The following is a 72,089-nucleotide window of genomic DNA, read 5'->3' on the forward strand; positions in this document are numbered from 1 at the left end:
GTGCTCTTGTCCCTTTAACCATGTGAGGATACAGCCAGAAGTCAGCAGTCTGCAACCTGGAAGAGGGCCCTCACCCGACCATGCTGTCATGCTGATCAACCTTCAGCCTCCAGAACTGAGCAATTGATTTCTGCTGTTTATAAGCCACTCACTTTGTTGCAGTTTGTTATAGGAGTCTAAATGGCTAAGACAGAGCGAATACATAAACACAGTGCCTGGTACATGGGAGGCTCACAGAAGTTGGCTGTTGGGATTACTGATTTCTTCAATCACTCATAAGTGCTTCCTCCGTTCTGGGTTCTGCCCGAGGCATTGTAACACAGAGGTGAATAGAACACGATCCCCACTGGACAAGAGGGTACAAACACACAAGTAATTGGAGCAGTGTGATGGCCTCCAGAAGAGAGCCTGACCCAGCCTAGAGAATTCCAGAAAAGGCAACACTTGAGGTGAGGCTTGAAGGATAGCAAAAAATGCCCAGAGGGGTAAAAGTACATTTCAGGGAGCAGGACCTCAAGGTGCAAAGACACAGAGGTGAGAAACAGGGCACAGAGGGTCTGCAGAGAGCATAGAGTGTTGAGGGGACACAGAGCGAGCAGAGCGTGCTGGAGGGTGAGACGTGCGGTCCGGCTCAAAGAAGGCTTCGTCACAAGTGACTGCGAGCTAAGAGACTTTGGTTTTAAAACCTCTCCTGAGTATCAGCTCCGAGAATTTAGATTAATTTTCCAATTTGTAAAATTAGAGTATTACAAGCGATGATCGCTGAGATCCCTCTGAGCTCTGAAGCAATTTAATTCTCACCAGATTGCAACCTCCCTGGAGGTAAGGTGTGTGTTCTGTTCCTCTGCCTTCCCTGGTCCACCTCAGAGGGGGCCAGGTTTATGCCCAAGAAACGTCTTTTCTGCTTGCGGAATGTTCTAGTCTTTTCTAGCTGGGAAATCTCTCATTTTAGCAGTTCCTTCACAGTTTCCAGAAGGCACCATCCCTACTGAAGTTAAGACAAATCAACAGCGTCTATAGAGATGATGTCAAGGCTTTTAAAATTCAAAACCAAAATGGGACCATCACCTGAATTGTCTTGTTCAAAGGACGCTGAGGTCTGGGCGCCTCTTGGATGAAGACGTTCCAGGACTCTCCAGGGTAGACAACCTGGGAACAGGAGAGACCAGCTTCCAGCCCTGGCTTCTGAGCCCGAGCAAATTAGCCGAAAAGTGATCTCCATGGCAACAGGAAATTTGTTTCTTAAAGAAGGTAGAAATAATGTCTTTGGAAGAAACTCCGCGCGCGGCAGATAGAATATCCTCAGATTACACATAAATATTGTCTATGCCAACAAAATGAAGGGCCAGGCGGCTCCATTACCTGGATAATTTAGGCCTGAACCAGTGATTTGTAAAAGAATAGGCGGCTTTTAAGACCTGAAGAATGGAATGTGGCAGGTATGGCCCAGGCACAGGCGAGAGCATCTCCCTGAAGTTTTCTCTGCTGATGTGAGACCCAGAACAGGAGTCCGGGGTGTGTGCCTCTGCCCGATATTTCCCAAGACGAACAGAATGAGAGGTGCGTGCAATTGTTAGATGATGGATCGCTAGGAAGTCGTGGGCGGTGGCAGGTGAGTACTGGAAAGCGCCCCAGGCAGGGAGAAACCAGCATCATCGGTGATTCAGGGACTGGGCCCGTAATAGCAAAGGTGCGCAAACACCCTCTTTTTTGCCCAAACAAAAAGAGAGCCGAGATCCCCAGATCCACCAGCCCACTTTCTCTCTGACACACCTCCTTTTTCTCCACATTAGCCTTCTTTCCTCTCTACCTCCTTTATTCCATCCCTCCGCAGGAGATGGAAAGCCATTTGGGAAACTGAAACCCATTTTGCTTTGATCAGTTTTTGAGGGGAGACAACAACGCTTGGGCCAGTGCTGGAGGCAGGCTGCTCAGATTCAAATTCTGGGTTTCAGTTCCTCATCTGTAAAAAGCGAATGAGTATATATAGGTGACTTCCTATACTGGCATTGGGGCGATGATCAAATGAGTTAATATTTGTAAACATTGCACGTGGTAAGAGCTATGTACGCATGTGATAAATCCCCAAATCATTTAAAACACTAAAGCCACAGCAAAAATCAGACTAGGCTCTCAGACGCAGAGGCACCCTGGTAATTCCTGGGTTGAGATCCCTTTCACTGTGGATCATTAAAGAATTACAGATGATGGGAAATGTCACATGTCATCCTGTCTCCCAGTTACACACATGAGAAACGGGTGCCCAGAGATGGAAGGCAGTATGGCATCCCAGGTGGCCTCAAGAGTTTTCTGAAAGAAAACTGTCTTCCAGGCAATTCCAAAGGGATGCAGCCTGCAGGAGGGCACCCCAGAAAGCCTGTGTCCCCATCTTTCCCTCCTGCTGGGTCTCCCCCCACTTCTGCCCAGGGCTGTGGCATGTTAATATGTTCTTCCCGAAAAAAATAGAATAAAAGGCCTCCCTGGTCATCTGCGCTTTGGGCGCTGCGTAGGCTGGCTCAGCCCCACTGGAGTCTCCAATGCAGACAACTATAAAAGCTCAGGGAAATCCCACAGGAAATAAGTCATTGTGTGTGTAACACAGCTTGTCCCAAATTTATCTGAACCCAGAGTCCCTTCGAGTCAAGCATCTTGTGAGACTAATGTCGCCCCAACACACAACACTGAGGACGATCCACTTCTCACAGTCAGTGATTAGCAAACACTGACCCCTGGGAGGCAGGAGGTGAAGGACCAGGTCTTGGAGCATGGAGCTCCCCGCACTTCCTGGTTCAGGCCCGGGCCCAGCAAGGGCTCTGGAAATGTTTGCCTGACATCTTGCCTCCTTTTGGCTTGTTTGTTTATTTACCTGTTTGGTGGCTACTTAATGAAAGAAGGTATTCCTCCCACCAAGATAAGGATCCCCATGGCCCAACTATTTTCAGGACCCGCAGCATATAAATTACATCTCTAAAGAATTCTTTTCGGTAGTTACATCTGATAAAAAAAGTCTGAGGCCACCTAGTTGTGGGGATTCCTTTTATCACCCGTTATGGTGTCTCATCAGCTCCAGAACTTGGCAGAATCCAGGGCGGGAGCTTCAGAAGCCAAGTGGGAATCCAGGCTGTGACACTTCTCAGCTTTGTGAATTGGCCAAGTTACCTAACTGCTCTGAGCCAAGTTCTCCATCCTGGAGCCTAATAATATCCAACATTTATCGAGCACTTACTGTTTGTCAATAACTGTGTTCACAGCTCTACGCATATTATCTCATTTAATTCTCACCATCTGAGAGGAGGAAACAGGGGACAGAGAAGTTATTTGTACCAGAGTAAATAACATGCCCCTAACGCAAATTTAGCTATTGGTCAACAAGTAAACGGCAGGGCTTGGCGGTGCTTGGGCAATTATCCTCGGGGTCCTACTGGTGGTTGTGAGAAGGGAGTTTTATGATGTATTAGCGCACAGTGGGAACCAGCAAAATGTCACTTCCTTCTTTCCTCTGGGTTCCTACTACTAGACTGAGTCCAGAGGAAAACTGACTTTATTTCCCTCCCACCTTTCCTTGCTTTCCTCCCTATTTTGTTCATCAAACATTTACTGAAAACATTCTCCACGTTCCAGACCAGATTCCTTATCAGCCACTAAGCAAATAAAACTGAACCAGACAGGGCTGCCCCTGCCCTCAGGCAGCTAGCAGTCTTGTCTTGGTTTTGCAATGTTAGCTAATTCCACGGGAACATACACGCAAAAAGATCCTAGATCTCATTTCCATTTTGTTTTGCCGTCATTCGAAGAAGAGAGAGACAGATCATTCACTTCTTGAGCACCTCCACGGGCCAAGCGTTCTCCTTTGTCTCATTTAATCAACGCGGCCACCCTCAGAAGGGTATCACTGTGTCTACTTTTACGGAGAAGCAAATCTGGCACCTGGCCGGCGCAGGGTCTCATCCCCAAGGCACTGTAAGAAGCCGACACTAAACCCCCCGCCTGCTTTTTTCTGTGGACCTGGGCTTCCTCTCCATGTCCATTTCTCTGGGCTGAATTTGCAGACGATGACCCGAAGATTTCTGCGAATATTTGTCTTCTTTTGGGAGGGTTAGGAGGGGATATTTAGTTAGTCATTATTTTCACTAGTCAGTCCCCATCTCACGAACGGTCTCAACTCGAGTCCCGCAGTGCAGCTAGGAGGTGGGGGCGATGGGGTCCCTGGCATCCCTCACCCCTGGTGGTGGTTGGCCGGCTGCCAGGTTTACTGCGGCTCTCACAGCTGTTTCCAGCCAAGGTGAGGGTTTCCTCTTAATGGTGTCATTTACAAGTCAATAAAGCGGGATAGAGCGCCGTTTCCGCCGCGGGTCCCACCTCGCTGGCCTCTGCGGTCTCACCCTACAGTCGGGGGCAAAGGGGGCCGGCTCGGGGCCTCATTCCTGACCTAACTGCCCCGTTCTCTCGCCAGCCCCGGAGCAGCCCAGCCATAAAGCCCTTCCCCTCCGAGGGCAGAGTTCAAAGCTTAGGCTCCGCGGGATCCCGTCCTAAACCGTCCGCCCCGCCCCGCTTTATGGCTCCTGCTTCCCCGTCCACCGCTCAGCACGAGAGCCAAGCCCTGGGGTCTTATCTCCCGGCCGAGATAAAGGCCAGGCTCTGGGAAGCCGCCCACCCGAAGGTGCCTTGGTCCAGGGTTCCCACTGCTCCCTGGGGTGAGTTTGATGAGTTTGAGGAAAGATGGCCTTTTTCAAACCGACAGGGAAGACACTCCCTCTGGGTGCTGGGTTTTTCTCTATCTGACCTTCCAAGGGCAACACTTCTAACGGGAGGGCCGACCGGGACAGCTCTGGACTCCCAGGGGCTCCTGGCATCCCTCAGCGCCCCCAGGTCAAGGTGATAATGAGGTGAGAGAAGATGGTGGCTTAATGGGCCAGTGCCTGTGGGGAAGGGAAGGAGGGAGGCCCGTGCCCAGGCCCTGGAAGCTGCAGCCCCGCAGGAAAGGGGAACAAGCCAAGGTCACAAAGCCCCCTGAAACCCGCTCCGACAGGCACTTACCCATTTGTTCAAGACACATAAGTAGAGAACCTTCTGTGCACAGGCCAGTGCAGGATGCCGCGGGGTCAGCTCGAAGGAGCACCTCTCACCCGCTGGGGTCCAGGCAAGCGCGCCAGAAGAGGGAAGGCGAGTCCTGAAGAGCAAACAGGAGTCTGATGGGCAAAGGGAGCGAATACATTTTTTTTTTACTTGGAGTCTAGCTGATTTACAACGCCGTGTTACCTTCTGTACGGCAAAGTGAATCCGTTATAATATACACACACCCATTCTTTTTAGATTCCTTTCCCATATAGGTCATTACAGAGCACTGAGTAGAGTTCCCTGTGCTATATGGTAGATCCTTATCCGTTATCTATTTTATAGAGAGTAGTGTGTATATGTCAGTCCCAATCTCCCAATTTATCGCCCCCTCACATTTTCCCCCGGTAACCATAAGAATTGTCATACTGAGGGAAGTCAGACAGACAAAGACAGATATCATATATGCTGTCGCTTACATGTGGAGCGAATACATTTATAAAAGGGAAGAGCGCGCACAGAAGACAGGGTGCATTCAGATGGTACCAGCCATGCCGGAGAGGAAGGCATGGGCTCTCCTGGCAGCCTCACACTCGGAGAGGAAAGGGGCGTTGGCTGTTTTATAGCTGCCTCCTGGCCTGTGCTTAAACCAGAGACATTACACACACAGCTCTTTCCCATCTGGTGGTCCCAAGAAGCCAAGCGGGGAGGGCCTGAGTCACGCATCCCCTCACCCGCACAGTTCAGGCAGGGGCAGCCTGTATTCACTGACACCCACCCAGGTATGGCCAGGAGGAAGCACCCCGGACCCAGGGAGGTAAGAGTCTAGGGGACGGGTCACTGTGCCGCCCACCAGGACACAAATATCTAAGGGTCAAGACACCCTAACCCTGACTCTGCCCACAGCTTGGTGGAGATAATCCTGTTCTCAGAGAGTGTGCAGTGATGGTAAGAGTGGGATTCCCACTTCTCAGGAGGTAAACTGAGGCCCGGAGGTGTTACCATGACAACAGCTAATATCAGGCCACCACTAGCCTATCTGCTGAAGTGGAAAAGGAGCCGCTGCAGGGTGGATGAAGCCTGTGGGAACTGGGCTTCCGTGCCTTTGTGCAAAGGAGAAGGCGCCCTTCTCTCTGGGCAGATGCAAAGGTGCACCGGAGCGCACAAATTGTCAAGGGAAGCACACGTCGGACTGCAGCCCCCTTGGTCGGGCATCCTTGGGCACCTTGAACTAATAAGAGAAGTAGAGAGACCAGCGGAGGCTGCAGTCAGGCAGAGGTGTAATTCAGTCCCGTTTCCTGACACAACTTGCTGGCATTGCAGCCGCGGATAACTCGCCATCCCTTTATCTATAGACTAAGGCTGGTAATACCTACGCACCAGGCTTGGTAAAGATTTCAGAGGTGACAGCAGTTCTCATTATTCCAGGGCCTCCAGAACAGAAGCTGAAGAATCTGCAGAGCCCTGGATGTTTTCCTTCCTTCTTCACTTAGAGACAAGTCTTAGTTATTTGTTTCCTGCCTCTGTATAATTACAGTGCAAGGGCCGCATTCTCCAGGCCTGTTTTAGTGAAGGAGGAAGGAAGTCACAGGCCTTTTCGCCATAACTCCCCGCTCAGAGACGCCAGCTGGGAATTTGACTAATCTGTGATTGCCGCCAGTAACCCCTGTGTGTTCCAGATCAAGGTCCTGCACAGGCCATCCGGGACCACTCCTGGCCATCAATCAGCCACTGTTCTCAGGCCTGACCTCCAGGATACCCATCCTCTCCCGAGGCCCGATGCATTTATGGTTGGGGAAGGGAGGAAAGTCCCTCCACACACACTGCGGAGCACCAGGGCCACACTAGCCACTGGCCGCTCCCGCCAGAAACTGGACTGTGAAAACATCCGTTGTGCATGTCCCTTCTGGAGGGCCTGGGCAAGGGTGTACCCGGAAGCACTTGCAAACAATCTCAGCAGGGCTGGGTGTAATCAGATGAGGATGCTCCTTCAGGGCCTAGTGTGGAGACCCAGCGAGGACCACTGGCTTTCTCCAGAGATGTCCTGGAAGAGAGTCACTTCCACTCTCTAGTTGAGGAAACTAGACAGAATTCCGAAACTGGCTCTGTTTTATGCCCTCAATCAAGTTCCTTCTTACTTGACAGAAAACTCTTCTCTAAAACATGAGAGTAAGAATATGTAAGGGCCCTTCCAGAGCTGACAGAACTTACTGTAAATTAATGAAGTAAATTAATGAAGTTACCCAGAGCGAAATAATTTCAAAGGCAGAATTGTGGGAGCTCTTTTGAATTTTTTTATAGCAAACGAATAAACAAAAACCCTGTAATATAAAATGTAGGTGTCGTAACATATTGGATATGATATTGGGCAGGGTCTCCAAGAATAAGGGTATAAGGTCCTTCAGAAATCTTTCAAGAGTCCAAATCATCATCTGATCAGTCCTGACATTCTCACCGAGAGCTAGGCATCCCCGCAGAATACCCAGCAAGTTTCAAGGACTATCAGATCTTTGTTCACCCAAGAATTGGGTACCATTTCCAAATGGTGGGCCGGCCAACCCACCCTTTTCTCCAGCCCCTTCTGCCAAGCATTCCTTCAGCTAATAAAACGCCGGTCACCCAGCACTGGGTTAATATTTACTCAGTATAAACCGTTCTAGAGTGAAAGGCTGAAGGCCACACTAAAGTTAAAACATTAAAAAGCTGGTCTGACCTCCTGGGTCAGTGTTACCGTTTTCTGGGAGAGGATTTTGATCACAAGTGGTGTTACCTGGAGGAGAGGCCAGACCTCCAGGATGGAAGACGGATACTTAGATCCATCTAGCTACTCCACATCCATCAGGTACTGATATTGCAGAAATGCTTTTTTATTCCCTTGTAGACTTCAGTTTCCACGGGGGAGAGGATCTCCACCAGGAAATTGCGAGCAACCAATGAAACGGGTTCTGCTAAGATTTTAGAAACCTGAGAAACACTGTATGATGTGATGTGGTTATGCATCATTTGGCCAAGGATTTTTTTTTTTTTTTGCTTTAATGTGACGATAAAGACTCCCAACTGAAATAACTGTTGCCTCACTTAACATTTTAACAGTAGATACTGAGATGTCATTGCGAGCAGTGATATTTTCTAAAGATGGTCACATCAGCACATCCCCCACCCCACGTACTCTTCCTGCCATGGGATGACAACCTTCCTCCATTGAGAGGTGGGGTCCATGCTTTCCACCACTCAAATCCAGGTGGAACTTTGTAACTGCCTCCGGCAATGGAATCTAGCAGAAATGAAGACAAGTGACTTCCAAGGTGAGGTCGCAAGAGAGAATAGAGTTTCCACCTGACTGTCTCCTGGGACTGGACCTCTGGGGTCCTGAGCTGCCGTGTAAGCGGCTGGCTACCCTGCAGTCACAGTGCTGGGAGGACCCAGAGGAGAGAGAGAGGATGCCCAACGAGCCCCACCTGCTGATGCTCAATACCTCTAAGTGGTAGAATAATAACGTTATTCATTTATTTTATCCTTTTTGCTTATCGGCATTTACAAAATTTCTATAGCACACATAGATCACTTTTTTCAAAATAAGTTAGTTTTTTAAAAATTCCACTCATATCCCCACCTTCTCAAAGCATCACCAGGCCTCAGCTAATACCTGCACTGAATTCCAACCACTGACTCTTTGCACAAGTTAACAAAATAACTGCTTGCCCCAGAATCCCGACAGGCTTAGACTGGTGACCAGATGCCAGAAACCACCACGCACTTCCTTCTAGACAAGTGGATCCAATGTACGTGTTTACCGTAGTTAGATCCACCAGCCCGGCTGCCTCAGGCGTGGAGCAAGCTTTCCTAAGGCCTGAGTACCTGTTTTCGGTTTTCTTGTTGTCGTTGTTATTGCCTTTACTATGGCAAGATGAAATTCATTCATCAAATATTGATTAAGCCCTACGTGTGCCAAGCACAGGGCTGGGCGCTAGGGATACACCTGTGAGCTGATGCAAGGTTTCTGTCTTCATGCAGCGAAAAATACAAATGAAGCAAGTGATCTGAATGCGGCATACGTGCTGTGAGGGGGGTTGCCCCAGAGGCAGAAACAGAGAGGATGCACGTGGCCCAGGTGCGGAGATAATAATGGGACAATAAGGAATCCCAGCGTCACAAGGTATTGTGAGGTGTGATATAGACTGAATATTTATGTCCTCCCGAATGTCTTATGTTGAAATCCTAACCCCCACCCCCAGTGTGATGGTACCGGGAGGTCGGGCCTTTGGGAGCTGATGACGTCACGAAGGCGGAGCCCTCATGAATGGAATTAGTGCCCTTGAAAAAGAGACCCCAGAGAGGTCCCTTCCTTTTTCCTGCCATGTAGGGACACAGCAAGAAGACAGCTGGCTGGGCCGTCTATGAACAAGGAAGCTGGCTCTCTCCAGACACCAGATCTGCCAGTGCCTTCATTTTCATTGTCCCAGTCTCCAGAACTGAGAAAAATAAATGCTTGTTTAAGTTCCCCAGGTCTATGACATTTTTATTATAGCAACCGAGATGGACTAAGAAACCAAGCGAGCTCATCCTTGTGAGCACACTTAGCAGAATGGAAATGTAAGACGTGGTGGCCCGGCCCCTTCCCCCATGGCCTCTGGCTGCGCTGTACACCGGCCGTGATTCTGATCGGGCCTGAGGCTTGTGTTTTCCACATTGGTGAGCACAGAAAACCTCGAACCGTGACCCCAGCATAGGTCTTTGTTTGCATAGTCTCTTGTACTCCTGTGTACTGTTCCCTAAAAGCCAGGGCAGAGAGCCTTTCTTGCTCCGAGGCCAATGGCCATGGTCCAGTATGCTGCTGGGGACACATCCCTGCGGCCAGGCCAGCCTGACCGTGCCGCCAGCCAGGTGGGGCTTGTGAGACCGGTGCCCTTAATTTGTTCTGACGTCCAGCCAGAGGAAGCACCAGCCCTCCAGGGCGCAGGGAGAGTTTGTCATGTCCCCCATCTTCCACTGGAACCGAGGGCCAGAGCTCTGCCCTTTTTCCGCAGCCGCTGCCCTGGGCGGGTCGCTCAGGATCCTGGCCCCAGCCTCCCAGCCCATAAGAGTCCCCCCACGCCACAGCACATCATCACCAGGGGGCTCTTTGTAACAGGAAAGTCCTGCCATCCCCCCTGGGTGTCCTGTCATGCCTCCCTTAGGGTGTCTCGACAAGAAACCATGAACTGGCTAGCCAGGCCCGCTATCTCCTGCTTCTCACCAGCTGCCTCCCTCCCCGGCCATTTGTCCCACTCAAAGCCAATTCTGACCATTTGCTCCAGCCAGCCAGATCCCAAATGGGACCCCATACCTCCTCCTTCACGTAACCCCTGACCATCCTTTACATCTCTGTTGAAGTGTCACTTCCTCCAAGAAGGCCGCCTGGAACCGCCAGCCTTCTGTCCCTCCTGAGACCCCACAGACCGCATCATGCATCCATCACGCCGTATTGTAAGTGCCGGGACCCAGGTGGCCAACAGCGTTTTCCCACCTTCCCCGCTTCTATCTCCCACCACCCACCCGGGTGCACTGGGGCGTCTTTGGTAAAACAGCGACCGTGGTTTGCTGGCAGATACGTTACCCAACAAGAGTGGTCAGTATTGGCAACGGAAGCTTTGTCTGTCTTGGAGATACTCAGCTCTGAAGGCCCTGTGTGGTCTCTCCCAGGGGAGACCAGGCACTGGGGTCAGATCCTGGGTGACCTTTGGGTGCTCTTGCTGAGCGGAGCCTTTGGGAAATGATTGTTTGAACCAAAGTGACCAGGTTTCTTTTCTGCAGACTCCTTCGAGCTCTCGGGAGAATGGACGCATCGCAAATTTTCAAGACGGGAGTGAGCGTGAATATTAACCACGGGGTCTATTCTTGAGGAACACCTCTTGATGTTGCCCAAAATCAGTGTTTCATAGGACACAATTTGGAAATGCTGCCCTAGGAGTATTTAGAAATTTGACAGTCCCCAGAGGGCTATGTGTCTTAATAAATATCTAAATCTTTGGGAGGATTTTATGGGTATTTTTCAATATATCATACAGTGTCTTCTTCTACTGAGGCAGCGTTGTTTCTTGCTCATCCTGGGAACCATGTATGTGAGTCTTTCCCTCATTACCGTGGCCACCAGGAAGCTCAGAATTGAGTCCTGGCCCACATCCAGCTATTGCCCAGGCCCTCCGAGGGCAAATTTTGTCTTCTAACATTTTCTCTGTTAACATCTTATTTTTTCTACCTTTATTTTATCTTAGCCATGATTCTTGTATTCGTTGCAAACCTGTTTTACTGGTGTGCCAAGATCCTTCTGAAAATGAGGCAAGGTGTACATATATAAGTGTAAACAAGTGTCATATTGTCAGCAACGATGATAACGAAAACACGTTCATTCCACAGAACAGGTGAATCTCCCATAGATATAAAATAAGCACCAGCTCTTTTCCAACAAGGAGAAGAGGGCCCGAGAGAGATTTCCCCTGAGCTTAATTTTCATATTTAACCCTTTCACTCTCTACTCCTCAAAATCAGAAGAAACACCCCCTTCCCTTCCCCACACCCCTTGAGAGACTGAAACAAAACCACCCTCAAGATCAAACAGATTACGTTAATGACACAGAGAAGACAGGATGGTCTGTGTCCGCTCTCTGAGCTCCCAAACAACAGGCTTTTGTGCTCGGGAGAGAGATGGGGGGCTGGGGACACTTGATAACCTGTATCCACTGGGGGGTGGAGTGGCGTCCGGGCTCACACTTCAGCACTCGAAGCCTCCGTGAACTGGGTGGACAGAGGGCCTCCGATTCTCAGCCACTGCCTCCACCGCTGCGGACCCCTGCCTGTCCGACAACAGACAGCCTTCTTAGGACCCAAGGAGGGCTCGAGTCTTCAGACAGCCCTGGCCTATTGGAATCTTCTTCCCCCAGACAAACGCAGTTCAATCCTCTTCCCTTCTGACAAGTTCGCAGTGAAGTGACCCACGTGTGGTGATGGCTCTCCTGCCTGCCTCTCTTCCCTGCTCGGGAGCTGCATGTCGTCACCCCCAGGGCCTCCTTGTCACTTTCTCTGGACAGCCACCATGCGCTTACTCTTAGCTCTTCCTCGAGGATGTGGTCCAGCAGCAGACCAGGGGCTGCTGCCTGTTTCCTGTTCTCATTCTCCTTGGAGACCACGAACCCCAGGGTGCCCAGGGGACAGTGTCTCTCTCTTCTCTGTGTTTACACCCCTTCCCTCAAACAGCTGAAGGGCACTCCTTGCAAAAGGGCCAGTGGGTCTAAATAAAGCAGTAGACAGGCCTGAAGCTGGGCAAGGTGTCCCCTAGACCTGGAGGGACAGGGCAAACTGCCTGAGTTACACATTCCCTCTCTGAGCCAATCACACACCGTGTGTCCTGTCATCATTAATTCCCTTGCCTGTGTGTCCCAGCAGGTGTGAGCCCTTGAGGACAGGGACCCCACAGATTCCAGCACTGAATCCCAGTGTTTACAACAGGGCTGGCCCCTGAGTATGCCGTCACCAAATTAAGGGGAAAGAAAAAGGATAGAAAAGGGAACAAAAAGGAGAAGGAAGTTTATACCTCAATTAAAAAATAATAACTAAAAACAAGTGGGGTGGGGGAAGGACATGAAGAATGAAGGCTTCAGGGCTGAGGCAGTCAGATGCTCTCCTTCATCTCCCTGAATCTTCACGTAACCATAAGAGTCTAGATGTTCTCGTGAATCTCATCTCAAGAGATGACGAAATAGGCTCAAGAAGGAGGCAACTAGTCAACTTTGGGCCAAGTTCCAGCCGCCTCTTCTGCCCCACCCAGGCCAGCCCAGGGAGTTTTGTCTTCACCCCGGAAGCAGTGGACCATGAAATCTTTTTGAGGATCTGTGAGTTGAATTTGCACAGCACTGTAAAAATTGGAGTAAGGATTCTCCACTGTGGAATTCTCAGCTCTCAGCTACAGTCCAAACTGGATGTAAAAGACGTGCTTTTAGAGAGGTCGTAATTGTTGGGCGCTTAAATCCGAGAAATTAGCAGGTTCAGAAAGCACAGACTTTCCCCATCCTTCTCAATGGACTGTACTCAGCTAAGTGTCCTTCCAGAAAATCCAGGCTTCATTCCTTAGGAGTCCTCAGGTCTCCTGGGGAAAAAAGGAAAGAAAATGCAGGCCTGTCAACCATGTCAGCTCAACTCATTATGACTAACTAGGTCTCAAGGGTCAGCCATGGGCATCAGGAAGACCCCAAGGTCACAGACCCCACCCCAGGCACCCTGGGCACTATCACTTAGGCGGGAAGTTGGAGCAGAAAGAAAGTACTCACAGGTTCATGGCACGCAGTGAGAGGTTTCTGTGTGGCCAAACCTCGGTTGTAAAAACTGCAAAGAGGCTTATTTTGACGCGTCTGTCCCGGAGAAAAAGCAAATCTTTGTAAGGGACCTATTGGTTCCCACATATGGCTTATTTTGCTTTAAAAAAAAGTCATTTAAACGATTCAGTTGGACTAATTTGTGTTCTTAAAAAATGAAAATGAAAAACATGAGATTTCATGGGTGGTGTTACATTTTTAATGGGCAAGTATCCCAAGTTCATACTTTTAATTAGAAAATGCATCAAACAGCTGGTTGTTGGATGGAGCGATGACACACCAGCAAGGGACTTATCGAGAGCTGACCAGCCCCATCGCCGAGGGACTGGCACCAAGCAGTCTTAGACAGAGCCCATCTGTAAGGGAGCCACGGAGAGAAAGGTCACTGGAACAGGGCAGATGGGGAGGGCTTTCTAGAGGAGGTGGCATTTGCACCAGGGTTGTTAAAGTCAACCTACATTAAGAGAAATTGAGAGAGGTCCAGGAACACAGTGCCTTATACACGTCATCCTGGCGCTCAGTTTTTCAGGAATCTAGAAGTAGGTTCTGGGCTCATTTATGGGATACAGGCCACCTCTCTCTGGCTAGATTCCTGTTAACACCTTGGTGCATTTGTATATCTATTTATACACGGCAGCATCTATGCAGGGGGGACCCCGTCGCCTGTTTAAGTGATGCCTCTGCCTTGGCAGCCCCATTCTTCAGCTGGGTCTCAGATCTGCTCTTGAAATGCAAACTTGTTTTCCTGTGTTGTCAACTCTGTCCTCTCTGAGTTCAATTTGCTTTGACAACTGGGAAGTGAGGCAGATCACAATTGGGCCCTTTGTTCATTTTCCACACTTACTGTAAAGAAGAAGAAATTGTTGCTGAAAACATATAGGTATATCTGCTGAGAAACTCCCTTCTCCCCTCCAATTCCAAATCACGCATTTGGGGATGTTTGTCATATTTTAAATCAGCTGACGATGATTGGCTAGGGCTGTGTCTGTCTATATGGAATTCTTTCTCTCCTCTAGTGTTGGGCATGAACTTTCTCTCTGTCTCTCTGAATTTCTTTCCATCTGTCTTTTTACATTTCTGTCTGTCTTTTTGGTAGACTGTCTTTCTTTTTTCCTTTCCATCTTCATGGTTTTTCTACGTCATCCATTGGCCACGTGATCATTCAAATTTAACTTCCAACTTTCAAATTACTGTGTGTGGATTGCTTCCCCCCGCCTCCATCTAGAAAGGAAATATTCCCATGGGAAAAGATAAGTGTGAAACAAGGGTGGCTAGGGTCCTATCTTTGAGGTGTCCAGACTCATACAAAGAACTTTTTAATGAATTGTTTTTTCTTCAGAAAAGGAAGACATGTGTAGTGTCTGCTCCAGAGGGTTCTGAATTCCTGGCTGAGGAGGACAGAAACAGAATGCTTCCAACCCCTCCCCCTTCAAATCCTAAGTCTTTGAAAGCCATCCCAAGATAAAGCAACGTTTCCTTGTCAATTTTGTAATCAGAATTCGGGACCTCTTGCGTATAAGGCAATCTGAGCTTCCCAAGGGAGTGAACCGTCTTGGGTTTTCGGGGCCCATTCTAGAATCCTGGGGAAGGGCTCCCTTTATTCCTGTTCTGCCTTTGATGACACATGACCTTTGACCCTGATCAATGCATCCTCCTCCCGGAGCCGCAGAGAGGAGAGCGGCTCTCTCAGCGCCCAGAGGAAGAGCAGGCAGGGCGGCCCTGACCTCCCGCCCTGGCCCTAACCTCACTGATAAATGAGTTTTCCATCCGTGCTCACCAGCAGGCTCTGAACACAAAGAAACAAGCCCCTCCTGACTCTGTCTTTGCCCAGATGAAACCACGAGCCGAATCTGTTCAGCTCATGCCAGCATCCGGCACCAGAACACACACGAGAGGCATCATATCTGGGAGTCCGGCTCCCCGATTCCATCCGGGGCCTCCCAGCGCCTCCCACGTCCCTAGGGGGCCGTTCGGCTGCAGAAGCATTTGTTCCTCCTAACACAGCGCTGAGGGGGTGGGCCGGGCTCCCCAAAAGGCGTTCACCCCGAGCAGCACCTTAGGAGGTGCCCTTCTGCAAAAGCATGTTTCCCACACTTTCTTTAAATACTAAAAACTGAATGTGAGAGAATTTAAAAGAAACTCTCTCCAGCTCATCTTGCATCTTAGTAAAATTTCTTATTTTAGAATAAAGTAGGTGACCAATAAGCCCCTTCAAAGCGCTTCCACCCTAGGTTTGCCCTCCTCCTGGGAGGAGCAGATGGCCAGAATCACGCCTACGGTCAACCGCTGAAGAAGCAGGGTGCTGGATGGAGAGGCAAGTCCATGGCCAGGCGGTCACTCGGGGCTCACTGGGGACTGCGGTGCACGGGAAGCCTTAGGAGATGCCCTCCCGCCCTCAGTGAATGCTCTCTATGTCATATTATGCATAATAACATCCTCGTTTGTGTGATGCTCCCCCTTGCAATTTATACTGTCTCCTCTGCCCTTCACACCCCCACCAAGGTAACTGTATTTTGTCCCAAGAAACCAAAGGGCAAAGGACTCGTCCAAGGTCACCCAAGCTCGGAAGTGATAGAACTGAGACCTGGAGCCAAGCTTTCAGACTCGGCAGCACATGAACCTTCTGGAGCATCTGCTTGCGTCAGGAGGAGCTCTCCTAGTGTGCAAAAGGAAGAAGGAGGCCTCCAGGGTTTGATAAACACCCAAGAAAACATAAAAGCACCGACAGAGCTGCGGGGTCCAGAGGGAGTGATAGAGGTTGGACTTGAGAGGAGGGAGGAGGAACGGTGGCTGAAGCATTTCAGGGGCATGGGGGCTTCCTTGGAGCGAAAGGGCCTCATCGGAGCCTCAAGGATGGAGCAGCATGAAGAGACAGGCAGTGGGAAACAGGAAAGGTCCTTCAGCAGAGGGATCTGCCTGGGGAGAGGCTCAGAGTGGGAAGTCTGCTCGGAAACAGTGGCAAGGTTGGTCCATAGATGCTGGCAGACTGGCAGCCCTTAATGCGGGAGGAGCTTGGAGAGAGGTCGAGGGGCCAGTTGTGTAGGGCTTTGATGTCCGGCTAGGAGTTCGGGCTTTCTTCCAGAATCTCCCAGAGTACCTACTGTAGGGAGATAATATGTGTGCAGCTTTTAACAACTGAGACACTTTCCCATTTGGAAACTGAACAGTAGAATAAAAAACCTCAGCCCAAACAGGGCCTGTTGCCTGGGCTTGCTGGAGGGTCTTCCCAAAGCTGGAACCCATGGGCATAAAACACACCCTGCCGTTCACTGCTATTTGCCATCTTGTCCGATGACATGAAGCTCCCGAGGCTCTTGCTAAGCCTCCAACCTCCCAGGCCCCTCTCCTGCCCGTTTGGATGCAGAAGGTCCAGAAGGGACGTGAGAATCTAGATTTTTACCAGGTGCCCTCAGGTGGTTATTAATCATAGACAAGTTTAAAAAGAATAAACACAACAGGGACTTCCCTGGTGCTCCAGTGGTTAAGACTTCACCTTCCAGTGCAGGGGGTGCGGGTTCAATCCCTGGTCGGGGAGCTCAGATCCCACATGCCTTGTGGCCAAAAAACCAAAATATAAAACAGAAGCAATATTGTAACAAATTCAACAAAGACTTTAAAAAATGATCCACATCAAAAAAATCTTTAAAAAAAAAAAAAGAGTAAACACAGCCATAAAAATCACACAGGACACTGGGAAATTATAGAGCCCCTTCCATGGAAAGACTGGGTCAGTAGATCCAGGGAGGAACACCAGAAATCTGGGTTTTTAACAAAAGCGGAGCTGGGAAAAGGGTCGTCTTTATTTCAGGTTGGTCCTGTTGCCCAGCATGGATATTTTTGCCCTGATTTCTGATATGACATGTCGTGGTGACTGAGTTTTTCGGCCTCCGCTTAAATTTTGCATCCGAGGTGAGTACCTCTCCTCACCTTCATCCTGCCCGAACCAAAGCCCCAGGTGGTCCCTGGGATGCAGGCTGGGTCCAAGCTGCTCAGCCCACCTTCCAAGCTCTTGCCTGCTTTTCCTGCCTTACCCCCTCGACTCTTCACATTCCCAGCAGCCTCGCCACAGGCACGGGCTCCGCGCCCCCTGCCCGCCCCCTCAGTGACCCGCTGGCCTTTGCACGTGCTGTTCCTCCCCCTGCAACGTCCTTGTGCCCTCTGGGATCCCTGCTCCACCTGGTCAGCTCCTCCTCTAGTGCCACCAACGGTCCCCTTCATGGCACAGGGCCCGGAGCTCTGCCACACACTCTCTTACTGAAACCACCGACCCTCCCCCAACGCGCAACCCCAGGGAGAATAGTTTCTTGCGCTTCCCGTGTTTTCTTTGCACAGGAATGTCTCGCCATCCGATTATTGCTCTGGGTCTCTGAGTCTCTTGAAGAAAAAGGAAATGTCTTATTCTAGGTTTGTCCACATCTAGAATGTACCCTGGCACCAAGGAAGATGAATGAATGAATGAATGAATGGAACTCAGCCAGGGCACCGTGGGATGACACAGGCTTTCGCTTCACATCGCAAACCGGAGCTCGAATCCAGCTCCGCTACCCACTGCCAGGTACTCCAGACAGCGACTCAGCATCTCCAGACCGCTTTTCTTCATCTATAACACGGGACTGATAGGGCCACTCTTGCAGGATTGTTGTGAAAATTAAAAGCAGGGCTTCCCTGGTGACGCCATGGTTGAGAGTCCGCCTGCCGATGCGGGGGACGCGGGTTCGTGCCCCGGTCCGGGAGGATCCCACATGCCGCGGAGCGGCTGGGCCCGTGAGCCATGGCCGCTGAGCCTGCGCGTCCGGAGCCTGTGCTCCGCAGCGGGAGAGGCCACAGCAGTGAGAGGCCCGCGTACCGCAAAAAAAAAAAAAAAAAATGAAAAGCAGTTTATCAAGTGCCAGGGACACAGTAACAGATGTTCCATAAATTTAAGAAAAATAACAGGGATCGTATGATATATCCCCATCCCCTCTGAACCACCTTCTGGCGCTCTCTGCTCTGGGAGGCCTACACGAAGCCCTCTGTGGCTGGCTGTTATGATTCTTGCGGCGAGGCTCAGCTTGCTTTGATGGGTGATTAATAATAGTCAAGCCTTAGGTGATGATCGGTCTTCAAATCAACTAGATCAACTAGTAGCAAGATTCAGGCCAACCCAGCTCCCTTCTGGAGACTGTGCAGCCTCGTTCCCATCTTTGTTCCTCACTTAACCAGGACCATCCACAGAAGTCAATCTTACCGTCCTAAAGACTGGGAATGTGAGACATTTGAAATCGGGAAAAACTCCCCAACTTTGGAGCACAGATACCTCCGCCTTCACCCATCCCCAGCCTCTAGGCACTGTTCCGAGGGCTTTACAGAAATTCATTCATGGGATCCTTTCTACAGATGCAGAATGTGAGAGACAGAGGAATCAAGTCCTCGGCCCTGGGCTGTACATCTTGAGAGCAGCAGAGCCAGACTCACTTCCTGGCAGCCTGGTGACAGAGTTGAGGCCCTGACCATTACTCTACACTGCCTCCCGCCTCATACTGGTGTTGGAACTTCACATTTGGCATTCCGGTTCTCACGGGCTCCCTGTAGAGGGGCAGACAGGGAGAGGATTCTTCCGCCCATCTTGCAGGTGGGAAATGGAAGAAGCCAGCCGTTCTGGGCAGCATTCTGCACTCCTCCCCGGCCTCTCACCCCAAACCTTGGAACAGTGCATCCTTGCCAAGAGGCAAGTTATTCCATTCAGGAAGCACTGGCGCTGCATGAGGCCAGGCTAAGTCCTGGGCTAGGCACCCGGGAGACCAAGAAGGGACAAGATTGGGCCAGCTCTGCAGAAGGTGCTGGGCCGGCAGGGTGGAGGTTGGGTGTGGAGACTCCTATCTGTAACCAGGGGGAAGGAAAGATGCAGAGTAAATCCTGGGTGTGGTCATTTCCTTCCGGGGTCATCAGGGAGTCTCCCTCGAGCAGAATGCACCTGCCACTTTCCTAGCTGAGCCCCGTGTTCCCACACCTCCCACCCAGGAGCCAATAAAAGGGTGTCTTGGGCCTCCTTGGCCTATTGAAGGAGGCCCTCTACCCAGCCCCCTGTCTCTGATTCAGCCTTGACTCCCATTCTCAGCTCGACCCAGAGTCTACACAGAATCTCTCCATGACAGCTCTGTCCCTTTTCCAGCCCCAAGACCTCTCTGAACTAGGCCCCCCGAATTTGACCACACGGGGACCCCACTGGAATTCACTGACTCTTCCCTGCCAGTCCTGGGAGCCGACCCCAGCCGTGGAGGGATTGGAAAGGACAGAACTGAAGGCCAGAATGTGCCCCAAACACCCCTGGGCTTCCCGCTTGCCGGTCCCCTAAGTCCTCACACTTCAGTTCTTGAGGCTAATTTCCCAAAGGAATCTTTGGGGATAGTGCTTGTGAGAACCGATGACTCCTGGGTGATTTTCACTTGAGCAAATCTTCTTGACTTCCTGACATGGGAGATGTCTGTGCACGGTGCCCAGGGAATAGAGAGCTACATTGATAAAGAATAGAGCTGATTTCCTTGACACAGAAATTGAACCTCAAGCCTATGCAGGAAAATGAGAAAAGACTGGGAGATGGAAACTTCTCTCCCAAATGTCCCAGGGTCCCAGAGTATCTGCCAGCAGCAGAGCAGGTAAGGCCCTGGAATTGTGTCTCCACTGGGCTCCTGGAGAGAACTCCGGAGGATCCTCCTGGGAGGATTCCAGCCAAACTGTCAATCAATAATGCTGCTGTTCAGCCTGCCCAGATTCTCCTTCCCTCTGCCCAGCAAACAGACCACACAGCTCTCTCCCTCCCCTCCCTTCCCTGAGCACTTCCCTTCCTTATGATGCCACCCTCATTTATAAGAGAGCTTAAAAATCACCTCTCCTAGGTGTCATCTCAGACCCCCTCCACATGGCATATTTCTGCCTGCTGCCCCTTGGCTCAAACCTTGGGCCCTCTGACCCCTGGTCTCTGCATGCCAGCTTCCAGCACCATGCAGACTGGGCAGCCTGCTCTGCCTCTGACCAGGAAGCCCTTCAGCCAGCCAGGGCCCTGACCTTAGCCACGACCAGCCAGCCCGCAGCCCAAGCTGCCGCAGAGCCACGGCAGCCGACATGACCGCGCCACCTGTCCAGGAGTCCCCCGGGCTCGTTAGACTCTTCCCTCTCCTCTCCAGGCTTGAGTTCTGGGGCCTGACAACACAAAGACAGTCACCTGTCCTACAGGTAACGGTAACAGCATCAGCTAGGAAGGCAAGCAGAAACTTTACCTTCCGTCAACTGGAGGATCTTCTTGTCTCCAAATTCAACGAGGAAAGGAGCCCAAGAGGAGAGGCAACAATGAGCAGAGAGTGTGGACCACCCTCTGACCCCAGCAGGCCCCCCATCATCAGAGGTTAACCCTTTGATAATTTTGTGCAAAGTGGCCTCCTCTGCTAGTTTAGATTTTTAAGGGCAGGAAATGTATCTTCACTTATCCTTGTCATCATTCAGGTATTCACCCATGTATTATTCAGTCAACAGCATTTACTGAGCACCTAGTTCCCAAGGATATAAAGATAAATAAGACACAGGCCCTGTCCTCAGGGCTCCAACTGTGAGAATAAAAAAATGCGGAGGGAAGTGAAAGTTTAGAGGAGAAAGCATTTTTCCCTGTTTCAGGAGATCCAGGAATGCATCACAGAGGAGGAGGCTTTTCAATTGGGTTTTGAAGGATGAATAGGAGTTCTTTGGGCCGGAAAGGCATTGCAGTCATGAACATGTTCCATCTTCACTGATGCAGTCTTAGAGACTGTGGTGATGCCTGGCACCAAGAAGATGCTCAGAAACAATTGCATCATATGAGATGCAGACTCAGTTCTAGGAAAGGGGCCAAAAGGTGTCATTCTTACTCCTCTGCATCAAACCTGGAGACCAATCGTAACCTCTTGGGAGTCTTGGAAAATACCAATGCTCTGTCCCATCCCCAGAGATCCTGATGTCATTGGCTGAGATGCTGTCTAGTCATTGGCACTTTTAAAACCTCCCCAGGTGATGCCAACGCGCAGCTATGTTTGAGAACCTCTGACTTAAACAATGCTTCTCAGTGTGTAAATCCATCCAGGAGGTCTTGTTAAAATGCAGCTTCAGATGCAGCAGGTCTGGGGCAGGGCCTGAGATTCTGCATTTCTAACAAGTTCCCGGTAAGTCCAGTGCTGCTGGTCCTGAGACCACACTTTGAGTAGCAAGAGTCTCTGAAGCTGAAGCCCCGGAACAAGTCAGTAGGTCTCAGCATCTTGCCTGCACCCAGGGGCAATGGGTGCAGACTCTGCTCTCCCAGGAACTAACCTTTAGTTCTGGATTGGGAGGGCGGTGGCGGCAGAGCTGGGCAGTCAGGGCCACGGGGGCGCATGGAGAGGGGAAGGGAGGATGGGAACTTAGCCGTCTACCCACGTTTTAAGAGCTGGCATGGCATACCTGTCCCCACCAGCTGCCTGTCCACCGGCCGCACTCAAGGCCAAGGAGCAGACAAGGGGGACTGGCGAGCCAGCTGACATCCCAGCGCAGAGGGCGGCGGCTGCTTCCTTGGTGGGAGCTGCCTTCTGGGTAAACATTGTTCCGCGTTTTTTCTTTTTTCTCTTCAAACAAGCCCTTCCCAGCGCTGGCCACATAACCCTAAACAAGGCCTCTCAGTGCTGTTGACACAAAGGCACAAATGGTGTCATTCCAGCCCAGAGATAAAACTCTGATCCTCCCATAATGGGGGGCATTTCCTCTTGGGAAGAACACCAGCCCATCGGGCAATTCAACAAGCCCAGGCTAAGCCCTGCCCTCCGGCGAGGCTCCGCTGCTCTGTTGTTTGGGGTGGATTTCTTTCTTCCCAAAGCTCTGCTTGTCTCCTGTGCCTCCGTCAGCTGATATGTCAGCCTCAGACAATGGCCTCTTTCTGCAGACAATGGTCAGCGTGAGGAATGTCGCAGGAGGGAAGGGCTTGAGAAGGGACAATCAGCTTTCAGAATCCAGTGGCCGAGTGGGTGCTGCAGGGAGGGTCCTGCTGTCACCAGGGCAGCCTCTTCAAAGGCACCATTTATAGGACGCGCAGCCCCGGAGAAATGGATGCTTCGGCAGCGGCGGGAATCAGAGGGTCCTTAGCTGGCCACTGCTGCCGGCCAGCTCCCATTACCTGCTCTATCAGCCTCCGGAGGCTCCTGCAGCCACAGTCCCTGCCCTGCGGGCTTTGTTTAATGAAAAAACAAACAGTCACCCCCAAATCAGACCGCAGCCGGCAGCTCCCCACACCGCCCCTCCTGCAGTACCCAGCCTGGGCCTCCATCAGCCAGCTCTCCAGAAAAGAAAGGGCGTATTCATCCCCCTAAGGTGGAAACTCGCTTTCTCCGGGGGGAAATTGTGTAACCGTTTTGTAGTGGAATCGACTACAGTCCTCAAGGTCTTTTGGAAAAAGGAAAACAGATAAGGGGGCGGAGGTTGGAGCCGGCGCTGGCAGCCTTCTCGTTAGATTTGCTCACTGCAGAACGATTTTTCTGACAGAGGCCACAGGCCTGAACGTCATGTCAGCTGGTCTCTGGATTCCAAGGTCCTTCAGTGCCATTGGAAAATTAAACTTTTTGGGGCAGATAGCCAAGCGTTCATTCATTCACTCGGCTAGCACAGTGCCTGACACACAGTAGGTGCTTAGGAAGCATTTGCTGAATGAATGGAAAGTTTCCTAGTATCTGATTTTCTCTCCCTGCTTAAAAAAACCTTCAATAGCTCCCTACTGCCTACAGTATAAATTTCATTTTTCTTAACATCACCTACAACTTGTCATCTGGCCCCTCAAATATCTCTCCAATTTCACCATCCCCCCTCTTCTCCCCCACATGCCCCACCAACACACACACACACGTGCACGCATACATACACTCTGCTACTGTTTCCTGAACCAAAGCACTGTGTGAGCCCCTAGGCCTTTGTCCCTGCTGTCCCGAGGCCCTTCCCCAGCTTCGTGTAGAGATCTGGAGAGCTCCTGCCCTCCGGACTCACCTCCAGTGTTTGTTCCTCCTCTTAAAAGCCATCATGATGCTTCCGACTCCATGGCTTTGCTTCTGTACGTGGCCCTATTGTGACATTTACCGTAATGTTATTTATTTATTTTTCTTTTTGCGGTACGCAGGCCTCTCACTGTTGTGGCCTCTCCTGTTGCAGAGCACAGGCTCCGGACGCGCAGGCCCAGCGGCCATGGCTCACGGGCCCAGCCGCTCCGTGGCATGTGGGATCTTCCCAGACCGGGGCACGAACCCGCGTCCCCTGAATCGGCAGGCGGACTCTCAACCACTGCACCACCAGGGAAGCCCCGTAATGTTATATTTATCGGTCCCAACCATATATACACGGACTCCTTGAGAGCGGGGACTGAGTCTGATTTAGCCTTATATGCCGAGTTGGGGCCCAGGGCCTGCTCCATCACGGGTTCTCCAGAAGCAGGGGACCAGCTAGCCCTGGTGTGCCAGGATCATCCTCATTTTAGCACTGGAAGTCCCATGTCCCAGAAAACAACCCAGTCCTGGGCAAACCAGGACTACTTGTCCCCCTGTTAGTATAGTAGTGGATGAACAAATGCCCGAGTCACCATTCATTCGCTCATTCATTAATTCGTATAGTAAGACTCTGTGAACTGGGCCCCGTGCTCATTCCATTGCAGGGCATTTCCAAACAACCCAGCATCCCTTCCAAACAGCCCCACTGCTCAGCATCGCAAAGAGATGAGTCTTTGCTGTTGAATGAGCATTAAGTCCATCAGGCACCTTTCCTTGGCCCTTGTTTATCTTCCTGGCTATCTCTTCCGGCAAGTAGCCACATTGTTTATAATGTATCTGTTGACATCTGCCTTATCTCCCGGATTTGCCCTGGGTCTCCCTGGGTCTGCCTCCCTCCGAAAGGATGAGCCCTCTAGCCTCACTGTTGAATTCTTATCTAAGGTTTTATAAGTCAAAAGGTCCACGCTGGAGCTTTGGTTCCCAAAGCAGCCCCCAGCCCCAGGCCCTCAGAACCGGAGCAATTGCAGCCTGGCCCCATTTGTCAGCTCAGCTTCCCTCAGACCCTCGGGCAGCTTGGACCCATCTGTTTCCCAGTTCTAGGTCAAATCAAGCTGAGAGAGGAGCAGGCTTCATTTGACCTGAGATGGCTGTGGCATCTGGCTGCTCGTCCGTCCCACCTCCTCCCCGTCTGGGCCAAACGAGCTGAAATCCCCCACCCCCTATGGTGGGCTTTAGGGGACGCCATCTCTCCTGGATGGTGATTTCAGAGCTTCTGGGAAGTGCGACCCCCATAGAAGCCACAAAGACACACACATCTGGCTTGAATCCCAGCTCAGCCATTTAGCTGGGTGCTTTCAGGTAAGTTACTTAACCTCTCTGTGCAGCCTCATTTCAACAGGGAAATTTATAATGTCCACTTTGCTACATGATTATAAAGATGATAGGAGATCGACAAGGCACCCAGCTCGGTGTCTAGTGTACAGCAGCTGCTCCAGAAGCTACTGCTCTCGCTTTCAACACAAAGAGAATAAACAGCCATTTGGAGTGAATCCACTTAGGATCTTGGAGCCGGGCCTGCACTCCTTGGAATCTCACTCTACTGACTTGAGAAGGGACAGGTCACTGGGCAGGGGTTGCCAAATTTTGCCCCTTCTAAATGTCCTTTTCTCTAGAAGGAGGGACTGAGTTGCAGAAATTGCCCCCAAACGAAGATGGATGGAAGTCGTTCATTTAAATTGGAACGTTCCGAAGAATCTTTGGTTAACGAAGGACAATAAAAATAAATATGAACAGATGGGTTTCTTTATCATCCCTGCCCCAAAATTCACAATAAAATGCTCAAGTTTGCCAAAAACTGATTTTAAAGCCTGGCTTGAAGGCAAATACGAGGCATCTTGATGTTAACATTTGCAGGTCACACTGGTAAGAAGCGATAGTGTAAACGCCCTCTCGTTGCCCGTGTAAAAAATAATAATAATAATTTCCTTTCATCCAGAAGCAGTTCCCTGGCTCTCCAGGAGGCCAAGGCTGTGCGTCGTTGTATGCGACCGCCTACCCTTTAAAAATGCACGTATTTAACCAAGCTGTTCCATTCACATTGCCCACACTGCCTTAATCTGTCTTTGGACAATCCTTAGTTCACCTTTCAGCTTCTTCCTCTCTGTATAATTTGAATGTCCCTATTTATTTCTGGCTTGCTTCTGTGAACACCTTTGACTTTTAATTAAATCAAAGTTAATAACTTTGCACCCTAAGAAATCAGGAATGAGATGCAAAACTACGATACCTTTGGAAAGTCCTTCTAAGATTTTTTTCTGAATTAATGGCTTGAGGGGAATCTTTTTGTTAGGACACATTAAGAATGTGTCATGTGTATAGAGCAACCCAGGCCCAGCGTAGACGAATATCATAACGGCCAGGACATTGTGCAGTAGGTATAACACAAAGGAACTCTCTATGTCAACAGCAGGGGCTTTCTATCACATTTTATGTTATTACAAGGCTGGTTGGAGAAAAACTGGGAATTAATTGGGATAGCCATAAAGACAACTTTTGACACATCACGGCACATGCGGTACTCATTTTTTCCCAATTAGTCTTTTGAAATACTGGCTTTTGTTCCTCACTAATTTCTGGGTAATTGTCCACTTTGGAACTCGTACAAAGTGGGTAGGTATTTGAGAACGATGATGACCTGTGACCTTTGACCCAAGGTGATCTTTACTTGGAGGGGATCCATGAAAGATTGATTTGAGCAGAGCTGAGTTAGACAAACAAGCCATTCACATAACTCCGAATCCAGAGGCAAATCAGGTAGAAATGTTAGCAACCTCTGTGGCCTGGAATTTCCTGTCTCCATAGGCAGGAATGAGAATAATACTTGTCCTAACCTCTGCAAGGGCTGATGAAGGAGTTTCTGGATCTTCCCTTGAAATAACCGCCTAGAATAATCCAATGGCACACGCTAGGTCCCACCAATGGGTGAGCTGGCTTCCTGCCAAATACTTTTTACAAGGAACCTAAAGGGTGCCTTTTACATAATTTTGAGCAATAATTCTAAATACTTCCATTACAGGCACTCCTTTTTTTTTTTTTTTTTTCAATCTTTCCTCCAAAGAATCCAAGTTTGGGGGAAATTTTTTTCTTTTAAAAAAACTGTACCATTTTAATGAATTTGTTTTCCCAGTCATCAAAGCACAGGAAAATTGATATTGGAGTTTCCGACGGGACTGAGGTCCCTAGAGCTGCCACACAGAAAGGACATGATGACAACCAGAGGGAAACTGGTCGATGCTGTGCGCTCCGGGGAGGGGTCCCGAGTCACGGCGTGGTTGCCTCCACACTGAGAAAGACTTTAAGTGTTCTCGGCTCCTCTTACTGCCATTCCAGAAACCTCTGTTGTCGTGGAAGAGCCCAGGCTGGGAACCACTGACACCTAAGTGTCACTCCCACCACCTCTGAGCCCACTGACCAGGCTGTGGGAGCCAGGTGGGTGGAAAAGAGGGTGTAGGAGACCACACGCAGGCTTGTATTGTTTTCCTGGAGATGTATTTATTATAAGATGAAGAAGAAGAAGAAAAAAAAACCTTGATGATGTTGATGAAAATTTTAAAACAGGAAAGCACCGACACTAATCCTATTTTATTTTCTTCTCCATTATCTCCAATCTTTATCCACATGCACATACTCATTATCTGCAGATTCCTTATTTGTGAACTTGCTTCCTCACTGAAATGTATTTGTAACCCCAAAACCAATGCTTTCCACCATAAAGTGGTGGAAAGGTTGCGTCGCCCACATTCACCTCCCAAGCCGGGGACAGATGTGGTGATGCCCTGCCTTCTGGTTTCAGCTCTCGTACTGTACCCGAGTGTCTGTCTTTTTAGTGCCATGGTTTTCATTTTTTTGTGCTTTCTGTTGATGATTTCACTGTCTAAAATGGTCCCCAGCTGTAGCACTGCCTAGTGTTCCTAAGCACGGGAAGGCTGTGACGTGCTTTACAGAAAAAATATGTGTTAGAAAAGCTCTCTTTGGTCATGAGCTCTAGCGCTATCGCCCATGAGTTCCATATTAAAGAACCAACAATATATGTAAATAAAGTGTCTTTAAACACAAAAAATAAGGTTATGAATTTATCAGTTGATGAAAATGTTGTAACCAGAGGCTCCACGGAACCTAACCACGTTTTTCCCTTAGGAGCCATGGTTCCTGTTCACTAATTCAATGTCCACAGTGACTTTATAGTAAACGTAACAACTGCAAATATCGAAAATCATCTGTACTCACAATTTCATTTCCAGCTTCTTTCAGTTACTATTATATCATAAACACTTGTCAAGATCATTATATAATAATGTCCCTTTGTGTGGACAAACCATCATCCTCTTAACTATTCCCTTATTGTTGGGCCTTCAGGTTGTTTCCAATATTTCAACCTTATAGAAGAAGCTGCAGACAGTATATGGTGTGTGAGCTCCCTGGGGACACTTGCCATCTTCTCTGCATTCTCGGGACAGATCTCAGGGCTTGACATAGAGTTCATCTCAATGTTTGTTGAGTGAATGAATGACTCAGTGATGGTCAGGGACATCAGTCCAACATGGAAGGCTCTTAGCAGGCGTTCAATAAATACCTGTTGTTTGACACTTAACATGTTACTGTTAATCCTCCTACACTGTTGGTGGGAATGTAAATTGCTGCAGCCACTATGGAGAACAGGATGGAATTTCCTTAAAAATCTAAAAATAGAGTTATCATATGATCCAGCAATTCCCTTCTTGAGCATATATCTGGAAAAGACAAAAGCTATAATTCAAAAAGATGCATGCACTGCAATGTTCATCGCAACACTATTACAACAGCCAAGACATGGAAGGAACCTAAATGTTCATCAACAGATGAATGGATAAAGAAGATGTGGTACATATATACAATGGAATACTACTCAGCCATAAAAAAAGAAATAATGCCATTTGCAGCAACATGGATGGACCTAGAAATTATCATCTAAGAGTGAAATAAGTCAGACAGAGAAAGACAAATATCATATGATATCGCTTATATGTAGAATCTTAAAAAATGATACAAATGAGCTTCTTTATAAAACAGAAACAGACTCACAAATATAGAGAACAGACTTATGGTTACCAAAGGAGAAAACAGAGGGAGGGATAAATTAGGAGTTTGGGATTAATAGATATACACTTCTATATATAAAATAGATAAACAAGGACTTACTGTCAAGCACAGGGAACTAAATTCAATATCTTATAATAACCTATGATATTACATATATAATATATGTATAACTGAATCACTTTGCTGTACACCTGAAACTAACACAACATTGTAAATCAGCTATACTTCAATTAAAAAAAAAATCTGCTAACCACCTGCTATGTGCTGTGTAGCTAACCCCAGGCCTGCATCTTTATTTTCATTGTATTGTTAACTTCGCATTACCTTCGGAGGTCAGTTCTATTAGCCTCATTTTACCAGTAAGGGAACTGGGACTTAAATAAGCAACATGTGCAAAGTCACACAGCTGACTGGAGCCACCGTCCTGCTCCTAAGCCAGGTCTCGGTTACACCCAGTGCCCTGCTCTTTCTGCCACCCCAGGCCTAAGCCCTCAGTGTGTGCTGAGCCCTGCGGGCACAGCCTCTTGCTGTCACCAGCTCAGGGTGAACAGCATCAGTCAGCATCCTGCAGGGCCCACAGGGTCACAGAATCCCTCGGGCTCTGCTTTCTCCTCCCCTCCCACAATTCTCCCACCTGAACTCCCCTTTCAGCTATAATCACTCGTGCCTGAAGTGACGGCTGCTTCCATTTTCCGGTCTGGGCCCTGCCTTTATAGAGGTAATTGGTGGGCACTCAGGCTTCAAACCTGATCCCAGGTAAACTGAAACCCACAGCTGACTTGACTGTGCTGTGAGAATGGACGTGGCGATGCACACGGGGTAGAGGCCGCAGGGTTCCGGAGCTTTTCAAGGTGGGGGTCTGGATCTCCTCTTTTTATTTGGGGGTGATGGTGAGGACGATATTGGGCCTTTTCTTGACATTTATGAAAGAGGAGGTAAAGATGGAAATAAAGTTTGCTACATTTGATCTGCGTTTCAAAAACAGGGGGAAAACATCCTGTAATCAAACACAATGGAAAAGAATATGAAAAAAATGTATATATAAAATACATAAAACTGAATCACTTTGCTGTACACCAGAAACTAACACAACATTGTAAATCAACTATACTTCAATTGAAAACGATAAACTAAACAATCGAACAAAAAACAGAGAGATCCCCTTGACTGGTATCTCCCAGCCAGGGAAGGCTGTCTGGTACTAGGCATAACCCTCGGGTTGGTATTGATAACAGAATAGCTCAGATATGGTGGTGAGTCCCAAAGCAGGGGTAGAAGGCTTCTTGCAAATTCAGAGGCACCCTGATTAGTTTGTCAGTAACCTTCCTCATTTGCTATTATACAAAGCGCTTATATAGCCGTATGCTCTCTGTCTCATGATACCATCAGGAAGGAATAGAGAAGGTGTTCCCTCCTCTGAGAACGGCCTTTCCCACTCACCGGTCTGGGGTGCCCGCACTCAGCCATCCTGCAAGACCCAGGGCAAATGGTTTTCCTTCTCCGAAGACTTCTCCGACAGAACTCCCCCAAGGTGGTCCCAGCGTCCCCTTTGCCATACGCTGCACCGTGTGAGCTCATTGTAACCAACACACTGTCCTGAAACGTGGACTTATTATGCCTGTCTCTCCTGTGGGCAAAGGCCATGCCTTACCCATCTCCGGGTCCTCAGAACTGGTGCAGTATCTTCCGCGTAGAAAGGGTTCTGGAAGCACTGAATGAGTAAGTGAGAGAAGACGGACATCAACTTCTTAAAAAGAAGTTGCAAATTCTTCTTCCACATTTATTTAGGCAAAGCATACCTTGTTTTATTAGGCTTCACAGATAATGTATTTTTTACAAATTGAAGGTTTCGGGCAACCGTAGATGTAGCAAGTCTGTTGGCGCAATTTTGCCCACAGCTCTGGCTCACTCCATGTCTTTATGTCACATTTTGTTAAATCAGGTAATATTTCAAACTTTATCATTATTATGATATTTGTTCTCGTGATCTGTAATCCATAATCGTTGATGTAAGTAATACAACTCACTGAAGGCTCAGTTGACGGCTGGAAATTTTTTCTCTAAATTCTTTTTTTAATTAATTAATTAATTTTTATTTTTGGCTGCATTGGGTCTTCGTTGCTGCACGTGGGCTTTCTCTAGTTGCCGCGAGCGGGGGCTACTCTTCGTTGCGGTGCGTGGGCTTCTCACTGCGGTGGCTTCTCTTGCTGTGGAGCATGGGCTCTAGACGCACGGGCTTCAGTAGTTGTGGCACATGGGCTCAGTAGTTGTGGCTCGCGGGCTGTAGAGCACAGGCTCAGTAGTTGTGGTGCACAGGCTTAGTTGCTCCACGGCATGTGGGATCTTCCCGGACCAGGGCTCGAACCCGTGTCCCCTGCATTGGCAGGAGGATTCTTAACCACTGCGCCCCCAGGTGGGTCCCATGGTTAGCATTTTTTAGCAACAAAGTATTTTTTTAACATCTTTATTGGACTATAATTGCTTTACGATGGTGTGTTAGTTTCTGCTGTATCACAGAGTGAATCAACTATACGTATACATATATCCCCATATCCCCTCCCTCTTGCATCTTCTTCCTACCCTCCCTATCCCACCCCTCTAGGTGGTCACAAAGCACCAAGCTGATCTCCCTGTGCTATACAACTGCTTCCTACTAGCTATATATTTTATATTTGGGAGTGTATATATGTCCATGCCACTCTCTCACTTCGTCCCAGCTTGCCCTTCCCATTCCCCGTGTCCTCAAGTCCATTCTCTACATCTGCGTCTTTATTCCTGTCCTGCCCCTAGGTTCTTCAGAACCTTTTTTTTTTTTTTTTAGATTCCATATATATGTGTTAGCATACGGTATTTGTTTTTCTCTTTCTGACTTACTTCACTCTGTATGACTGACTCTAGGTCCATCCACCTCACTAGAAATTATTCAATTTCATTTCTTCTTATGGCTGAGTAATATCCCATTGTATATATGTGCCACATCTTCTTTATCCATTCGTCTGTCGATGGGCATTTAGGTTGCTTCCATGTCCTGGCTATTGTAAATAGTGCTGCAGTGAACACTGGGGTACATGTGTCTTTTTGAACTATGGTTTTCTCAGGGTATATGCCCAGTAGTGGGATTGCTGGGTCATATGGTAGTTCTATTTTTAGTTTTTTAAGGAACCTCCATATTGTTCTCCATAGCGGCTGTACCAATTTACATTCCCACCAACAGTGCAAGAGGGTTCCCTTCTCTCCACACCCTCTCCAGCATTTATTGTTTGTAGATTTTTTGATGATGGCCATTCTGACTGGTGTGAGGTGTTACCTCATTGTAGTTTTGATTTGCATTTCTCGAATGGTTAGTGATGTTGAGCATCCTTTCATGTATTTGTTGGCAATCTGTATATCTTTGGAGAAATGTCTATTTAGGTCTTCTGCCCATTTTTGGATTGGGTTGTTTGTTTTTTTGATACTGAGTTGCATGAGCTGCTTGTATATTTTGGAGATTAAACCTTTGTCAGTTGCTTCATTTGCAAATATTTTCTCCCATTCTGAGGGTTGTCATTTCATCTTGCTTATGGTTTCCTTTGCTGTGTAAAAACTTTTACATTTCATTAGGTCTCATTTGTTTACTTTTGTTTTTTTTTTTTTTCCATTTCTCTAGGAGGTGGGTCAAAAAGGATCTTGCTGTGATTTATGTCACAGTGTGTACTGCATATGTTTTTCTCTAAGAGTTTGATAGTGTCTGGCCTTACATTTAGGTCTTTAATCCATTTTGAGTTTATTTTTGTGTATGGTGTTAGGGAGTGTTCTAATTTCATTCTTTTACATGTAGCTGTCCAGTTTTCCCAGCAGCACTTATTGAAGAGGCTGTCTTTTCTCCATTGTATATTCTTGCCTCCTTTTTCAAAGATAAGGTGACCATATGTGTTTGGGTTTATCTTTGGGCTTTCCATCCTGTTCCATTGATCTATATTTTTGGTTTTTGTGCTAGTACAATACTGTCTTGATCACTGTAGCTTTGTAGTATAGTCTGAGGTCAGAGAGCCTGATTCCTCCAGCTCCATTTTTCTTTCTCAAGATTGCTTTGGCTATTCGGGTCCTTTTGTGTTTCCATACAAATTATGAAATTTTTGTCCTAGTTCTGTGAAAAATGCCATTGGTAGTTTGATAGGGATTGCATTGAATCTGTAGATTGCTTTGGGTAGTATAGTCATTTTCTCAATGTTGATTCTTCCAGTCCAGGAACATAGTATATCTCTCCATCTGTTTGTATCATCTTTAGTTTCTTTCATCAATGTCTTATAGTTTTCTGCATAGAGGTCTTTTGTCTCCTTAGGTAGTTTTATTCCTAAGTATTTTATTTTTTTTTTGCAATGGTAAATGGGAGTGTTACCTTAATTTCTCTTTCAGATATTTCATCATTAGTATATAGGAATGCAAGGGATTTCTGTGAATTAATTTTGTATTCTGCTACTTTACCAAATTCATTGATTAGCTCTAGTAGTTTTCTGGTGGCATCTTTAGGGTTCTCTATGTATAGTATCATATCATCTGCAAACAGTGACAGTTTTACTTCTTCTTTTCCAATATGTATATTTTATTTCTTTTTCTTCTCTGATTGCCGTGGCTAGGACTTCCAAAACTATGTTGAATAATAGTGGTGAGAGTGGACATCCTTGTCTCATTCCTGATCTTAGAGGGAATGCTTTCAGTTTTTCACCATTGAGAAAGATGCTGGCTGTGGGTTTGTCATATATGGCCTTTATTATGTTGAGGTAAGTTCCTTCTATGCCTACTTTCTGGAGGGTTTTTAATCATAAATCGGTGTTGAATTTTGTTGAAAGGTTTTTCTGCATCTATTGAGATGATCATATGGTTTTTATCCTTCAGTTTGTTAATACGGTGTATCACATTGATTTACATATATTGAAGAATCCTTGCATTCCTGGGATAAACCACACTTGGTCATGCTCTATGATCCTTTTAATGTGCTGTTGGATTCTGTTTGCTAGTATTTTGTTGAGGATTTTTGCATATATGTTCATCAGTGATATTGGCCTGTAGTTTTCTTTTTTTGTGACATCTTTGTCTGGTTTTGGTATCAGGGTGATGATGGCCTTTTAGAATGAGTGTGGAAGTGTTCCTCCCTCTGCTATATTTTGGAAGAATTTGAGAAGGATAGGCGTTAGCTCTTCTCTAAATATTTGATAGAATTTGCCTGTGAAGCCGTCTGGTCCTGGGCTTTAGTTTGTTAGAAGATTTTAAATCACAGTTTCAATTTCAGTGCTTGTGATTGGTCTGTTTATGTTTGCTATTTCTTCCTGGTTCAGTCTTGGAAGGTTGTGCTTTTCTAAGAATTTGTCAATTTCTTCCAGGTTGTCCATTTTATTGGCATATATTTGCTTGTAGTAATCTCTCATGATCCTTTGTATTTCTGCAGTGTCAGTTGTTACTTCTCCTTTTTCATTTCTAATTCTATTGATTTGAGATTTCTCCCTTTTTTTCTTGATGATTCTGGCTAATCGTTTATCATTTTTGTTTATTTTCTTTAAGGACCAGCTTTTAGTTTTATTGATCTTTGCTATTGTTTCCTTCATTTCTTTTACACGTATTTCTGATTTGATCTTTATGATTATTTTCCTTCTGGTAACTTTGGGATTGTTTTGTTCTTCTTTCTCTAATTGCTTTAGGTGTAAGATTAGGTTGTTTGAGATTTTTCTTGTTTCTTGAGGTAGGATTGTATTGCTATAAAATTCTCTCTTAGAACTACTTTTGCTGCATCCCATAGGTTTTGGGTCATCGTGTTTTCATTGTCATTTGTTTCTAGGTATTTTTTTATTTCCTCAATGATATCTTGGTTATTTATTAGTGTATTGTTTAGCCTCCATGTGTTTGTATTTTTTACCCTTTTTTTCCTGTAATTGATGTCTAGTCTCATAGTGTTATGGTCGGAAAAGATACTTGATACGATTTCAATTTTCTTAAGTTTACCGAGGCTTGATTTGTGACCCAAGATATGATCTATCCTGGAGAATGTTCCATGAGCACTTGAGAAGAAAGTGTATTCTGTTGTCTTTGGATGGAATGCCCTATAAATATCAATGAAGTCCATCTTTTTTAATGTGTCATTTAAAGCTTGTGTTTCCTTATTTATCTTCATTTTGGTTGATCTGCCCATTGGTGAAAGTGGGGTGTTAAAGTCCCCTGCTATGAATGTGTTACTGTCAATTTCCCCTTTTATGGCTGTTAGCATTTGCCTTATGTACTGAGGTGCTCCTATGTTGGGTGCATAAATATTTACAATTGTTATATCTTCTTCTTGGATTGATCCCTTGATCATTATGTAGTGTCCTTCTTTGTCTCTGGGAATAGTCTTTATTTTAAAGTTTATTCTGTCTGATATGAGAATTGCTACTCCAGCTTTCTTTTGGTTTCCATTTGCATGAAATACCTTTTTCCATCCCCTCACTTTCAGTCTGTACATGTCCCTAGGTCTGAAGTGGGTCTCTTGTAGGCAGCATATATACAGGTCTTGTTTTTATATCCATTTAGCCAGTCTATGTCTTTTGGTTGGAGCATTTAATCCATTTACATTTAAGGTAGTTATCGATATGTATGTTTCTATTGCCATTTTCTTAATTGTTTTGGGTTTGTTATTGTAGGTCTTTTCCTTCTCTTGTGTTTCCTGCCTAGAGAAGTTCCTTTAACATTTGTTGTAAAGCTGCTTTGGTGGTTCTGAATTCTCTTAGCTTTTGCTTGTTTGTAAAAATTTTAATTTCTCCATTGAATCTGAATGAGATCCTTGCTGGGTAGAGTAATCTTGGTTGTAGGTTTTTCCCTTTCACCGCTTTAAATATGTCCTGTAGCATCCTTCTGGCTTGCAGAGTTTCTGCTGAAAGATCAGCTTTTAACCTTATGGGGATTCCCTTGTATGTTGTTTCTTTTCCCTTGCTGCTTTTAATATTTTTTCTTTGTATTTAATTTTTGATAGTTTGATTAATATGTGTCTTGGCATGTTTCTCCTTGGACTTATCTTGTATGGGACTCTCTGCGCTTCCTGGACTTGATTATTTCTTTTCCCATATTAGGGAATTTTTCAACTATAATCTCTTCAAATATTTTCTCAGTCCCTTTCTTTTTCTCTTCTTCTTCTGGGACCCCTATAATTCGAATGTTGGTGCATTTAATCTTGTCGCAGAGGTCTCTGAGACTGGCCTCAATTCTTTTCATTATTTTTTCTTTTTTCTGCTCTGCGGTAGTTATTTCCACTATTTTATCTTCCAGGTCACTTATCCGTTCTTCTGCCTCAGTTATTCTGCTATTGATTCCTTCTAGAAAATTTTAAATTTCATTTATTGTGTTGTTCATCATTGTTTGTTTGCTCTTTAGTTCTTCTAGGTCCTTGTTAAACATTTCTTATATTTTCTCCATTCTATTTCCAAGATTTTGGATCATCTTTATTATCATTACTCTGAATTTTTTTTCAGGTAGACTGCCTATTTCCTCTTCATTTGTTTGGGTTTTTACCTTGCTCCTTCATCTGCTGTGTATTACTCTGTCTTCTCATTTTGCTTAACTTAACGTGTTTGGGGGTCTCCTTTTCACAGGCTGTAGGTTCATAATTCTCATTGTTTTTGGTGTCTGCTCCCAGTGGGTAAGGTTGGTTCAGTGGGTTGTATAGGCTTCCTGGTGGAGGTGACTGGCGACTGTGTTCTGATGGATGAGTCTGGATCTTGTCTTTCTGATGGGCAGGACCACGTCCAGTGGTGTGTTTTGGGGTGTCTGTGGACTTATTATGATTTTAGGCAGCCTCTCTGCTAATGGGTGGAGTTGTGTTCCTGTGTTGCTAGTTGTTTGGCATAGGGTGTCCAGCACTGGAGCTTGCTGGTCGTTGAGTGGAGCTGGGTCTTAGTGTTGAGATGGAGAGCTCTGGGAGAGCTCTCATCGACTGGTATTATGAGGGGCCGGGAGGTCTCTGGTGGACCTATGTCCTGACCTCGGCTCTCCCACCTCAGAGCCTCAGGCCTGACAGCTGGTTGGAGCACCAAGACACTGTCAGCCACACGACTGCCAGTGCTGGAGGGTCTCCTGCATAGGTGGGGAGCAGGTGTGGCTCACCATGGGGACAAGGACACTGGCAGCAGAAGTTCTGGGAAGCACTCCTTGGCATGAGCCCTCCCGGAGTCCACCATTAGCCCCACTAAAGAGTCTGTAGCCTCCAGTGCTGGGTCGTCTCAGCAATAAAGCATTTTTTAATTAAAGTCTGTACATTGTTTTTTTGACTTAATATTATTGCACACTTAATAGACTACAGTATAGTGTAAACGTAACTTTCATATGCATTGGGAAACAAAAAATTTGTGTGACTTGCTTTATTGCAATATTTGATTTTTTTGTGGTAGTCTGGAACTGAACCCACGATGTCTCCAAGGTATGACTGCACCTTAAAAGTTCAGTGTTGTCTTGAAACATGGAGTCTTTGAAGGGGACATTAGCTCTAACTTCTCCCAAAGTAAAAGAATCCTTTTTTCAATATCTCAGAAAAAAATAGTTGTTCAATATCTCCCCAGGCACCCCCAGTGATGGTAAGCAGGGGGAAATCATCCTAACTTTCTGTAGGCTCTCTGCCTTCCTTGTCATCCAGGGCCCTGAGATTCTAGATGGTGGAATAACAGTAGCAATCATGGTTTGCTGATAACAATGTTCATTACAGCAGCCAATGTTTATTGAGCACTGAAATGCCTCATTTTATCCTCACATCAACCCAATAAAGTGGCATGATTATTTTCTTCACTTTATGGACAGGAAATTTGAGGCCCAGAGAAGTGAAATAATTTGCCCAAGGTCACAGAGCTAGTCAATTGCAGAGCTGGGATCAGAACCCAGGCAATCTTGCTTCAGAACCCACATCCTGACTACCACACTGCCACCCAGTAGAAATGAGTGGATGACGTTTATGATGCCCAGGGTACCAGGTATTCTATTCGCCCTTTCCCAGATGTTAGCTCACCCACCAACCTGGACCATCCTGTGACATACACAAGTGAAGGTCCCCATTTGACAGGTGAAGCACCATGCCACCCCTTCCATAGGGTAAGCACCACAAGCACCATCACTTGGCTAGGACCACATGAAGACGCTGCCTTATACACACAGAGACCGTGGCTCAGAAAGTGCTTCTTGCTCGCTATACAGAAATGCCGTTTCAACAGATTCATTTGGGACCTGTTGCTATACACCGAGAATGTCCAAGGAGTCTCTTTTCCTCTCTGGAGACCACAGCAGAACTCTGAGATCCTCTCCTGTTCCAGCAGAGGGTCCTATTTTTAGCTGAGGTCTAAGGAAGAAGAGAAGGGAAGACAGGGAGAAAGGGCCGGGAGGGGATGTAGTTGGTAGAATTACAGGAAGCATTTGGCTGCCAGATCCCCGTATTTTAGAAATGGGCAGAGGAGAAAAGAGCAGTAAAAGAAAAAACAGGAGAACCTATCAGAATCCTCCTAAGTGATTCTAACCTATCAGAATCACCCCCCAAGATTCTGTTCTCGATTCCGGCAGGCAAGACATGTTATTCAGAACACCCCTTCCCAGACACTCTAACACGAGCAGCTCTAGCTTAACTTCCAGGCAGCTGAGGGCACTGGTGGTGAACGTCAGGATCTCAAAACTTCACAAGTGATGTATGCTGGTCTCCACCTCCCAGCCTCCCCACTCAATGCTCCTTTCAGAGAAGTTGTCCAAAGAACACCAGGTGGGGGTGAAGGGGGTGAGTCCCACTGACACACGGCCCTGTGGTTAGTGGAGGCTTGAAACTCACCTGGAGAGCAGGTGGGGTCAGCCTCACCTGGCGCGGGTGCTGAGGCCCAGCCTTCTGCAGCCTCGACACCAACTAGGGGACCTGCTTGGAGTCACCTGTGGTTTGGGCATCTTGCACAGCTCACCTCAGCACCACTGCTGGTTCAACGCAAGTTGTCGGGACCCCCTGTGTGCAGCAGCCCCGGGGAGACCAGGGCCAGGAGGCACGTGACATCAAGCCCCACTGCTTCGGGCAAACTAAAGCTAAAACAAGAGGCAACCCTTACTCATTGCGCATTAGGGGAAGGCATGCACCCTCCCCGACAGGAAGGAGTGAGCAGGGGAGACACTGGGGCCCTCACCTCCCTAAAGAAGGAGGAAGATTACCTTTCAGCCCTTCCCTGGGCCAGCCTGGTCAGCGGGTGCAATCCACCATGTTCCTGAAGGTGACCTTGAACGCTCAAGCTCAGGCCGACCGGCCTGCCACACGCAGAACTGGAGCGCCAGCCATTCTGTGGGTCTGATGGGATGAGGCAGCAAAGGGGAAAATGCCACAGCTCAGCGGCCCCCACTCGTTCTCAGGTGGGTCCTGAGGTGTAAACTCGGGGCAGGGCTGTGAGGATGCCAGACTGCGGCCGTGAGGCTAGGCCGTGCTCCACAGGCCGACCTCCTCGGTAGGAAGGCCAAGGCTGGACCCTCCATCAGTCCCTCCTGCATCTGCTTCCCAACCGGCCCCAACTCAGGGAGACACAGATGTGCAGGGACCAGCCCTCAAACACGTCTGCTACTATTTCAGCATCGGGAAGAATGACACGGCCTGAATTTACACCCTACCCCCCAAACTCTAGTGCTCTCTCTGCCCAGGAGAGCCCAGGCTTAGAAGGCACTCCCTGCTCCTACATCAGGAGGAGGGACCCAGACAACAGACAGATCACCCAACCTAGAAGGAGAGGGTTCCAGGTCCAGCCTTTCCACTTCCCCTCTCAGCACCTCAGTCTGCTTATCCGGTAACAAGGGTGAAAATAGCAAGTCTGATGAAACACTTTGCAAATCATACTGTGAAGAATATGCCCCCACCATCAGAGGGAGCCGGACCTGAGAGCCCTGGGCCTGGCTGGGCCTTCCTTGGACCCTCCACTGTGAACCCTGGAGGATGGGGCGGAGGTATTGCCTGACACCCAGGGGGGGGCTTGTGCATTTGTGAAGGCCGAGTGCGGAGAGGACTTGATTCCGTTTATGAACCAGTGGGTCTCACTGTGGCCACGTACCTCTAACACCTTTCAGCTGGACAACGCTGGCCGCGATGTCTTAGAATCCAGCAAGTGACAAGGCACAGGTGAGATGCCTTACCTACGAGGCAGGGGACCCTCATTTCCCATTTAGAAGAGCTGATGTTGGGAACAGAGAAGCCAGCCAAGCTTCTTCAAAACTACAACTTCGGGCTTCCCTGGTGGCGCGGTGGTTGGGAATCCGCCTGCCGATGCGGGGGACACGGGTTCGTGTCCCGGTTCGGGAGGATCCCACGTGCCGCGGAGCGGCTGGGCCCGTAAGCCATGGCCGCTGGGCCTGCGCGTCCGGAGCCTGTGCTCCGCAACGGGAGAGGCCACAACAGTGAGAGGCCCGCGTGCCGCAAAAAAAAAAAAAAACCTACAACTTCTCCCAGAGGAGAGAGTTCGCTGGGGCCGGGGAGGATGCTATCGGGGCCAGGTGAGCGAGGATCAGCGCCGCTGCTCAGCCAGGAGAGGTAACAGAACAGAGGATGGGGCTCGGAGGGGCAGGTGCGGGGCTCTGGCTTTCACAATCCATGATTGTCTGCTGCTCTGCTCCCCAACCCACGCGGCAGGCAGAGATAAATTAACGGCAATCAACAATGAAACTTCAACTTTCTAATGAGCTCGGCGGCGCGCGCTTTCTATTTTTAACTGGCCCAATTTCTCGGTCACATCACATGACTCCTATTGTCTTGGCTGAGAACTATGAGAAGCCGAGAAAGAGAGAGAGAGAGAGAAGGGAGGGGAGAGAGGAAGAAATCGGGCCATATTTTCTAGATCAGGAATGAACTATAGATGCACGCATATTTTCTATTTCATTTGAAATTGGTTAAGCAGCTTTAGAGAAAAATGACTTCTTACTACCTCGTTGCTAAGGAGAAACAAAGAGCTATAAAATGACCTCACTGGGGTCACATAGAAAGTTCTGAGCTAAATAAGAAGTGGCCTTGGAGAATATGTCGGTGTCGTAGGTTCGTTTAGCCTCAGTAGCCTCAGAAACTTTTGGTTTGGAGATGGGGTGGGTTCGTCTTAATTTTTCACAATTCATGTAAGATTCCACCTCGTATTGGGCAGCCCTACAAGTGCTTTAAGCTTGGAGAGAAGCGACGCTGGGCCTTTCTCCACCAGCACGGCCTGGCTCGGGCAAGTCTTGTCACAGAGCTATGCACCCCTTCCCATATTATGCCATCCCCTCAGTCTCTATATATGACATTTCCAGGGCAATTGTCAATGTCTTAAATGTCATATGTAACTCATAGCTCACCATCCTTGAGAGAAGGGGAAGAGATTGTTTCTCACCTGTTACACATGAGAGAAAGCCAAAGTGGTTCCCTAAAATTCATCAGTTTGGACAAATCAGGTAAACCACCCAGGACTCAGAATTACCCAAATTCAGTGTACCCTAAAAATCGGAAGTCTGAATGCCCTTTTCAGGAAGATGAATATCTACTAAGAAACTATACCTTTGGCATATTAATCAGGCCCTAATTCTGGATCTACTATGTTGAAGCCCATGATTTCCAAACCGTGGACTGAGGTACCCAGAGGCCCACAGCAAAGTCTTAGGAGCACGGAAGAGCATTTTACATTTTGACATTCATCAGTCCACGCAAACCATGAGTTCGAGGTTTTTGGTGTTTCGGCATTAGCTTGTGCTCCATTCCTTTCGAGGACGCCAAATCCTTGCGAAGCTGGGATTGGGGTGGCTTCAGTGATAACAAGCACATGCAGTGAGAAGACCCATGTGGAACAGGAAGGTAAAGGCGATGGTGTCCCATCAGAGCCCAAGGTCTGAGAAGTTGTGTTGGTACCTCCCACATCCTGTTAGCTGTCATTATCTAAGAATGAAATTAAAATAATACTTTTCTTTCACTTGATGGGAATTATTCAAAGGGCAACTAATTTGTGAGGAGATAGATAATTATTAAGTCGTTGGATATAACTACTTAATAAACAGAACTGTTAGGTATTTCTTCTGGCCTAGGGGCACCATGAACCAAATCAGTTTGGGAAACTTCTGGTTTAATTCTACAACCCCATCAGGTGATCTGTCAGCTTCTTACTAATAAAATTATATTAGAACACAGTGGTAATGATTATGAACATTGTGGCCAACGGTATTCCCCTCAAAAAAACCACAGTAATATTTCTGATCCCACGTGTTTTTCTAGAACATTGCCTCTCTTCTCATCAAAAGGTCGAGTTTAATTTTCCTTCTCTCTGACCATGAATCAGGCTCAGTGACTTCCTTCTAACGAATGCTATGGGATACAGCGTGTACAAGAGATGCTGTGTGACGCTCAAGACCAGGTCAAAAAGGTGATGCAACTTCACCCTGACTCTTGAAATGCTCATCCTTGGAACCCAGCTACCATGCTGCGAGGGAGCCCAAGCAGCCCACGTGGAGAGTCCACATGGGGAAACCCACGTGGAGAGGAACCGAGCCCCCCCAGCCAACAGCCAGTATCAACTGCCCATCATACGATAAAGCAAGCCTTCAGATGATTCCAGCCCCAACCTTTGAGTCTGGCAGCAAAGGCCCCAGACATTGTGGAGCAAAAATAAGTCATCCCCTCTGTGCCCTGTTAGAACTCTTTACCCAGAGAGTCAGTGAGCATAATAAATGGTTGTTTTAAACCTCTGACTTATGGGGTATTTTGTTACGCAGCTTTAAATAACCAGAGCAAGTGTGATGGACACTTATGAGGTGCCTATCCAGCCCAGGAACTATCAGCTTCTCTACCTCTCCTCCTGAACTCCCTCTACATAACCACAGGGAGGAGGTCCCCCACATCTTGCTTGTACGAGGTAACTCCACCCCTCTGGCCACAGATAATGATTGGATTAGGAGTAATAACCTGACCAAGCTGGGCCAATCCAGGTCCCATCTGAGGAATTTGGAACTGAGGGAGAAAAACAGAGAGAGATGGATTCTCCTGCTGTGACTGGGTCCTGTGACATGTAACTCCAGGAGCTTTGGGGCAGCCCTCTTCTATGCCATGGAGACTGGCAAACAGATCTTTCTCTTGAAGGAAGCAGATACCCAGTGAAGAGCAGAGGTAAAGGAACGAGAAGACTGCCCGGGTTTCACAAGGCCTTGCAGTACTAGATTCCAATTCTTCCTGAGGCTTAAGAGAGCCCTCTCTTTAATTTCCCCATTTTGCTTAAGCTAGCTCGAGTTGGCTTTTGCAGCCCTAGGGGAATTGTTCACATCTGCCCAGCACTTTACAGCCCACTGGGCCTGTTTACATGTGTGGTCTCATATGATCCTGACCGTAACTCTGTAAGATGTATGTTATTACCCCCCTTATAAGGAAGAAAATATGGAGGTCCAGGGAAAGGGACACGGTCAAGGGTTCACTGGAAGAAGCAGAGGTTAAACTAGAACTTGAACTAGAACCGTCCTATGTCTCCAAATGCCAAGCTCTGTTTGGGAGACATTTCCTCCTGCTCTGTAGAAGTGGAGAGGTGATACCCAGTTTGTCCTCAAAAACCTATTATGCGTTCATGGCCTTTGCCTGTTGCTGGGTGGGACTCGGATGTCCAGGATTCAGGCCAGTCCCCAGGGAGACCAGACCTTTGGCCAAGGAAGGAGAGCGCCCGGCACCCAGACAGCTCAGTCCCTTGGGAGAAACTTGCCCGGTCAGTACTGTGTATGCTCCAGACAAGAGGCTCTGCAGGCCTGAGATGGCAGGAAAGCTGCCCAAAAGAGATGGAGCTGAAAAGTGGAGATTTGGACCAGCACGAGGTGAGGGAGAGGGTGCTCTCAAATTGCTTCCAAGGATCTTCCCCTCAGATTCTTTGAGAACAAGAAATCTGACCTTTCCAATCCTCAACTCTCACAATTCTCCTGGAGAACGTTTGCTGAAGAAAGCATCTAGTCCAGCCACCACGGATGCATGACTCATCCTCCGTGCATGAACCCCCTCTGCAGAATCCCAGCAATGCTCAGGTGGGGTTGGGGGGAGGGCAGTAGGGGCAGTGGAAAGAGCAAGCATAAAAAATGATCTGGGTTCAAATCCTGATTCTGCCACGTATTCGCTTTGGTCCCCAAATAAGTCACTTAAGATTTCTAACCCTCCGTTTTCTTGTCTCTCACCTTCCATGGAGATGCTGTGGAGCTCAGAGAAATAGTAGATGAAGTGCCCGGCATAGGACTGGATGCTTAATAAAGTCTAACAAATGATCTCATCTGACAGCCCGTCCCTCTCTGTTCAGTTCGAATGGTTCGAAACACCTTCTTCCATGTGGATGAGCTGAATTCTGCCTGCCCAGAGTGCCTACCACCGACGCAGTCTTTCCCTCCAGAGCCCAGAGAAGGACAGGCTCTCGGACCGCACTGCTTCCCTCCCTGCAGACCCCACTGCTTCCCGCCTCCACCCTCAGACAAGTCCCCTCCCTGCTCCCCACTGCGAGATTTCTGAGGCTGTTCCTGGGGAGACTGCACACACTGAAAGCCTTGTGTGCATGGTAGCTCCTCTTTGAGTCGGTTCAGCTGCTTCCGTCAATACAGTCCTCAGATAAGATGCTGGAACTCAGAATGTTTGGCTGCAGAGCAATCTGCTACAGCTGAATCATACGTCCTGCAGGGAACGTCCTCCAAAAGGCAGCATTAAAGCTCCCCAGCCTGCCACACCCCTCCCCCCCAGGGCCGGCCTCACCGCTGCACAAACAGAAGCCAGAGGGAAAGGTCCAATGATTCCATGACAAAACTCAGCGTTAATTCCCAGAAAGCATTCGAGCCCTGAGGTGGGGCGGAGGGGGAGGGCTCGCTGGATAACTGGGTGAGAATCATAGCCGCTTTTCAGCGGAATCTGACCTAGTTTAATGAAATCAGGTCATCTGTGAGCTCTTCATTACCCTCAGACTAAACAGGGCCCAACAGAGCAGCCAATGTCCCTGGCCTTTCCGAATCCTGTTCATTCGTATTATGCCATTTTGACGTTGGGTCTTCATACGTGTTGACTTAAGTCGCTGGACCCCTCCAAAGGTAGTAAACAGCCTGGGTGAAGGCAGGAAAGTAAACAAGAGGACTGATTTTAAAAGCACACAAACACAAAGGCCGTGTAAATACCCCAGGTCCCCAGCCTGCGTCCTCAGGGAAACCAGCAGACAAAAGGCACCGTGAGGGTCTGTGACTATTATCGCTGACTGATGGATGGAACTCACCTATTATCCTGCCGCCTTCTCGAATGGAACTCGTGGTTTCAGCAGATCTTTGGGGCAGAGGGCGGGCTGGGAGGGAAATGAAATTGTCAATTTAGGGATGGTATGCTGGATTCCAGGGCAGATTGCTCCCCAGCAGCAATTGTAGAGGACAGTTACCCCTCTTGAGACTGTCCTAGGGGCTGGTGATGGCTCTATTTCATCTGCATTTTCCTGAAACCAAAAGCCCGCGGCCTGAGGCTGGAAATGAGCCTTCTTCTTTCCGTAGATATTCATTAATTGAATGACTATTTTCAGAAGAAAACGATACGTGTGAGTTCCCCGTCCTTATTAGAAGTGCTGCAGACTGTCAACCTCAGAAAGGGTAGGATGCCGTATCAGGAATACACATACCAAAGGTGGCCCAAGAACTGAGTGTTTGGGGTGTGGTGATATTTTTAACTAAGGTAAACAATGATAGGCACAGACTGTGGTGGGCTGAGAGCCAGGGGAGACAGGAAGAAATTCCCACATATGTTGGATACCCTCTGAGGTCCCTGGTCCTGTGTGAGGTCCAGAGTCTCACATGGTGATGAACTTGGTCTGGGTTTGACTAATGGGGCACTGGCTTCTGCTTACCGGCAATGGCCCACAGTGGAAAAGTCCGGTCCCTTCACCATCCCTCCTCAAGGTCACCCCTCAAGAACACGTTCCTCGTCAGTTACCTCCGTTAAGTGACTTGTTGGTGTTCAGAGATGCCTGAGGACTTGCAGATGTAGACTGGGAGAGATGAAATATTGATTTGTGTGTGACCCTGGGCAAGGGGTGTCCCTTCTCTGGGCTTTAGTTTTCCCATGTATCCAATGCGAAGGTTGTATCACGTAATCTTGAAGGGCTTTCTAGGAAGGCCATTCTGATGTCCCAGAGTCCTAAAACCATTCTCTGGCTCAGTTCCACAGGTACCCCAGGATCTTTTGCAGAGCAGGTGTGCCCTGGAGAAGCCGCCCCTCTGGTTCCCTGGGATCCACCGCTGACCTTGACTCCCTTAAGCCCAGGCTATGACACGGGTCTGATCACTCCCGGCCCTGCCATCTGACGGTAGTGTTTGGCCTAGATCTACTGTTTCCTCTCATGGTTAGTAAACATTATTGAAAAGAGCAGAAAATATTTCCTTCCCAAAGGTGAGGGACTGTGACCCTCCAGAGCTGAGGGGATGGAAGGCGTTGGGTGCCTCTGTGCCCGCCCTGACCAGCAGAGTTCAACTCTGTGAAGAATGACGGCTGCGATTCTGGCTTTAACCCATCTGTACTATCTAATTGGGGAAATGGCAGGATGGAGTTTCCTGTTTTATTGGCATTCGATAATATCTATTGAGTGACCATGTCTGCAGTGAGGCAATTGGTTTAAAAGGGGGTTATAAGGATTGACTTGTACTTAAGTGCTTAGAATTCCCGAATGGTAATTATCTCGATGTGCATCCTAATTTATAGGAACTCCAGCGAGCTCAACAACATATAAATTTGAGCCTGTCTAAGGGAGTCCCTGAGAGAACATCTCTAATCAGAGAGGCAGAAAAGCCACAAGAAAACCTACAGAGTGTTTGGCCTAGTGGTTCTCAAGCATTTTGCCACAGAATCTTGTTTTTGCAGTAAAAGCTTACATGAAACCAAATACAGAAAACAAAATCCAAGGGGAACTGCTCACGTTGAAGTAGAGTGAGGGCCCAGAGCCCTGCCTCCCCTTCCCTGTTTCAGCCCCCTCCCCAAGCCTCCAAGGCCCAAGACCCCATGGAACTCCTAGGACTCAGAAGAATATAATCTGAAAAGCAATGAGTGACTCCAAGGTCTTCAGTTTGTAGATGAGGACCCCAGAGTCTAGAAAGATAAAATGACTTGCCAAGATCAGAGTGTAAGTCAGAGACAGGAGAGGAACTAAACTTTCACATCCCTGAGTGGTGCTTGCTGACCATTACATTAAGTGCCCAGTTTTTAATGGTGCCCCAGCCAATCTTCATTGTTCACTTCCATTCCGAAACTGATTTAAAACGTTCCCTCTGGTAGAATTGAAACAACATTTTAGCCGTGATCTGAGGAAGCGGTCAGCTGCCTTTCCACATGGCGGTGGAAAGGCGGCTGACTGGAAGTAAGAGGCGGTGCTGCAACATTTTCTTGGACACGCGTTTTTCCTTTCTGGGAACCATCATCTTCCTCTGTCGAATTGGGGGTGGGACTGATGATGGGAGACACTAAACTCTGTGACTTCAGGGTTCATACAAATTTGAAAGCTAAGTATTGTGGATTTGGAGGGAGGGATAAATTAGGAGGTAGGGATTAACAGATACACACTACTATAAATAAAATAAAATAAACAACAGGGTCCTACTGTGTAGCACAGAAAACTCTATTCAATATCTTGTAATAAACTATAATGGGGAAAAAAATTATAATGGAAAAGAATCTGAAAATGAATATATGTATGTATATATATAAATCACTTTGCTGTACACCAGAAACTAACAAACACAACATTGTAAATAGAAGGAAAGATAATATTGTGGATTTAGATCCCCAAAGTCATCTTCTCTATATTCTCCCATAAAATAGTCCTTTGAATAATTTTAGCTCAGCAAAAATAGAAAATTCAATAGAAAGATGAGAAAATAAAAATACGGAATCGTCTAAATTTTCTGTAATAGGAAAGAGTTGGAAAATAGAACAGAAAGGAGAAACATCAGGCCCAATCCAGGATATTTAACATCTGACTAACACTATTTACAGAAAGAAAAAAGAGAGGGGAGAAAATTATTAAGGGAACTTAAAAATTATTTCCTTTAAAAAAAAAATTCCTAGGAGGAAAAGATATAAGCTCCAGGATTCAAAAAAGAAAAAAAAAGAATGAAAATAGATCCAAAGTAAGTTACATCAGTGTAAAGTTCCAAAACATTGAGATAAGGAAAGACTTAAAAGCTTCCAAGGAAGAAAATTTAAATTGTGTCTAAAGGAATGGCATCCGACTTTTCAATAGCAACACAGAATATTAGAAAACAAAGACAGTGCTTTCAATTTCAGGAAGAAAGTGATCTTCAACTTAAATCTCTATACCCAGCCAAACTAGCTAAATAATATGGGAATATAATAAAGAAAAAATTTTTTATGCAAGAACTCGAAAATTTTACATCTTATACCCCTTTTCTTAGGAAGCTAGCATGGGTTATGCGCCAACAAAATGAGAGGTTAAACAATTAAAAATAGATAGATAGATAGGTAGAGTGGGTGGGTAGATAGATAGGTCAAACGAACAAGCAAACTAAGAACAGAACAACCAACATAGAAAAGCAGCAATGATACACATGTCCCAGACAAAATAGACTAGGTTACATGCTGGGGCTTACAATTACAAAGGTTTATTTCTTGCTGCACGACCACTGTGGGTTGGCTATGGCTCTGTCTCATGTTGTCTTTACTCCAGATCTAACCTGATGGAGCATCTTTTATCTGAAATGTTGACAGCCATCATGGCAGAGGATAAAAGAAATCATGGCAAACCGTACTCTGGCTCTAAAATTTCTTCTCAGAAGTGATACAGACGCATGCCACTTCTACTCACATTTCATTGGCCAAAGCAAGTTACAAGACTAAGCCTGATATCAATGGGACTCAGAAATATAATCCTCATCCAGGAAGGGACAGTGAATATGTTTTAACATGAAGTTGACTACATCCCAGGATGACAGCTATGTATCAGGCTTAAAAAGCAGTCCAGATTGAAGCAGAAGACGAGAGCCATGGGAAAGGGTTCCACAGGTGGGAAAATGCAACTGATGGATGAATGCACTTGCAAAAACACTCTTGATACAACTTAAAGATAAAAAAAAAAAAATTAGGAATATGTATAGCGTCCTATGTAAAGAATTATGAACTCCAGAAGAAACAAAAATATTATATTAAAAAAGGAAAGTATTCTTAATACAGCACTTGTAAGAGAACGATATTTTCATAGTAAAAATGTAAATACTGACTATTGATTTAAGTACAGATTGTGAAGTATCAATAATTAAATCGGGAGGATAGGAAGAGAGAACGTGAAGGATGTAGTTAGAAGAGATTTAAATCCTTAAGACGACTAAAGTAACCTGAAGGTTAGAGATATTCTTTCCTAGATTCTGGTTCTGTAATATCTTGTGCTCCATCTAGACAGTAGCACATGGTAATCAACCAGTGGTGCACCAGCAGTCAATATGGATAATGCCCGGCATTAATAAATTTAAAAATACTAGTACAAGCACACAGAATATGGAAATAAATCATATAAGAACCAACTTAAAGTGCTGAAACTGGTTGCCTTTAAAGAGCAAAAATCAGAAGGTGAATAGGGTAGAGCAGGGGATTTTTGTTGTTGTTACCAAAACAATGTACATTTTACTTTAACAAAAATACAAATAAAATATAAATATCTCTATATATATATATGGCATGCTATTTCTGATTCATGTTTGAAGTAAGCAGGGTATAGATCATAAATAAATAACAAAATTCCTATATTTAAATGATTAATTTTCAAGGCATCCAGACTTAATAAATTGAACCTGACATTATAACCATCCTGGTGGTAATGCAATCTTTCTTTGATGATTCAGAAAGCACTTTAAGGACCTGGCAATGACCTGAGGTCATTTCTCTGAACATCCTTCCTCATTCTTTCCTAATTTGTTAGTCTTGTAGAAATTGATTTCATGTTGTCCATTTTAAAATCTCAAAGAATCTTTCTCTTTGGTAAATGCAACCCCCCTTTGGGGGCTCTACTCATGATGCTGGAAATGTCCACGGCTTTCCCTTTGCTCCTCAGCAGACGGAAGAGCTGAGGGCTTCTGGTGCAGTCAGAGAGCCAAGCTGTGCAAACCAAGACGCGGAAATCAGGCTGAGAGGAGACATCCTCGTGTCCTCAGAGGCAGAGAGAATCAAATTAACGGAAGCCACTCTGGGAGTCCGGAAGTGAAGGGTCCATCGTGCCCACATATCGCCATGTGGGAAGTATAGCCAAGCTCTCTGAGCTAGAAATTTCTCTGAGGTTGTTTTGCCTGCCCTCAAAAGGTTGGGCTGATAAGCATGTCTTTAAACAGATTTTACCTGGAAAAAAAAAAAAAAAAAGCCAATCTTTCAGGTAAGTTCATCACGTGATATACCCATATGATAATTTATACAAATATTAACAATCACATTTACAGAAATATTCCTAGTGTCATGGTAAAATATTTATAATATAATGTTAAAAAAGCAGAAAGAAACTGATATGTAATCTACAAATTGTATACATATATGTGTGTGCGTTTTGTATGTTAACAGTACCTATCGCTGGATGGTGAAACTGACCAATTTTTAGTGAATTTTATGAAAATCAAATGCCATTTAAATAGCAAAGAATTATGAAATTACTGCAGACAAAAACGCAGGTAAAAGATATGGAAATTAGTCCTGGTTCCTCAACCAATCAACTGGGCAGCTGAGCAAATGTACTCACCTCTTTGGCCTCAGCGTTCCCACATGTGAAATGAAGTTGAATAAGAAAAGTCACATACACCCCTCCACGAAGCCTGACGCCAGTACCTGGGGGCTTCACATCCTCCAAACCAGCTCTACCCTTTCATCTAAATATATAGTTACATGATCTCTAAAGTCACTACTGATCATGTTTTTATGTGATTTTGACATGGACGATCATGCAATTCGGCCAAGGTTTCTTGCCTTGGGATCAAGGCCAAAGGTGTTGATCGCCTGCAGTTACTACGTTATCCCAATTACCTGTTACGTTTTTCTTTCTCCCCCGTCTGAGAGATTCACCTCTTTCCTTTGCTTTTTTTTTTTTTTTTTGCGGTACGCGGGCCTCTCCCTGCTGTGGCCTCTCTCGTTGCGGAGCACAGGACTCAGGACGCGCAGGTTCAGCAGCCATGGCTCACGGTCCCAGCTGCTCCGCGGCATGTGGGATCCTCCCGGACCGGGGCACGAACCCGTGTCCCCTGCATCGGCAGGCGGACTCTCAACCACTGCGCCACCAGGGAAGCCCTCCTTTGCTCTTTTATTTGTTAATGGTTTTGGTTCATTGACATGAAGACTATAAGCACTCTCCAATATCTCTGGAAGATGCAGAGTTTTCATGAAAAGCTTTAAGTGTCATTTGGGCCCAATTCAGAACTGACTCTCCAACCATCCCATCACGGAAGCTATTAAGTGAGCAAAAATCTGGAAACAATCTGTGGAGAACAGGAATCTTTCATTTACTTGGTGTCTAAATGTCTTATGAGGTAAACAAGCAGAAATGCTTATAACATAGCCCCCACTTAGGTCTATGTCATTTCTTTTTCTCAACCAAGAATAAATGCAAGCTCCTCTTCTAAGATTTAGAGACTCTACATACAAGAGGATTTGCTCAGCGATTTACTGAAGAATAGAGATAAACCTGGTTACCTGTCTTCTCATTAGCAAGAAGGAGACCTCCTGAGTTAAAGTAAATTCTGTCGTATGTGCTCCTTGGATTCTGGTTCTGCAATGTCTCACGCTGGGTGAATTCCACCTAGAAGCAGCAGCAAACATTACCCACTGGATGTTCATAAATGCATATACCAGTCAGAGTAGAAAGAAAAAACACTGACCAGGGCGTAGTGTCACCAGAAAGCAGAAATGGGCCCTATTCTTTCACCAAACTGGCTTGGCTTTAGTCTGGGCTGGAATCACGTGGAAAGGATTTACCATCCTCTGGTCTTCTAGGGCAGCTCTTCAGCGGCTCTCAACGAGCTAGGACTGCAGACTGCTTGTCCTCAAGCACACCAATCTTGCTCATCCCAAGGCCAGCCAGAGCTCCTAAGTGGCACGGAAGTCTGCTGCCCAAGGGCTCATCACTCTACTAAATCCTGGCCTCTACCAGCCACCATCCCATTGACACCGCCCTCATCCAGCTCACCTGCCACCATATTGCCTAACCCAATGGGCTTTCTCAGGCATTTCCTTTCCAGACCTTCCTGCTATATTAGCCACCCTGACTATCATCTCCTTCCTGAAAACGATTTTCTCTCATTGAGAGAAATTCCTCTTATATCTGGATTCTCCTTTGCAGACACCTTCACGCATTTCCCTTCTCACCATCCCTTACGTGTTGATGCTCCTCAGGGTCTGTCCTCAGTCCTCTTCTCTCACTGCGCATGCCCCTGGCTGATATTTCTGCAGCATCAGCAGTCAACGTAACTTCTGACCCCTCTTCAGCCCTCTCTCTGTATTTGCAGCCCTTCAACCCCAGCTGCCAACTGAACGTTTCCGCTTAGATGGCTTTCCTGTCAAATCCACAAGTTCAAACCTGAACTCCCCCTCTTTACCCACCAACCTCCCTCCTCTCTCGTGTTCCCTCTGCTTGTGAATGGTGTCACTGTCCGGGAGGGCTGAGTCAGGGATCCTGGAGTCAACCTACATCCTCCCTTTTCCACTCGCCTCCAGCCAATCACCAAGACATGTCAGTTCTTGTACCAAAGTGTTTCTTACATCTTCCCTCTCATTCCCTGGCTACTGTCCCGCTTGTTGAAGCCCATGTCACCTCTCATGTGAATAGATGCGTAAGTCTCCTCCTGGCCTCCTGCCACGTTCTGTCCCGTGATCCTTGCACATTCTGTCAAGGGATCACGTAATGGAAGGCTGACTATAGTCCTCTTAGCTGAAGTGTATTCTTCCTTTATGATCAAGCTCAATCATCCCTTTTTCTAGGAAGCCTTCCTCCGTTCCTCTGAGGAAGTACTGAGCAAATGTACTCACCTCTTTGGCCTCAATGTCCCCATATGTGAAATGAAACAGTTGAATAAGAAAAGTCACATACACCCCTCCACGAAGCCTGACGCCAGTACCTGGGGGCTTCACATCCTCCAAACCAGCTCTTCCCTCCCTCCTCTCTCTTCCCAAAGTACCTTGCATAAGTTTGCCCCTGTCACAGCGCGCTCCATACTCTCCTGAATTGTTTGTTTACTTGTCTCCTGAAAAGACTCTTAGCTCCTCTGGCTCAGGGTCTGGTTTTCTGTCTTTTTATTCCATAGTGCCTAACACAGCACGTGGCCTGAGTGGTCCTCAGTACATCGATATGAGGGAAGGAGGGAGGCAGGCAGAGCCTCCACCTGCCCTGCCATTAATCTACTATAAGGCCTGGAGCGGGTCACTCTAATTCTTTGAGTCTCAGTTTACCTATCTGCTGAAGGAGCTCTTTCATTTATTGAAGACAAATATGGTTTGAGCACCTATTTTGAGGACCCGCACAGTGCTCTGTGTGGTGCCTGTCATAAATGTAAATAATTCCTTGCCTTTTCTAGGACCTTGTGGTCAGAATCACATTTTCGTGGGTCTGTTCTGCAGCAGGAACAGATGGCTCACTTCGAATGCATTTGCCGTGGCTCGTCCATGATTTATGTACCCCCCGCATACCTCTCCCGGGTCTCCTGAGCTCTGAAGAAAGTGTGTTTCTAATCTCAGCTAGGTTCCCTTTCACACAGCATCACCAGGGATAGAAAGCTGGATAATGACACACTTTCCCAACACCCAGCTTTTCTAGAGATTCCCAGCCTGGTGGAAGACATCATATAGTTTTGGGGTCTGCAAGCCCCAAGCATCCTTTACCTGGATCCTTTCAGCCCCAAACTCCACATTTGCCACAATAAACTGAGAAATAGTTTTATCTTCCTTTGGCTTGGGGTGTCTGGGCTCCATATTCTGTCTCTTGCACCCTTTTCCTCATCCGTATCCAAAGTTGTGATGTAAGGGAGGAATGCAACGTTTCTGTCAACAGACATTGGGTAGGGGGATGATCACAAAAGAAGTTAAATGTCCATCTTCTCTCGTGGAAAGCCAACAGAGGATTCCTAAAACTGTCGCAGCAAGAAACAATATGTCACTGAAAGACGAGGCAGAAAGCAACGTGAGTCAACCAAGAGAGTTAAAAGTCGTCACCTCTGGGGAAAGGAAACAGGGAGAGAGAGGTTGGGGGAAACTTGCTTTTCCTAAGAAACCTTGTGGAATTTCTCAAATTACACGCATGTATAACTTTGATAAAAAATTGAAAACTGAATTAAAGAAAATGAAATCCTCACTGAACTCGAGGATAACAGCCCATATACTGATGCCAATAATCTGAACGATTGGCCATGGCGGTATCTGAGGATGAAACTGCAGTTTTGACAATCCCTTCCTGCCCCACACCTCCATCGTCCCATTCCAGTGAGCCCACCCCTCCCCCTCTGCTCACGCGCTCCTCCAAGATTCCGCAGCACCTACGGTGGGGTTCATCCTGAGACACCCAGGTAACTTGCATCTTCAGCAACATTGCAGACCGCAGGTGGGACCCGGGTCAGCCCAGTTCAGACCCCACTCAAACCCTGAGCGCGCTCTTGCAACATTTCTCCATGGAGTACTTGCTAACCTTCTCAGTAGATCAGTCCCACCTCCTGATCAGCTTCCAGGACTCCAAACAAGAGACGCCCCCGCTGTTGGAAGCAGCGAATCTTCATTTATGGGTGAAATTGGCCAGACCCAACAGCAGAGAACAATTTCTCTCATGACACCAACTCCTCGAGCTCTGGCGGGTGACAGCTGCTGCCCCATTAGGAACACATTTTCCACGGTGCAAACAACCCTGCCACCCGCCGGGCTACAGCCAACTTCGGAGCTGCCCCCAGAACAGCTGGAATGGGTCACTCAAATCTACGGGTTGTGGCGCCCCGAGAAACATTCGTCCCCCAGATAGAGTATCTCCTTCTTCCCATGTGAACAGTAGACAGAGAAAGCCGCTCAGGTGATGTCGGTGGTTGTGTTGCAGTGATCGGAACCACTAGGCACTCACACACACTCACATTCTCACATACACATGCGCTCCCACACAGATACACACAGCCTGCCTCCCTGAAGACGACCTGGAGGGCTCAGTGGGCCCCAGGTAGAGCCCAACCTCTCGTCCTGATACATCCAAGAAAAGGCACTGCATTTAACCACGATACCCGTGGACCGGAGGGAAAACACACACTGAGCCTGCTATAGGTTCATGCCTCACTTACTCATAAATGGGAAAAATAATTTTTTATTTTTTTAATTTCACGTCTAAGGTAAGGACGGAAGTGTGCTTCCTTTGGCTTCAATGGAAAGATATGGAGGGCAGCATCGTCTTATTTCACAAATGCTCACCGTCTCCCTCCACTCTCAGCAGCATCATTCCTGGAAACCCTAATGCTCCTAATAGTGTCACTTGAATTGGGGTCAAAGATAATAACTATTTGATTTGAACATCCCAGTCGACTGATCCTTGCCCCGGCAGACTGCACGCCAGACTCGGAGTGCTCGACTGCATTTTTCAAATCCCCCGGAAAGCTCCGGGCATTGTAAGCAGGTCCTGCTGACCAGGCTGACGTTCTACAGCCAAGCTCTCCAACAATGCCATTTACTGCACACGAAAGATCACAGCCAGCAGATGTGCGCGGCCTGGCTCTGGCCTCTTGAAACTGCATCTGTTTTGAAATGTGACTCGACTTCAATCCGAAGCTGACCATAACATCGACAGCACGGACGGGAGGTGTTTACTAGATAAGCTTTTGATATTTGAAGTTTGCTAATCATATTAAAGGCTTGAAACAAAATCCCAGCTACAATAAATCCTCTCAATTGTCCACATGAGGCAGGAAACGCCAAGGAGCTCTGCCTGCTGGGGGGCTGATCAGAGGCTGGGTGACACAGTGAGGGGAGCACAGGTCTGGAGGTCAAGGAAACAAAGACTTAGGGACTCAGTGTAATTCTTCCTGGGGCTAGCGGTGGACAAGTCACTTCCCCCGTCAGTTTCCCCATCTTAGAATTATGGCTCAGACTCGTGGGAGGGTGACTGGGGAGACAGAGAGATGAGAAGCCTTCATATCGCAACATCGCGTGTGAACGTCTGACTATTCGTGGGGTAATGAATTCGACTTTGCAGCAATTCCCAATTCTCTCTCCTTTGTCCCTCCTGACTCTGTGACAACCGAGGCTTTGCCGTCCACAAGAGATCAGCCTCTCCATAGCAGAGGGCGAAGCCTGCCTTTGCCGGTGGGCGGACGGAAGGCTCAGGACCTGGACCACAGCTGTCACTCCAAGAAGAGTCATCCCTGGATTCCTTCCCAGGAGTTGGACCCTAAGAAGGCCAACTATTTGGGGCTGAAAGTGGCTCTGGATGTCATCTCAGCCACACACACACACACACACACACACCCCACTTCCTGGATGAGCAGCCGGTGCCCTGCCCTCCATGCTTCATGCCTTCGTGCCTTCTATCTCCCTGACCCCATCCCATACCCCCCCACCTCTCATTCGAGATGTCTTCCTCGATTCTCTCTCACCTTAACCATAATCTCGCTTCACGCCTTAACTTACACTAAACTTAAAAGTGGGTGAAATCTAAAGCCCAGGGGATCAGAGAAGGCTGGTCCACAGGGCCTCCACTACTATTCTGCTATCTGGTTTCACTTTTGCCCAGCCCTACTTCTCAGAACCTAGGCAGCACCCTATCCTGATGCGTCCCTGTTAACCTGACCTGTGAGCGGTAACTAATAACGGCATAGGATCTGACCTTCCCAAGACAGTCTACCTTTGAAAAAGGGAAGCATGAAGACTGAGCATCCTTCTAGGCTCTGAGGAGTTGGAGCTATCGTGATGGAATGGCAGGTATTAATTAGCTTGTTCTTTCTAGACACAGCAGCCTCCCTCATAACCTCACAAATCCTCACCATCTAAGCCTCCAGATTATTGGGTCATCTTAGGGCTGCCAGAGCTTCTCAGAGCCATCTGGTCAGAAAATATGTATCATCGACCTTTCTGAAATCCCCATTCGGCAATAATGGGGAGGTTTTGCTTATATCCAAGAAATAGAAAACTCTTCACTGAGCTGGTACCAGGCAGGTAGAAGACCAGAGCAGAAGTGCACAGCAGTTCGCCTTCCCAGGAGCCTTGCCGGCCACTGTAAAAGCTGGTTTTCCTTCCAGTCCTCAGATCTCGTGAAACACTTGGCCAGTTGAGTGAAGTGATTGGCCGTCAGCTCTGTCTTGGGGGGAGGGGACCTTGTCATTGGTGTCAGTGCTGGACATCAGTAAAGCAATTTCCTTTGTGGGACTAATTTAGTGCTTGCTCACACAATGAGGCCTGCCTGCTAGGCGATGTCATTAACCAAACTGGCCAATTTAAAACTGGGATCATCACAGCAAGAGCTCACCACCAGACACACATTTCTCACCCACAAAGAGGAAGCAATGCAAGTCAGCGAAGAAGAAACTTACGAATGTGAGCTACTTTGGGCTGAGTCCCTTCTCTGAGTGGGGCGATTGGCGGAGAGTACCTCACTGAAATCTCCCTGCCTACCTCTTTGGGGTCTCTGTTGTAATTCCCTCTTTGATGGATGAAAGCCAAGATCCCAGAAGGAATTACAAGTAAGTAAAAGCAGGGGACTTCCCGGGTGGTCCAGTGGTTAAGACTCCTCATTTCCACTGCAGGGGGCACAGGTTCAATCCCTGGTTGGGGAACTAAGATCCCATATGACACACGGCGTGGCCTAAAAGAAAAAAAACAAAAAAAGTAGAAGCAGGATTTGAGTCTGAATCTCTGACCCAAAGTCTAGGCTCTGCTGTGAAAACTGTCAGCCTCCGCTGTTTCCCAAGAAGTTTAAAGACAGAAGGTAGGCCGTGTTAACATTTCACAAAACCCTGGGGAGAGACTTTCACGACTCTTTTCGTGACTCGCTGTTACCCCCGGGTGCCTCCTTCAGAGCCTCTGAGGAGTTGATTTCACTGAGAAACCTGCTTTTGGGGCTGGGATCCAACACCCGCCAACCACCACTGTCTCAAGCGCTTCCCCACTATCACCCGGCCCACCACTCTTCTGATGCCTGAAGATGCCTTCTTCCAAGTCACAGATGCAACTAGTCTGGCCCTGGCACTAGAGTTTTTGTTGTTATTTTTATTGCCGTTATTTGTGTTTTCATTTTAAAAACATATTTATAACGTTTATCTTTCCTATTAGAAAAGTGAAATTAATTTTTTAAGCCCCTAGAGTTCCATCAGTCAAAGAAGGCCACCATGAATGCTTCTTTCTAATTTTTTTCTATGCGTAATTGTGTGTCTGCGGCTCTGTGAGATTGTGTTTTCTCATAATCATGGCTAAATGCACAATTGTACAGTCCTCAATGTTATGACATAACCATTTCCCTCTGTTTTTATAGTCTTCATAAATATCCCTTCCATAACTGTAGAAAAGCCTATTGTTTTTAGTATAACAACAATATAAAATTTTTTAAAAGTATAAGAGAATTGTTTACGTAGTGAATCCCCTATTGTTGGATCTCTAGGTTATTCCCAATTTTTCTCCGTTATAAACAACGCTGTAATGAACATGCTTGTTTGTAGGTTGCCTTTAGAAAGATGTCATGAAGTGATATCACTAGACCAAAGGGTATGAAGAAGTTAAAATCCTCAATAGATGTGTCCAAACAGCATTTAAAATATTTAAATATATTTAAACATTGACTCACAAAGTGTCAAAGTAGGAAAGAAACTTCAAAATCACCTGATTCAATCCCTTCCCCTCCCAGGTGAGAGATGGCAGTGGGTCTATGAGGTCGTGGTCGGCAGTCACCCCTCACTCAGCAAAATGGTGCCTACCCTTTATTTTGCTCACTTCCAGCAGCACTGTGCACTGACCTTTGCTCAATTCTTTGCTCTTTCCTTGGAATATCCTCACATTGCCTCCTGGCCTGTTTCTCCTTGTGGAGAAAACCATGCAGACTTCAAGGCCTGTGGGCCCTCCTCTATGGAGGTTTCCCTCCCTGTCAGTTGGTCACCATTGTACTGGGAGTAGGATGGGCCAACGGGGAAAGGAAGGTCCACCAGTGAGACCCCCTTACACTGAGGAAAACACCCCTGGTCCCGCCCTGCCTGCCAGAGGTGTGACTACCTCTACCCCTACACTTAACCATGTACACACAATAAGTGTTCAATCACACTGAACATGTTCCTCCTTTCCCTTTTCTTTTTTTTTTTTTGGCTGTACCGCAGGGCTTGCACGATCTTAGTTCCCTGACCAGGGATTGAATCCATGCCCCCTGCAGTGGAAGTGTGGAGTCCTAAGTGTGGACCACCAGGGAATTCCCAATTTCCCTCCTTTCGTGGCCTAGCCCCAGCCCATCCCTCAACTCCAGCTCACAGCCAGCTGGGCCAGGCCACACTGAGAAGCAAGTTCCTCCTCTCCTTCCTGGCCACACTGCCACTCTGCACGGGGCCCCTCCCAACAGCCAAGTCAACGTCCAACAGTGAGGCCATCCTGGGGAAAAGGGCAAGCTTTCCAACCAGAGACCTGGCTTCGAATCTCAACTCTAATTCATGGGCAGAGACCCCGAGCAAGTGACATGCCTCCCTGAGTGCTGCACTCTCACCTGTGGAACCATCTATAACTCCCTTAGAGGTTTACTGTGAGGACCAAACATCTGTAAGTTTCCACTCTCTGCTTCCTATCACCCAGGCACCTAACTCGGTTCACTTGCCTTAAAGGGCCATCTGTCAGGGGCAGGCGACAGGGTGGGAAAGATAGAGAGAACCAGAGATGATCACCTCCCCTCCTCCTTCAAGTGGCTACAGGCTAACTGGGATGTCTTTGTCAGGAAGTGATGTGTACAAAGACACGAAGCCTAACTGTGTAATTATGCCGGGATTCCTTCTAGTAATTAGCTTTTCCTTATGAGAAAGGCAAATAATTATCTTTCTTCCTCAGATCCAGACAGCATGTTCAGAGGCATCTATCGCATATCCGGTGGGCAGTAGGGGAGCGGTGGAGGATGCCACCCAATAGAATACAGAACAGCGTAAAGCCGGTAAATGTTCTCAGAAATCACCTGTATAAACAATGCAACGTTCTGGAGGACGGTGCGGCTTCTGCTCGCTGCTCGGGTGTTTTGCCAGTGACAGAGGTTAAGTTCTATGTGAAAGCGGCATACACCTCTGGGTACCACAGAGGTGGTACCCAGAGCGCGGCAGGCAACCTCTGTCAGGAGGTCATGGGCAGAGCGGGATCCACCCCCAGGACACAGTGGGAGATTCCAGCAGAGGGAGTGCATACCTCCTGCCCTCGTGGCCTTTCAGAAACAAGGGCCAGAGCCCACTCCGGGCTGCCCTGGGTTCCTGCTCCAAGCTCCCCACTGTTTCCAGGGTCTCCCTCATTAATTCAACTTCCTTCTGGCCTCAAACACAATCCTCCATCCCACCCCTTTTCCACACCTGGATGTTTCCTTGGCCTTCAAGAATTGTTCAAGTATAATCTCATCTAGCAAAGCTTTGCTTCCCTTGAATACTCCCAGATAAGGTTCCCCTAATACACTGTGTTTCCCTCATCACAGCACTTCCTGGGTGGCATCGTAAGAGACCCTCACTAAAAGAATGTTCTTGAGGGCAGACATCACTGCGTATTCATTTTATATCTCCTGAACCTCATACAGTTCCAAGCACATAGTAAAGTATTTGTGGAATGAATAAATGAAAATGACTTGACTGACAAAGAAGAGATTATTGATTGGATAGGAATGAATGAATGGGTGTATGAATGAAAGAACCTAAGTTTACCTTCCGGACAGTTTTAAATCTGGGCTGAAAAGGAGTAGCTGATAGAATAACAACAGACTCCACCCCGCCGTGGAGGAAACTATAGGTAGATTCCTACCCAGAGGAAGGGCCGTTGTGGCCGGCTGCCTATGGGCAAGCCCAGATTTCCTGAAGAGGCACAGAGACAAATGTCAATAAAGGGCGTCCGGCTGTCCAGAGGCAGACAGAAAAGACTGTATTTAACTTGCTCTCTGATGCTTCAGTGTAGTTTCCTGAAAGCCATTAACTGGAATTTGAATTGAGATTATTCACTTTGGAGGAAACAGATTAATTTTCCCAGACTGTACAATATTGCCTAATAAATTTATTGTGAACATTTCTCATCTGTCTCAATAGGTTTTACCCTCCCTTTAAAGGTCAGCTCCTCCTGTCTCCATGCAGAATTCAACGTGCATATGAGTCCACCTGTCATCACACCTCTGATGGTTCATGCTGTCCTCCCTACCAGGCACCCCCTTGTACCTGCTACCACCACCAGACTGGGAGCCCATCAAGGACAGGGACTGCAATTGTTTTCCTTTCTGCGTTCCCAGTGCTAACAGCAATTTAATAATTATCCAGAGAAGGTGTTCAATTCCTGTTTGTAGGAATAAGTGAGCATATGATTTGATCCTTGTGATGTTTTAAAAAACTCACCAAAACCCTTCTGAAATACATTTACCACCTCTCAACCCCCTAGCACCTGATTCAGAAGACTTTGGTCCCTAAGCCATATTTATTCCTGTCTCTTCTATAAAGCTCCTTCTGAAATTATCAGAAGTCACTCCACACCTGGCTTGAAGTGCCTAAATGTTACCGGGTCATGGTCCCAGGCCCCTGCTGGAGGCATGCTGCGGGAAGAGGGATCTAACAAGGAAGAAAACGTGCGCCCGCCTTCAAGGAGCTCAGTCATGGGGGGCCCAGTGGGAGGGGAAGGAGTTGCCACTGCCTGTGCCCCGGGGGTGGGAAGGGCTACGGTAGTGCGGAGGCTGCAGACAACTTGTGGAGGGTCCGGGAGGCCAGAACATTCCAGAGGATAGGAAGCAAATAGAGAATTCTGGGGAGTGTGCTGGGACCAAGGGTGGGAGATAGGACAGCCAAGCAGCAGGGGCGGGACTGTGGAGGGCTAGAGGTTTTAGATAAAGCCCCTTCCCAGAAGGAAGAAGCCCCCAGGCCCTCAGGCCTTTGCATCTGAGAAGAGAGGGCTTTGGTGAAGAGAAAGACTGAAGTACCTCCCACGAGAATCCATTCCACGCTGGTGTCCAACTCCCGCCCCCTCTTCCCACTAGCTAAGTGCCTCTGCGCCCGGGGCCCAGTCACACGATGGGCACACCCTCCGGGTCGGGGGTCAGGCCCCTGATGGCAGCTGAGAAGCCGGGCTCTAGGTAGGCAAGATCAAAAGGCCTGAATAACCTCTGGGGTCACAGTGACAAAATGCTTATGGGCTGGAAGAGGATGGAGCCATTAGAGTACGGAAATGAACGCGGGCTTTTTCCCCCTGAGGACGCACAATGGGGGCCTATGGGGAGGGAACAAAGCTGGCCCACTTGGGTGGGAGGCTGGCGGTGGCGAGCCGGCCCTGTTCCCTGGCCCGGGAGTAATGTCGGCCGCTGGAACAATGGGAGTGGTGACCCGGCTGAGGCTTTAGAGTGAGAACACTGCCGGGGTCAGAGCCGCCTGACCCCCAGCGAGGTTAACCAGATCAAAGCCTCCGCCGCCGGTGGCCCAGCCCACTGTGCCCTAATGACTGGAAAATTGGCGTTTCCACCAGCACTGGCCTAGCTACCTCTTCAGGTAGCCGTAGAACAGGGGTGAGGAGCCACCGCGGTGGGGCCATCGCCTCACCCACTTGGTGACCTCACCCCTTTTCCTGAATTTCTGCTGGGCCATCCCACCTCCAACCCTTCCACCCTTCCCAAAGGCAACCGTCACCCCTCCTGACTTCCCTGTTCTGTTTTAGGTAACAAAAATAACACTCAGCTTTTAACTTGTCAAAACATGGAGTCACTAGGTAAAGAAGAACAATGATTGTCCTTTATATCGCTTTTGTTTTGTGTACTATGAAAGAAAGCCTCACCCATTTTACAAAATGGGGAAAAGCAAAAAGGAGAAGATAGCAACCGTCCCAGAGAGGGGCCTGGTGTATTTCTTGGTGTATTTCTTGCCAGGCTTCTTCCTATGCCTTCGTTTTTACACAGTTAGGGTCATTTTGTGTTCACAATTTCATACCCTGAATATTTCAACAGCATAGCCTAACAATATTCTCATGTGATTAAGAACTCCCCACAACCATGATGCTTAACATCTACAATAGGTTTATAAATTTATTTATTTACCTATTTATTTTTGGCCGCGTTGGGTCTTCGTTGCTGCGCGTGGGCTTTCTCTAGTTGCAGCGAGCAGGGGCTGCTCTTGGGTACGGTGCACGGGTTTCTCATTGCAGTGGCTTCTCTTGTTGCGGAGCACGGGCTCTAGGTGCACAGGCTTCAGTAGGCGTACGGGCTTCAGTAGTTGTGGCGCACAGGCTTAGTTGCTCTGCGGCATGTGGGATCTTCCCGGACCAGGGCTCGAACCCGTGTCCACTGCACTGGCAGGTGGATTCTTAACCGCTCCGCCACCACGGAATTCCTACACTAGGTTTAAAGGCAATCATACCTAGAATAGCACAGAATGGACCATGGCGTGATTAAACATTCACGTCTAGGTTGGTTCTTACGCTTTATTGATACGAGTACTTCTATGATGAACATCATTGGTAGAAAGTTGCACCCATATCCCTGATGATTTCTTTGCCGTAGATTCTCAGGGACACATAATGGAATTATCCAATCACATGGTATAAATGTTTTGAAAGAAAATTTATTTCAGTTTTTTTAAATAATTAAAAGCCAACCCATACGGTGTTCACTGAAGATACAGAGACCAGTGAGATGCAGTCTCCACCCTCTGAGAGCTCACATAACACGAGCACATGCACCACTCCAGTTCCCATGCAAAATGGGCTGCCGTTCTCATTGTGCATGGGAACAGTTTAATAAAAAATACAAAAGAAAAACATTGAAGAGCTTGGGGTGGTGGGGCAGAATCTTCCCATAATCCTTGGCCTTCCCTATAACGCAGAACTGAAAGTTTTTTTGCCATTTAAGAGTCATTTTCGGGGATTCCCTGGCACTCCAATGGATAGGCCGCGGTGCTCTCGCTGCCAGGGGCCAGGGTTCAATCCCCGGTTGGGGAACTAAGAGCCCGCAAGCCACACGGCACGGCCAAAAAAAAAAAAAGAAAGACTCATTTTCATAGCATTCTTGATCTACGATCCCCACTCTTCTTGGAGTCAAGCCTATGGAAGATGAGTGACTTGAGACCACATGGGCCCTGCCAACCCCTCTGCCAGGCTGGGTCCTGCCTCTGGGCCTTTGCTCATGTCATCCCCTGCCTGGAATGCCTCTTCCCCCGAAAAGTCTTTAATCAAGCAGATTAAGGCCAGATCTAATCCCATCCCAGAAGTCTCCTGGGCCTCCCCGGTCCACACTGAATTCCTTTCCTCCCCATTGTCATGACCACAAAGGTCAGCCTTTAATGAAACATGAGCTCCTTGAGGCCAGGAACCCTGTCTTATTCATCTCATGGTACTTGGCATATCACTGGAACTTAATAGATGTTTAATGAATCAATCAAAAGACATATGCCACTTGTTAAACAATAAACTGAGGCATATGACAATTTTTTAGTGTTTATTTGAGCAAAAACTGATTCCCGTCAGGCAGCACCGAACAAGAAGCGGACAGCAGTCCACTGACAGGAGCCGGGGCAAGACTTTTATAAAGAAGACGAGGAAGCCAAGCAAGAAAATTATTTGATTGTCTCTAACCCACCCAGTTGCCTTCTTCAGGAGAGCCTAGTTGGCTATTTACGATGGGTTGTCTTTGGGTTTGGATTTCTTAACCTTGAGGCAATATAGGATTAGGTTTGCTTTGCTTCCTAGGCTACTTAAGACGTTAGAACCAACTCATTCAAATGGCATCCTTGTTAAATTAATTTAACACACTCTTTGCTATTTACTAATTATTTCCTTTGTGTTCATCTTATCTCTTCAAATTGATTATGCGGTGTAATGTTTAAGAGTTTTGGAATCCAAGTGAAGATCAAATCCCAACTCCGCCTTATGGCCTTCAACGATTCTCAGTTTTATCATCTGTAAAATGCCAATAATAACAGTATCTATCTCTTTGGGATTTTTGTAAGGATGAAATAATGCTGTACCAGATAGCAATGAAGCTCTCAAAGATTGCTGGGGTTGTGTCCAAAGGGTTACAGAAGCCAATGTGAAGGATTGCCCCTAACTAAAAAAGACACAATTTGAGGAATAAAAACAAAAATAAGCAAAAGGAATGAAATTTGAAATCATACCTATACAAAAATCTATGAGTTCATAAACACTTTAAAAATGTCGTTGTTCACCTCAGATGTTGTTTGGGCACAAAGTCATTCCGAAAACTGATAAAAAGGAGGAATCTAGCATCTCAAAAGAGAATTAAATGATATAACACCTTTATCTCATGAATTTATTAGCTCACAGTAAGGGCTCAATGATGTGATGTTTTATGGGATGATGAGAATATGTTTCCTAAGAGGAGAAAATGAATCATCTTTTTCTTTTTAAATTCCTTCCTTCCTTCTTTTGATTAATTATCTCTAGTTCTCCATTACCAGCTTAGGCTCAGGCTCTTAGTAGGTGCACAAGGAGGACAGATCAATTCCCATGTCAGAATCCACAAAGGTCTTTCATTATCACATTCCTCTGCCTTTGACTTTGTCAAAGGCAGGATGAGAAAGTCCCACCGCAGAAGGCGAGGGGGCTCCAGGAGGGCACGCTTTGATGCAGGCAGGGACCCTCCCCTCCTCTCTCTGCCTCTCTTTAATAGGAGCCGAGGAAGGAATCTGCTTTAAGAAACCAGATCATTAGAGCTCAAAGAGACCCTTGAGAACACCCCATCCAACGCCTCGTCTGCAGATGAAGGAACTGGGGCTCGCGGAGGTTAAGTGACTCGCCCAAGATCACAAAGCCAGGCAGCTAGGCTCCAGCCCAGGGCTTTTTTCACTGCGCTGCTTCAAGGAAGTCTCTGGAAAAGAAATTCAAAGCTCAGCTTTAAGATTCCTGAGATGGATTTGCTGAGGCAACCGAGCTCAGCTCTGCTTCTGAAGAAAAGGAGGGGAAAAAAAAAAGGAATGGTTTAAACCTCTCTGGAGGATGCATGTTCCCACCTACTCTTCTGCACAGCATTTGGAATGTCATTTGTGGACATTTCATGATGTTTGGAGGTGGGATCACAGTTTCTCCCAAATGTTCCTGGACAAAAGGACCACGGGACAGACTCTGAGTGGGCCTGGTATCCCCATATATCAGCACAGGAGCTAATAATCCTACCCCTCCCCCCAGCCCAGCCACGGGTACCAACCCCAAGACATCCAGACCACACTCTCCCTAAATATTCTTCCCACAGTCTTCCCCATCTAGGACGGGCACCATCCACTCAGATGCTCAGGTCCACCATCTGGGAGTCATTTTGATCGTGTTTTTGCTGTATCCTCTCTGTCCCAACCATCAGCAAGTCCCATTGTCTCTTCCACAAAAGCACATCCGGGGAAGGGCAATATAGGGGTGGGGGAGGGGAGGTACAAACTGTTGGGTGTAAGGTAGGCTCGAGGATGTCCTGTACAACACGGGGAATAGAGCCAATATTTTGTAATAACTGTAAATGGAAATTAACCTTTAAAAATTGTATAAAAATTAAAAATTTTTTTAATAATTAAAAAAATAATAAACGCACATCCAGAATCTGATGACTGACATCTTTCTTCACTGCTGTCCCCTCACCCAAACCACAAGCATCTCCTGCTCGGGCTGCACCTGTAGCCTCCTAACTGTTCTCGCTACATTCACTCTTCACACTTAATCCTCCACACTCCCCCCAGCAGGGATCATCTTTGAAATACGGACATCAGATCACGTCACTGCCCTGCATCAGATCACGTCACTGCCCTGCATCAGATCACATCACTGCCCTGCATCAGATCACGTCACTGCCCTGCATCAGATCACATCACTGCCCTGCATCAGATCACGTCACTGCCCTGCATCGAAGCCTCCAGACGCTTCCTATGGCACCTCAAATAAAACCCAAAGAAAATCCTCAGCATGTGCAAAAGGCCCTGTTAGCCCAGGCCCCTGCCTCTCCAGGCTCCTGCCCGGGCTGCTGCTCTAGCTACTGTACACCAGCTTCACGGCCTTTCCACCCCTCGACACACAAAGCTGTGGTCTCCACCTGGAACGCTCTTCATAGTACCCACCCTACCATGTCATCTCTCTGGGCTCAACCCAATATCAACGTAGCAGAAAAGCCCTCTGAACCCACCAGTCACCCTATGCTGCTGCACCTTTGTTTGCGGCACTTATCTCTATCCTTCTCAACATAATACTCATTCTTTTTTTTCTTTTGATTTATTTGTCTGCACCGGGTCTTAGTTGCAGCATGCAGGATCTTTCGTTGCGGCACACAGGATCTTTGGTTGCGGTGCACGGGTTCAGTAGTTGCGGTGCGCGGGCTTAGCTGTCTCGCGGCATGTGGGATCTTAGTTCCTCGAACCCGCATCCCCTGCGTTGGAAGGTGGATTCTTAACCACTGGACCCCCAGGGATGTCCCAATACTCATTCGTTTGCATGTATGTCCGTCTCCAATTTCTAGTCTAAGCCCCAACAGGACAGAACTGGCTCAGCTTGCTCAGGGATGCGTGCTCTGTGCCTTGCACAACCCAGGTACCAATAACAATTTGTTGAAGGTATGAACTCAGCTTCTGAGGTGGGTTGAGCCGAGGGCACAGCCTCTAGGAGCCAAAAAAAAGGACATCAACTTCAAGAAACCTTCCCTCGCCACTTCCAGGACCCTGCCAGAGCCCTGATGATCTGCGTACTACTGGTTCTCCAACTTGACAGCACGTTGGAATCACAAGAAGCGTTTGGAAAAACACGAATGCCTGGATTCCATCTGCAGCCCCTCTGATTTAATTCGTCTAGGGTGTGCTTGGATTGGGAATATTTAAGTTTCCCCAATGATTCTGATGTTCTGTCAGGTTTGGGAGCCGTGGTCTACACCACTTATGCAGCAGCAGGCAGAAAATTCTCTTGGTGCTGGACTTTGAAAGGAAGGACAGGAGCAAAGAAAGAAACTTCATTGAATGTCTTTCATATGAAACGTCCTATACTGGGTAATGTATATGCTCTTTCATTTAACACTGAAAGCAATACTGTGAGATGGGCATTATTTATTTCATTTATTTAACAAACCCTTAGTATTTACCGTTTTTCAGACACTGTTCTAATCGCTTTACACTATTAACTAATTTAAGCTTCATAGCAAACTCATGAAGCAGGAACTAGTCACCCTCATTAGAAGTCCAGTGATGTGGCCAAGGTCTAGTAAGTGTCAGAGCCACCATCAGAACCCAGCCTGTTTCCAGTCCAAGTGCATAACTTTATGTTATCCCACCTCTATTACTATCTGTATTCGACAAACAACTTGCAGCTCAAAGACATAAAAGAACTTTCTCGATGTCACACAGCAGATATTTATAGCAGCTTCATTCATAACTGCCAAAGCTTGGAAGCAGCTAAGACATCTTCCAGTAGGTGACCGCATAAATAACATGTGGTACATCCAGACAGTGGAATATTATCCAGCGCTGAACTATCAAGCCACGGAAAGACATGGAGGAAACTTAACTGTGTATTACTAAGTGAAAGGAACCAATCTAAAAAGGCTGCACACTGTACGGTTCCAACTATATGACATTCTGGAAAAGGCAAACTACGGAGGCATTAAAAGATGAGTGGTGGGCAGGGGCCAGGGGGAGGGAGGGATGAATGGGTGGTGTACAAAGTACTATAGGGCAGTGGATATACTCTGCATGATGCTGTAATGATGGGCACATGTCATTACCTATTTGTCCAAACCCATGGAATGTCCAACACCAGGAGTGAACCCTAATGTAAACTGTGGACTTCGGGCAATAATGATGTATCGGTGCAGATTCTTCGATCGTAACAAATATACTGTTAATCCCAGGAGAGACTATGCATGTTAGGGAATAGGGGGATTGGTGGGAAGTCTCTGTACCTTCCTCTCAGTTTTGCTGTGAACCCAAAACTGCTGTATAAAAAAAATGGTCTATTTCAAAAAAGAAAAGAAAAGTGTATGTCATATCATCCAATTTCAAATCCCCATATTTTTCATACCCTCATTTAGACTCTAAGAGCTTTGAGATCAGGGACCCCATAGTTTACTGTTTCTTAGTCTCCCAAAAAGCCGGCCGTTGTGCTGAGGGTAGAGTAGATGCTTAATAAACAGCATTTTGGAAATTGTGGGAGTGTTCTAAGAAATGGAGTCAGATCAACTTCAAGGATGCGTGACTTTCACATAGCAGCTCACTGTGTGCAGAGCAGAGGTCGTTCTTTAATAATAAGGTTAGAATGAGCTGCAGTTAACACCGCCAAGCACCAGCTGACAGTACCCAGCTCTCTGCTACTTAATGGACTTTCCTCCTTTATATATAAATGAGAGCCTTGCAGTTGGTAAAGTATTTTTGCAAATTGATAATCAATGGTAATAATGATTTTACTAATTTCATTAATATGATCATCATCAAAAGGATAACAAGAACAATATGATAGAGCTGTTCCCTGACCAGTGAGAAAACCATGACTTTCAGATTCCACAGTGAGTGAGCCAATTTCAGAATTTGATTTCCTTTTTCTTTCATTCCATATTTAAATTCCATCTAAAATGTTTACCGATCGAATAACATAAGGACGACTTTAGAAACCAGACATTACGCACAATCCGCGTTACTTCAGTCTCCGGGGCTGTGTTGTGTAACAGTTAGAGCCAGCTCTCTATTTAGAGAACACTCTCCTCACCTTTCCCCTCTCTCCATCTTCCGTACACCCAGCTTTCCTACCCCTTGAACACGGGAGCCGCAGCTGGGATGCCATTCTCCACATGCCTCCCGTGGTTTTATGATTCTAGCCCATTATTCTGTTGAATTTTCCAGAAGGTATAGTCGCTGCCTGAAATTATCCTCATTTTACAGATGAAGAAACTGAGGTACAGAAGGATTAAGCAACTTACCCAATTTCGCAGGGCTTCTGATATCAGAACTGGGTTTGGAATCCAGGGAGAATGACCTTGCAAGGCCAAACCCTTGCCTGGGCCTCACCCAGCCTCTATCATTGATATCCTGTTACCACCAGTTTGATAGAGAGCAAATCCCAGCTCCACCAAATCCGTCTCCAAGTCTCAGGTTTCTTAAGTATAAAATAGGGATAAACATAACTCCCAAGAAGGTTGTAGTGAAGACTAGTGAATTAATCCCCATAGGGTAGCTAACATGCCTGTCACACAGGAGGCGCCTGAGATGTGCAACCCAGCTCTGCCACCTACTATCTGTATGACCCACAGCAAGTAATTTAAGCTCCCTGGGCCTCAGTGTCCTCATCTGTAAAATGGGAATAATAATGTTACATTCCTCATGAGGATTTTATGACAATAAAGTGAAATGATATATTTGAAAAGCATAGAAAAGCAGTAGACATATATAAACTCAATAGATATTAGCTGCTGGTGATATTATTGTTATGTTATTATTCCACTCTTACCCTTGTGTGCATTTTATGGTTTAATTAGACTGTGGAGACCATCTCAGTGTCTGCTGTTTTCATCGGTCTTATATCTTAAGTCATTTTTCCATGTTTTTTTTTTCTCTAGAGTTTTCTTAATTACCATTTTCACAGTGATAGAATAGGTTATCAAGGTGGTGACCCACTGGGTGATGGGTTTTCAATGCAACAAACATTTCCTGCACACTTGCTCTGTGTCAGTTCTGTGTTAGGGTCTTCAGAAGATACAGAGAAATACTTGTCAGGTATATTTCCTACCTTCACCCTTGAGAAAACCACAGCACAGTAGGATACCTGCTATAACTGAACTTCAAAGTCCTTACTAGCCCAGGGAAGAAGAAATCAATTCAATCCAGGGGGAAATTTGGATTTTGAAAATGAGCATGCTCTTTCTAAAAAGGTCTTCTGGTGAATATAAACTAGAATTCTGAATGATTGGAATAGGCAGGGACCTCGAGATCTTCAGGTTTATAGATGGGGAAGCAGAGACCCAGAGGAGGCAGGAGACTTGTCCAAGGCCACACAGCACTATGGTGACCTCATTGGGAAGAAAGCAAGCTGGTGTACACTGACTGCTCTTCCGGCCCACGGGAAGAAGAAAACAGGAACACAGCGTTTGGGATTCTGGAGAACTATTCTTTGGGCCAGCTACCATGGCTGTAAGGACTTGGATGGTTACTAACCCTCGCTGGGCCTCAGCTGCCTACCCCACCTTTTACATAGGCATTCGTAAAATATTACTAATTCAGGTTGGAGTCATTTAGAATTTGTTTTTTTAAAATGCCCAGTTTGTCAGCCTCTAAAAATTAGCCTAAGTAAATGAAAATATGATTAACCTTATACTCTGCAAAGTATTTTCATATTTATTATCTCATTTGAGCAAAGATCTTTTAAGAAAACTAATAGTGGTGAGGAAACTAAGGTTCAAAGAGACCAAACGACATACCTGAAGACATCCTTACGGAAAGAAAGCATGAATTCAAACTCACTTCTGCCAAGTCCATCCCTCTCCCTATTGTGCTTTGCAGAAGTGACTTTCGTTCTGTTGTTGTTATTTTAACAGACACACAATATCCCCACATTTCACATCCTTGCTGTGGATACTGGGAATATGAGCGAGTGGATTGAAATGTTCTCCTATACATTTAGGAGCATGTATAAGTCACTCGTTTATTTCATCCATTCATTGTTAGTAACTGGAGAGACACCAAGAGATCCTTCTACAGTCAGGGTACTTGGGAATCCTGCACAGGCCTCAGCTCCAGAAGATACCAGCACAGTTCCAATGTATTTCACAGTTAAAACCAACAAACATTTTATTGCAAAACTGCTGTGTGCCAGTTACCGTCCCGGGCACTGTCTCTGCGCAGGAGGATAAGCCAGACGGTTCTGAACACTTTCAAGGGTCAGGGGCAAAGGTGTCAGGAGCCTGAAAGCAGTTTTCCAAACTCCTTACGGTGGCTGGAGCCCCTAGTTAGAGAGGATGCTTTGAAAGGCTTTTGGGAAGGAGGCCCTGTGGGAAATGCCTGGAACTCTCTCAAATTGGCTCCATTTCAGACCCCCAGGACCAAGAAAGCATTCAAAGGGAGTCCTGAAGGAACCATTTATATGGAGATCTTCTGGGGGGCGGTGTGGGCCGGGGGGGCACTGTTCAGGAGCTTGGATGCAGGCCATGGCTAACAGGGCTATTTCTGTTCCAACCAGAAGACGTCTAACTATCTCTGGCTTCTAACCAGTTATAATGGCTAAATACACCCACTTTAAAAAGAAAGAGAGATGGGAGGGGGAGGAAAGAAAGAAAGAAGGAAAGAGAGAATATCTAGTCAAGAAAGAAAAAAAAAGGAGCTATGTTTTCCCTTTAGTCTCATGGTACTGTGAAGCGTTGTAGCTGGAAGGGACCTCCCATGTCAGTCCATCCAGACGTTTGAAGTTACAGGATCTTGATTTCCACCCAACAGCAATCCACCA

The sequence above is a fragment of the Stenella coeruleoalba genome, assembly GCF_951394435.1.
Source record: "Stenella coeruleoalba genome assembly, chromosome: 13".
Lineage (NCBI taxonomy): Eukaryota > Metazoa > Chordata > Mammalia > Artiodactyla > Delphinidae > Stenella > Stenella coeruleoalba.